Source organism: Rhododendron vialii, chromosome 1a, assembly GCF_030253575.1.
Source record: "Rhododendron vialii isolate Sample 1 chromosome 1a, ASM3025357v1".
NCBI classification, from domain to species: Eukaryota; Viridiplantae; Streptophyta; class Magnoliopsida; order Ericales; family Ericaceae; genus Rhododendron; species Rhododendron vialii.
Window position 1 is genome coordinate 4,583,262 of NC_080557.1, and position 66,048 is coordinate 4,649,309.

Below are 66,048 nucleotides of genomic sequence, written 5' to 3' on the forward strand. Positions count from 1 at the left end.
TTAATTAATTTTATTCGGTGTATATAAACAAAATATGTCTATATGTATATATTATACAGTTCGAATCGGTTAGAAACGAGAACCGTTATTGTAAATCCACAAATCAAACCATTTAACACGGTTTCTATTTTTTAAAACCGAAACCAAACCACATTACTAAAAAAACCAAACTAAACCATGCGGTTTGGATTAGTTTGGACTAGATTCACGGTTTGACGGTTATTTTGCTTACCCCTACAAACAATGATATTTTATTTTCTCTATTATTTTTTTGCAAAACATTCATCCTAATCAAACGGATGTGAGAAAAAAAATTATATTTTCTTTTTCTTTTCTTTCACTTCACTTTCTATTATTTTCACGTTCTATTATATTTTTCTTGTTAATCAAACGGACCCTAAAATGATTTTGTGTACAACTTTTGCCTTTATCAAAATTATTTCCTCTAAACTATGGGGACATGATGGTATAGTTTGGTAAAAACAAATTTGCCTTTATCATTTTTGTTATTTTGCGATCTCAAAACTTTTCTATACAATAATGATGTATTTGGCGAATCAAATACCTTTGTGCACGATTTTTCAATAAATTTCTCTATATTTATTATTCACATATTTTTATCTGTCTATCTATCTGTGCTACAGCGGACCCCGTATGAATCAACCACAACCCAACGATCATTGATGGCCACGATATTGTGAAAACTAACAAACCAAACATATGCGAAAAATCAAACGGAATTAATGGAGAAATCAAACTAGGAAAAAAAACAAATAAAACAGACCAAGGCATACGTAGTTCGGTTTATGGTTGTAAACCTACTCTATGGGCAAGCCACAAGGAGTAAAGCTACAGTTCCCGATGGCCAAAATTCCGATCGGAATCCCGACGCCCCGCTGGGCACATTCCGGCCACCGGACGGCCAATCCGAGCCGTCCAAAAATTTTCTATAAAAAAAAAATCGAGTGGACTCTCGCGAGAATAAACGGCATCCGACGTGTGTAGGTGGCCGATCCAAGCACTCCATTTTTGGCCGATCCAAACACAAAAATAGATTGTTTGGATCGACCATCTACACCCGTTGGATGCCGTTTATTTCCACGAAGGCCCACTCGGTTTTTTTTTTAGAATTTTTGGACGGCTCGGATCGGCCGTCCGGTAGCCGGAGTGTGCCCGGCGGGGCGTCGGGATTCCGATCGGGATTTTGGATCGGTAAGGGGAGACTTTCCGAGCCACAAGAAACGATTTCACTATATCCTAAAAGCTTCACTCAAAACCCTTACCAAACAACCCGGACTGCATCACAACACTGCTGTTTCTCCTGTGAAACTTTGGCTACGTAATTCAGGTTTCCTGTACCCCAAATTCTCTACCGTAACTAAAGCTTGACGTCCTTTCTTTCATCACCCTTGACTCGCCACTGGAGAAACGAAACCTAGTCAAGAAATTGCAAAACAAACCCAAAAATTGAAAACATAACCCTAAAAGCACTAGGACAGAGGAGCAGGACAGAGACGTCGGACGGAGGATCCGAAGCCGAAAGTTATTTCCTGCTACTTTCATACCGTTTAACTTTCCTTTTCTCTGCCTTCACAAATCGTTCACGCCGAGAAATCACTTCTAGTGCAGTTGGTTGTCTTCTAATTTCCTCCTTCCGTGGAGGCCTCAGTTCGAACCCTACTAACCCCCGCTAATGTATACAATATTGGCAAAAAAAAAAATCGTTCATGCCAAACATTACATTAGCACACACTCGAATAAACATGATAGGGATGCATATCAAAGCTCATGTTGCACTTTCTTAGGCACCATTCGGATTTTGTTCTAGGCAGTATTAATTATCGATCCTAACACTATTTTTTATGCTTGGTGTTGTGCAGCTTCATGGTTGTGGACTTAAAGTTTGAATTTCTTGCTCACGTGAGAGCATCGGTTGAAGTCCGGTGGACTGTCTTCGTTTTCTGTTTAGATGTCGTTTGATCGATCTTGTTTTTCCTCTTTGCTTGTTTCATTTCCTTCCACTGTGTGTGCAGATGAAACCCAGGAGATCATGTAAGGGACTCCCCCCACCAACGGTACGCTGCAAGTGTATTTGAGATTGTGAGTGAGTGTTTGTAATTTTGTATGTTTGATTCCATAAAAATGGTTTGGCTATTTATATATGTTGTCCAATAAATAAAATGATTTTGTCAATATATAAACCAGTTTTTTTTTTTTTTTATGTCGTCTTTTCAGAAGAACCCATTGGGAAATGTTCGGGGGCTGGCCGGAGAATGTGGTACATAGGCTGTTTCTCCTTTGCTGGTAGAAGCGTTAGCTTCTATGCAAGTTCAGCCCCGTTCAGTTGCACATATATGATGGGAAATGATGAAAAAATCAATTTTTCTGTAATTTTTTGCGTATTCAGTTAATCATCAGGAAAGTTGTAGGACTCATAGTTTCAACTTTCCCACTAGAAAACACTTTCTTACAAAACAAATCTTGCCAAAAGAAAAGAATTATTGTTTTCCTGCAAGATTTTTTTGTCAAGAGAACACATACAAAAAAATAAATTTTCTTTTCTTTTATTTCACCTCACTTCACTTTTCTTTGGAACCAATCTCCCACACAATATTTTCGACAACTAGAGACGGAACCAAGTTGGGACTTATTGGGGTCAAGGCTCCCGCGTTGTTTTGATTTTTTTTTTAAAAATTTTCTATTAATATTAGTTTTTTTTATTTGTTAAGAACACCTAGATATTGTATTTTGTATTAGATGTTATTTAGACATATAGATGTTTTAAGAAAGTGTTCGTTTTGGGTCACAAACCCAATTTCTCTCTGTGCACGATCTTTCATAAGTTTTTCCTTCAATTCAATCTCATTTATTTATCTATCTCTCTCCACTTATTATTCAAAAAAATTCCATCAAAACTTAAACCAAACAAATTATTAGATTCCCGAATTTTGAAATTTCAAAATCTTATTTATGTTGTACAAGCTCTTTATAGGAAGAAGCCGTCTGATCGGATCTTAGTTCTGAAAAAACTACTTCGTCAACATGAGACAAGCTCTTTTACTAACATATTAGGACAATTTCGACGTAAATGGAATTCGCACATAGGCTAAGGGTGGTTACGATATCCGCAAATCCGTGAAGTCAAACATACCGCAATATATTTTTATCATTTTATGAGGTGTTTGGGACTATTTACAGTAAGGCTCCATTTCGCAACCTTAAATAAATACTTATTTTTTAATAAGATAATTTCAAGCTCAAAAATAATGTGTTTATGCAAATAATTTTCCTACCAATATGGATCTTGTTTGATAGATCTCATCAAAATCTTTTATACGGTGCAAAAAAAAATTAAAAAATTATTTTTTATTTATATTATTTTTTAATTTAAAAATGTGAAATAAGCTACTTATTTTTTAAGAAGGTTTCTAATACGGAGCCTAATAATTATTCTACAATAACACTCAAACACATACTCATATATACAAATGTGTGGGCTCCACACACACACACTTAGTGTAAGTGTGTGTGTAGCCCGCACATTTGTGTGTATGAGTGTAGTTGTAGAATTATTGTTACAATAATTTATGAGGTCAAATGTGTAAGATACTTGTAATATATTGTTTTGGCATTTTGTGGGGTGGGGTGGTGTTCAATCCGGGTTGAATTCTTCTATCCTAGAGGTAATCTCCCAGGATAGAGAATAGATTAGGTGTAACGAATGACAGAAAAAAAAAAGAGATCTCTTAGAATTCGGATGGATTGAGCTAGCCCCCTTCCGCCATTCTCTACAAAAGGAGCAACTGGTTAGTGTCTAGCCGAGCAAAGGTGACTGGAAGGCACTCTGATGATTAAGTTAGTGCTAAGCTGGAGAGAAGGAAAGCACAGAGGTTAGTTCAGGAGAAGAAGGAATAACTCGTTAGGATTTGTGACTCACTGTTGTATTTATAAGAGTATTGTATTTATAAGAGTACCTTGACTTGGAGGCCAGAATAGCTTGTGCCAGGCTTCTGCCGCAATGACATCACCGACTACCATTTTCCGACAGCCACTTCATGGCTAGACGCCATCCACGATAATCACCAAGGCACTATGTTTGTCACGAAGAATGTGACCGACCGTGCCATTTTGCAAGACTAGATTGGTGCCGCATGGCCAAGCTGTACGATTGTGGAGTTCCATGCTGCAATACGATGCACGACTGTGCCACGTGGCAAGGCCAGAGTGGTGAGACATGACCGGCCCGTACTCTCATCTATGTTTTCGTATGCAACAAAGGCCGTGCCACTTGGCGAGACCAGATGGACAACCTGTCAGCCGGTCATCGATGGGCTTTGGTCATCTGGACGATTGGGCAGGCACCGAGTTGGGCTTTGATTACCCAAGCCAAATGATCAACCCGCTTTCCAGCCTACTAAGGTATTCTACATAAATTTTACAATTCCCACTTTCCACAACTAAGTGCATGAAATCATCCGAATGTTTTGGTCCTAACTTTTGTTTTGCAGGTTTATGGTGTGTTTGGTGTTGTCGGCGGTTGTGTGTTCTTTGTTCCGGCCTTTGTTGTGTAATCTTCTTGGGTCTGTGTGTTGTTGCTAGGTTGTGTGTTGGTTGTCTTCGGACTTTTTTTTTAATTTCTTGGGTTGTCTTGTATTGATGGTTGTGCTACTGTTTTTCTCATATTTTATGATAACCTATTATGTTTGTGTTTCTCAAAAAATAAAAATAAAAAAATAAAAAATCACCCGAATGTGACTCCAAGAAGCAAAATGGAACCGATTTTTGGTTTGAGTCGCTATCGTTATTGACTATAGAGACAGGAAGTCTTTATTGACTACAAAGGCAGGAAATGATTAACACGGCCACATGTTGCGACAATTTATTGTCGTTGACCAAATTGGCTTTAAATCAAAACCACAAAGAGTCCCCAATCTTTGAAACTTCTAAGGAATATTACAAACACTAACTCCGAACACAACTGTATCTGTAACAATTTGATGTATATGGGTTTAAATGCATCGAACGGCTCTGAACACAATTGTGTATTCGGAGTTGTGTATGGAGACGTAGGATTCCGTTCAAGCCGTGAGTCCACTGGGAAGTCACATAATCATCTAGTAAGAGCATCTCCTGCCAAAATTTTACTCAAATGTTCATTTGACTCATTCTAATGGACAAACTCAATTTAAGTGGAAAGTAAGTGAGAGAGAGAGAGAGAGAACAAATTTAGATAGAAGACGACAAGTGTCGTGTAGGATTTAAGTAAATAAAAAGGATCTCCCATGATTTAGGTATGATTTTGAGTAAAAGTTTATTTTCTGAGTTTCTGTATATGATTGGTGATGAGTTTAAATGATTTTAACTCAAACCATGAAGTTAACTCAATAATATAGAGTAAGGGTTGGTGATGAGTTTAAATGATCTTTTGCTCCTACTCTTAATTTTTGCCCTCTTAAATTTTTAATTAGTTTATGATATTTGTAAATGGCGTTTTCACTTCACATTGGCGCTTCCACAAATCCATTACTTGTCTTTGGTCCAGAATTGTAGAAATAGCTATTGACGAGTGACGAGTGATCACGTGCACGAAACATGTGGAAAAGAGTTCACGTTTAAATCGTGGAAAAAGAAAGATGACATGATGATTTTACTGAGGAAAAAAGTCTTTATCAAAACATTTTTCCTTCTCACTTTGGACAATTAGCAATAACTTTTCTCTGGACTTCCGGCAATCTGTTTCATGTAGTTTGGCAAGAAAATTTTGAATCATAGGTATAGGACACTTTACACGCAAGTCCTATTTGCTCATACAATTTAGGATAACCTTTTCGAGAGAGAGAGAGAGAGAGAGAGAGAGAGAGAACCGGAAATTTCAATAATATTACGGAAAAGTCTAAAACCACGTACATATTACGGAAAAGACAGATAATTTTTATTGGGTTTGTCGTTTGAGGGAGTACTGTAACAACAACAACAACAAAAAAGGGTAAATTTCACTTACCTCCCCTGAGGTTTCTAACAATGACAGATACCTCCCTTCATGTTTCTAAAATTGCACTTACCTCCCTTGTCAGTCTTGTCAGCTAACTTCTGTTAACAGAAAGTGTGAATTTCCATTTCTACCGCTTTATTTACCTCCCCCGACAAAAATAGTTTTTTTTTTTTTTTTTGTAATTGCTTTGACTTCTATTTTTTCCTTTCTAGTACAAGCCAAAGAAAGTTGATTGAACATTGAATTAACATGTCGTAACACCCCATATTTTCCGTAGAACTTATATTAGTTGAGCCGAAAAATTATTTTTATTTTGTGCAATAGATAACAATATTTTAGGATGACTCTAGGACACAAGAATTTAGTAGATTGTTGAGGGGGGCCATGATGTGGGTTGCTGGGTGGTATGATGCAATTATTAGGGTAGGTTGTGCAATGTGATTGAAAAATTCAAGGGAAAGGAAGTTTAAGTTTAAAAATGCATGCATTGGCTAGTGTCCATGTAATTAGTGGCCTTTTGGCCAAGGAAAATTATGCTTGGTGATGGTTTTTTGTGTGCATAATATTGTCGCCTTAATCAAACATTCTGATGACATTTGATCAACGTGGAATTAATCTTCCACGAATTAATCATGATGTGCGTAAAGTAACCCAAAACACCTTGAATTTTAAAAAATACGTTGAACTAATATACATAACCTAATTGATAAGTGTAATTTCAAAAACTTGATAGTTAAAGTCATTCATCTATAAAGCATAGTTTTTTTAGCCAATATGCAAAAGAAAAAAAAATAGCATAGATTTTTAGAGTTCATTTCGTAATAAAGTTTTTTTTTATCAATGTTAATGTAAAGTGTTTGAAGGTTCATTATTCAATGAATATGTGTCTTAGAAATTCCAAAAGTTCAAGAAAAAAAAATTGATAGGAGAAAAAGGAATTTTTGGCTAAAAATGTTAACATATTTTTTTTTGGGGTGTAAAAAAATGTGGTATAGGGTTGCAAAATAAAATTATTTTAATATGAAGCTATATATTTAAGATTTTTTTATTCCTTTCCCAAAAAAATGTGAAGTATCATAGAAAAGGAAAGGGACTCTAATTCCTTTGTGTTTATGCCTCGTATGTATGTGGCTTAATAAAAATTCTGAATTTTTTTTGAAACTTTAAAAAGAATAAAATATTTATACATGCATGTTTAAAATCAAATGTCGATATGTGTTTAATTTAACATACAAATGTATATATGGATATATCTCTTTTAAGAAGTTGTGATTAGGGACATTAAGGTCTTTTAAATTGAGTTGGAAAGGGCATTCATGTCATACTATCATTATAAGGGTAAAATGGGTAGGGAAATAGGTTTAGTTGGTGATGTCAGCAATTTTCGTTAATTGGTAACGATCTCCTAACGGAACGGGGGAATCTGCAACCAACAACTAAAGCAGAGGGGAGGTAAGTGCAATTTTAGAAATGTGAGGGGAGGTCTATGTCATTGTCAGAAACCTCAGGGGAGGTAAGTGAAATTTACCCCAAAAAAAAAAGTCTTTCCTCAAAATGCTACATATAGTTTAAAGGTTATAGACCACATGAGCTCAAGCCATCTTCAAATGTTGTTCAACATCTTTTCCCTTCTCCTCTTTCTTCCTCCATCAGCAAATTCTTTAGAGGCTCAAGCCTGGATCAAAGCATGTTACTGGTATTCCGGCAGCGAATTCCCGGTTCCTGACATAGATTCATCTATGTTCACTCACCTCACATGTGCTTTTGCACATATTAACTCTTCCACTTATGAGCTCTCAATCTTACCGTCTGATGAAACATACATCTCCCCCTTCACCGATATTGTTCGCCAAAAAAATCCAACAATTATAACACTTCTGTCCATCTGGATTCAAGATTCAAATTTCTCAACCTTCTATTCAATGGCTACCCAACCCTCTCACTATAACACTTCTGTCCATCGATCTGGATTCAAGATTCAAATTTCTCAACCTTCTTTTCAATGGCTACCCAACCCTCCCACAGAACTTCTTTCATTGAATCATCAATACAGACAGCTAGGCTTTATGTTCTCTTTATAAGTTCCTACCATTTACTCCTCCTTCTCTCTACTTTCTCTCTCTAAAAAACAAAAAAAACCCATTTCGTTTCCAGATCTGGGGGAGGGGGGCCGCCACCTCCTCCTCCCTCCTCCCCCCTCCCTCTCCCCTCCTCTCACTTCTCCCTCCTCCTCTTTCTCTCCTCCCCGCCACAGATTTCCTATCAGAGAAGGTGTTCTTTAGCTGAATTTGTTTGCAGCACATGTTTCAACAATTTGTGTGGTATGAGCTCTACCTAATGCCAAGGGTGACATTTTCATTTTACCTAATACAGTATGTCATACTTGGCTTGGTTGAAAAGCCTGCAATTATTTAGATATCTAAAGATTTATATATAGGACACCAAGTGTGGTTCCACCAAAAGAGCTTTCATTTTACCTACTAGGCCCGTACAATGATGGCGTTATTGTTAGAGAATCATAAATGATGGAGATGATCAAGAATCTACGTTTGGGGAGATGTGGGAATAAAGTATATCCTCTATAAGAACTTGAGCTATATATTTGGCATCTCTCTTCAATAGACAAGCCAATAGCCATGCATCTCAAGGATAGTTTTCCAAGCAACATATCAAGCATTGGCCTCATGTCCAGTATATAGGTCGCACCATTCTTCTATCTGCGCTACTCATATACCTCTAAGTAAAATCTCTAAATCCCTTGCATAACACATCTTACAGGGTTATGTATCGTTGTTTCTGACTATCCATTCCATCCATCTGAGGGCAAAAAGTTTTATTGTACAACAGAGGAGATATGCGGTGTACAACTTATAGACTCAATTTTCTTAAAGGTACCACCTAAGGAACTCTGCTTTTCGAAAATTAAGATAAATCCACGTTATATTAGGCCATTCAAAACAACAGAAAGAATTGGACCAGTGTCATAGACTTGCCTTAACACTAGAGTTGGTTGATTATGCATTTGCTTGCAGTGCTTTCTAATATGAGAGCATAAAGTAGAATATATAGATGAAAAAAGTTCAGGTTAGAGATACATGCAGTAATCATTTGCTCAAGGCATCACAAAATTTTCCTCCTATTCAATTGCTAACACTAACCAAGTGAGATTTTGCAGGGTAGATTGCAAGATGGACAGGAAGTTGCAGTGAAGAGACTTTCGGAATCTTCTAAACAAGGGCAAGAGGAGTTCATAAATGAGCTAACACTCACTGCAAAACTTCAACACGTCAATCTAGTAAGACTTTTGGGGTTTTGTACTGAAAGGGAAGAAAAGCTGTTGATCTCTGAGTACATGCCTAACAAAAGTTTGGATTTCTACCTGTATGGTACGCAATCTCTTACACTCCCCTTCTATACCAGTAATTATTTGGTCTAACAAAATCTTTCCTAGCCCATACCCTCTCTCGGCATCGCTGCAGTACTAAGATTTTTTATATGAAATGAAAGAACAAATACTCGAAACCACAATACCTGATTCCTAAACAAAGAACAGACATTAACAACTACAATCGCTACAGACCACACTCCATGGACTCTTGAGATTAAGTCCATCCAGATTATATCCCTCCTTTTTCCAACAGTCTAAACAATTCTATCCTTATCCAAACCCCAAACAAACATGGTACAACTAATATTTTGCCATAAGTTATTCCGCAATATTACTTATCCACAGCAATCCAGAAGGGTATGTATCTAAATTCGATGTGTTTGTGCCTAAAAGGCTAAAAGAGTTTCACTAAGAGGTTGCTATGTTGTGCCACATACCTTCAAGCTTGAATGAAATCATGATCAGTTGAAGTCTAACCTGCTCCTCCAGCTCCTACCTGACTTATTGAGAGGTGACTTCTGATACGCACCTAAGATTGCTTGATCGTGGTGCTTAAGTCCGTTAGTTAGAAGTGCTTTTAGCTTTTATTGTCGTTTTTAGTCGATATTGCTCGTAAGGTAGTTTGTTTAGTGTTTCAGGCAAAACACCCTTAAAAGGCGTATTTTGAGTGCAAAGTCAACCCCCAAGTTAATTCAAGACTCATCACTCGGTGGAACTTGTGCCAAAGTGACCAAAGAACGAAGGCGAGGAGCATCGGGCAAGCCAACGGTCGTCGGGTGTCAAGCTTTGGAGGCTGGCCTGAAGACCAGAGATAAGCTCCCCGTATCGATACGGATTTTGGACCGTATCGATACGCGTTTGTTACCTTTCCAAGCAGAGCTTCCCGTATCGATACGGCCATAATCTGTATCGATACGGGATTGTTACGGGAGATTGGCCTTTTCAGCTTAACGATGTGGTATCGATATTTTGCTTATTCTGTATCGATACGGAGAGCTTCCGGCCAGATATTTGTTGCTTTTTGGGCTTTCCATTTATGAAATACTTGCCTTTTATAGTATGTTTTTAGATATTTGAGGAGAGAGAAACCCATTGTGTATAAATAGGGGTCTCCTCTCTCCCCTTTGTTATTTAGTTAATTAATAGCTTTAATTTTTCTTCCATTAATGTTCTTGAAGCTTTTCATAGTGTAATCTCTTAGAACTCAAGTAAGTAATTCTCGTTTGTTAATTTCTCGTTTATTAAAGTTGTTCCTACGGACTAGATCTTTTATAATATCAAGTTTGTTTTCGTTTTTATCGGTTAAAAGTCATGTCTCGTTTTTATGCTTTCTTCCATGCTTTAGCTATGTGTGAGTAGTTGATAGGCCAAGTCTCGGGGTAATCTTTCCCGAGGACTTAGGTGGTTATTTGGTTCTCAAACCTTCGGGCTTAAAATCTTGGTTTTCGGAATTTCATTAACCTAGCCTTTTTGGTCTAAGCGAGGCGTGTTAACTCCTTGGTATGAAGTTTAGTCAAGCGGTCTTGGCAAGCGACATATGGAGGGCTCGTGGCCCCCTACGTGTTAGATACATTAGCAAATATAGGTTGATTTAATTCCGGTTAATCACATCTTTTGATAAACGTAGTCATTAAAGCTAAATCTTCCGGGCGTGAGCACGCGGTCGTGGCTCTCGCCTGAGTTAAATTGAGAACCGGTAACATCCTTTGTCAAGGGTTAGACGATCCCTAGACTTGCCTCCTTTTAGTTTATTAAGCGTTATCCTAGTCTTTTGCCTTGGCAATTTTCACCGTTTAAAGCAAAACCAAGTTGGCCGTCTTAAACGCCACAATCCACCTTATAAAACCTACAATCCGATTAAGCTACATTCGAATTCTCTGTGGGTACGATCCCGGACTTCCGGATATTATGCTACCAACGACCTAGCCCTACGCTTGGGGTATTCAACCTTATATTTGAAGGCGAGGTTTGAAGGCGAAGCATTTTTGGCGCCGTTGCCGGGGATTTCTTTTATAGCTTATTTGGAGGATCGACAAACCATTGTAAGTACTCCGTTTATTTTTTTTTCCTTTGTGTATTTTGAGCTCGGCTTAGCGGATACCTCTAACCGAGCCACCAATTCGACTTGAGGTTTAACGAAGCTAGTCGAGCATCAATTGCCTTTTACCTTATATTTATTGTTGCTTCTATAGCCGTGGTCGTGGCATAACCCCACGAGACTGTTTGTGAACGAGACGGCAGCATAGCCCCTCTAGTCTGCTTTATTGGACTGTGCAGGTTGTATGCTCAATATCTATCGTAGCCCTTTATCGAATCGGCTACATCGATCTGCATCTCGCGAGCTATCACCTCCATTAAGCCCAATGGCAGATCAACCAGCAGCTCGCACTTTGCGCGATTATTTAACGCCAGAAAGAGGTCCACATGTCTCCCCCATAACCATTCCTACTTGCACTGCCGCCAATGCATTTGCTTTCAAGCCAGAGTACCATCGGGTTATCCCAGAGTTTCGAGGGCGTGAATTGGAGGATCCTTATGCCCACATTCGGGAATTCGAAACTATCGTTAGCACCTTTGTGACCGGGCCGGGTCAGCTAGATCAAGCTCGCCTGAAGCTATTTCCCTTTTCGCTCAAGGACAAGGCTAAGCAGTGGTTCCATTCTTTGAAGCCCCGCTCCTTGCTCACATGGGGGGAAGTGCAAGATGTGTTTACCACCAAGTTCTTCCCTGTCAGCCGAACCAAGCTCCTCATGGATCAAATTCAGAATTTCAAGCAAAAAGATGGGGAGGTTTTCTACAAGTATTGGGAGCGTTACAAGGATTTGCTTGCAGCTGTCCCACACCACAATTTTCCTATGTATCTTGTGATCAACTATTTCTATTTGGGTTGTGATCGGGAGTCTAAGCAGCTTTTGGATACTATGGGGAGCGGTGACTTTATGGGAAAGGACCCCGACGCCGCTTGGGAATTCTTAGATGCTTTGGCCGAAAGAGCTCAAACTTGGCAATACATTGATCCGGGTGACCAAGCTATGAGAAATCAAGGACCGGAAGGCTCCGGTAAGTTTTCAGTGAATGAGCAGAACGGTCTTGAGACGCGGTTGGATGAGCTATCGTTAAAGTTGGACAGAATGAAGCTAGATTCGGTCCAAGCAAAAGAAGCGAAAGAAGCGACAGAAGTGAAAGAGGTGAAAGAGGTTCGCCAAGTGGAAGAAGTTTGTGTCATTTGCGAGACTATGGGTCATTCGACCGACAACTGTCATACCATCCCCACCCTTCGACAACACTATAATCAACTCCCAGAAGAAGTATGTGCACTGAATCAACGTTGGGATCCATATTCCAACACTTATAATCCGGGGTTGAGATCTAATCCGGCTTTCCGTTGGAGTAACCAGAATGAGGCCGGCTCGTCAACTTCTCAAGGTCCTCCTCCTTCTCAGAATCAAACATGGCGCCAATCTCAGTTTCAGGGTCAGCCACGTTTTCCTCCGGCACAATCTCAAGGCCCGCCAGGATTCATACCACCGAGCCAATTCCAAGGGCAAAATCAATTTCAGCAGCAACCAGCCCCACCTCCACGACGTTCTCTGGAGGATACTCTGAATGCATTCTGTCAAATGCAAACGACCACTAATGAGCAAACTACCCAAGCGATGAACGACATAAGGAATCAAGTGGGTAAATTAACAACGGCTATCGGTGTTTTGCAACAAGAGAAAGGAAAACTACCTACCCAACCTCAACCAAACCCTCAAGGCCAACACTTTGCACAAGGCTCTTCGGTGACTTTCCCCGAGCAAGCAAAGGCCATAATATCGTTGAGAAGTGGGAAGACGGTTGATAATGCTCAAGTGGAGCCGCCGGTTGCGCAAATCTTGTTACCTTTTCCGGCACTATTGAAGCCCACAGTGCCAAATGGGGAATCTCCCAAACCGGTTCTTACAGAAGAAGAAAAGGGAAAAGCCAAAGAAGTCGAGGTTCCGCCCGCTTTCACCGTTCCCGTTCCATATCCTAACCGACTAAAGTCGCTTGCCAAGCCGAATTTGAACAGTGATATCTATGAAGTTCTTAAGAAAGTGACGGTTAACCTTCCTTTGCTTGACGCTATTAAACAAATTCCATCATACGCCAAATTTTTGAAGGAGTTGTGCACTCACAAACGGCAACTCCAAGTGCAGAAGAAGGTGTTCTTAACTGAACAAGTGAGCTCACTCTTCCAGTCAACCCTTCCGCCCAAGTATAATGATCCGGGCTGTCCTACGATATCCATCACCATCGGGGGTAAGGTTTGTGAAAAGGCTCTTCTTGATTTGGGGGCAAGTGTAAACCTCCTCCCGTTCTCGGTCTATGAACAACTTGGTTTGGGAGAAATGAAGCCAACTCGGGTGACTTTACAACTAGCCGATCGGAGTATTCGAGTTCCCAAAGGGGTGGTCGAAGATGTTCTTGTTCAAGTTGACCAGTTCGTGTACCCAGTCGACTTCGTAGTTCTTGATACGTGCCCGGTACCGGCAGCTCAATCGTCCGTCCCAATCATTCTTGGCCGGCCGTTTTTGGCAACATCCGACGCCGTCATTCATTGCCGGGATGGCCGCCTTAACATGAGTTTTGGCAACATGAAGATGCAAGTCAACATGTTCCATATCGGTAGCCAATTGGGCGATGACGAGGATGTGTGCGGAGTAAGCATGGTCGATTCACTTGTTCAAGACCACGTCACTACGTTTATTTGCAAAGATCAGTTGGAACTCGCACTGACGTCTGCCGAGGCCGATTTTCTTGAAGCCCCTGAGGTTGCGTACTTGTGCTCTTTGTTAGATGAGGAAGAGATGTGTGGTATAACCCCATGGGTCCCCAAATTTGAGGAGCTGCCGTTTATTGAGAAGCGAGCCGTTCCGTCTAGCATGGAACCCCCAGTGCTTGAGTTGAAACCACTACCGGATACCCTCAAGTACGCCTATCTTGGCGACGGCCAAACATACCCGGTAGTAATCTCCTCCGCCCTCACCGAACTTCAGGAATCTCAACTCCTCTCTAAGTTGAGGACACATTCAAAGGCTATTGGATGGTCCATAGCCGATATCAAAGGAATAGATGGATCTCTATGCTCCCATCACATTTACATGGAGGAGGATGTTAAGCCCTCTCGCCAGCCTCAACGATGATTAAACCCGATTATGAAGGATGTGGTGCGCGCAGAAGTTCTTAAATTGTTGGATGTTGGCATTATTTACCCGATAGCAGATTCCAAGTGGGTGAGCCCGATACAAGTGGTGCCAAAGAAGTCTGGGGTGACTGTGGTGAAAAACGACAAGGATGAGCTTATTCCAATGCGTGTTCAGACTGGCTGGAGGGTGTGCATTGATTATCGGAAGCTGAACGCCAGTACCCGAAAGGACCATTTTCCCCTTCCCTTCATCGATCAAATTTTGGAGAGAGTGGCCGGGCACAAGTTCTACTGCTTTTTGGACGGGTACTCCGGTTATAATCAGATTGAGGTGGCCTTGGAAGATCAAGAGAAAACTACTTTCACGTGCCCATTCGGGACCTTTGCGTATCGTCGTATGCCGTTCGGGCTTTGCAACGCCCCCGGTACTTTCTCGCGGTGTATTATGGGTTTATTCAGTGACATGGTGGAGAAAATTATGGAAGTATTCATGGACGACTTCTCAGTTTTTGGTGACTCTTTTGAGGCGTGCCTTGCCAACTTGGGGTTAGTGTTAGCACGGTGCGAGGAAAAGAACCTGGTGCTGAATTGGGAGAAATGTCATTTCATGGTGACCGAAGGCATTAAACTCGGCCATATTGTTTCTTCGAAGGGCATTGAAGTGGATCGGGCAAAAATTGATTTGATTGGGAATCTTCCGACTCCAAAGTGTTTGAAGGATATCCGATCTTTCTTGGGGCATGCCGGTTTCTATCGGCGTTTTATCAAAGATTTTAGTGCAATTGCTCGGCCTTTATGTCATTTGCTCGCCAAAGATGTGCCGTTCGAGTGGACGCCGGGTTGCGAGGCCGCCTTTGCCAAGCTAAAGTCTAGTCTCACCTCTCCACCTATAGTGCGATCGCCGGATTGGGAATTGCCCTTCGAGCTCATGTGTGACGCCAGTGATTACGCCGTTGGAGCTGTTTTGGGCCAAAGAAAAGGGAAAGAGCCGTACGTTATCTACTATGCAAGCAAGACGCTCAATGAGGCTCAAATGAACTATTCCACTACGGAGAAGGAGTTGCTTGCCATAGTCTTTGCGTTGGACAAGTTCCGGTCTTATCTAGTGGGGGCTCCGATTACCGTGTACACCGATCATTCGGCTCTCAAGTACCTTTTCACGAAGCAGGATGCCAAGGCGCGTTTGCTTCGGTGGATTTTACTCCTACAAGAGTTTGACCTCACTATTAAGGACAAGAAGGGTGTCGAGAATGTGGTGGCCGATCATTTGTCTCGATTAGAATTTGACGATCATACATCGCACATTCCTATCGGTGACTCCTTTCCCGATGAGCAGCTATTCTCCATCACTACGGCTCCATGGTACGCGGATATAGTGAACTACTTAGTCACCGGTCTTATGCCTGGACATTGGAATTTGCAGGAGCAGCGTCGGTTTTTGGCCGAGGTGAAACGGTTCTCTTTTGACGACTCGTATTTGTTTAAGTATTGCGCTGACCAACTTGTTCGCCGTTGTGTGCCCGAGTCTGAGCAACATAGTGTTATCCAGTTTTGCCACACGGAAGCTTGTGGCGGCCATTTCTCGTTCAAAAAGACCGCCGCTAAGATTTTACAGTGCGGATTCTATTGGCCACAATTGTACAAGGATACGTTTGCTTTCTGCCGGTCATGTGCGCGCTGTCAACTTCTGGGGTGCGTGACGCGACGTAATGAGATGCCGCTTACCCCCATTTTGATTATTGAAGTGTTTGACTGTTGGGGTATCGACTTCATGGGGCCATTTCCTACATCTTTTGGGTACCTCTACATCTTGTTGGCCGTTGACTATGTCTCCAAATGGGTGGAAGCCATCCCCACTCGTACTAATGATGCCCAAGTGGTCGTTGAATTTCTTCGTGAGTACATTTTGGCGCGCTTTGGTATGCCCAGGGCTATCATTAGTGATCAAGGGTCCCACTTTTGCAACCGATCCATTGCGGCCCTCTTGCGGAAGTATTCCATCATTCACAAAGTCTCAACGGCTTATCACCCGCAAACCAATGGCCAAGCGGAGCTTGCAAATCGAGAGATTAAACATATCTTGGAGAAGACGGTTAATCCTACCCGTAAAGATTGGTCAACTCGCTTGGTCGATGCTTTGTGGGCTTACCGTACTGCGTACAAGACTATCTTGGGAATGTCACCTTATCGGTTAGTTTACGGGAAAGCATGCCACTTGCCAGTCGAGCTTGAGCATAAAGCGTATTGGACCATTAAGAAACTAAATTTCAATATGGTACAAGCTGGTGCCCGCCGCAAGCTCCAATTGACGGAACTCGAGGAGTTGAGGTACAATGCTTACGATCACTCTAGCACTTACAAATCTAAACTCAAAGCCAAGCATGATAATAAGATTGTGATTAAAAACTTTACGCCCGGTCAGCAAGTCTTGTTGTATAATTCTCGATTGCACTTGCATCCCGGGAAGTTGCGCTCACGTTGGGCCGGACCTTATGTTGTCAAAAATGTGTCCCCTCACGGGGCAATAGAAGTAGAGAGCATGCGTAACGGTTCCTCTTTTAAAGTTAACGGTCAGCGGCTTAAGCCTTTCCTTGGGGGCTTTGAAGCTCGCGAGCCCGATGAGGTCTTGGCCGATCCCGTTTACACGGATGGCCCCTCGTTTTAGCTTGTGTTACTCTAATTTGCACGGGGAGCGAAAGCGTAACCGCTGAACTTAATTGTTTGTCGGACCCGGCCCCCGGGTAGGGGGTACCCTCCATTGACTTGGGTATATGTAGCTCCGCACGCCGCTACTAAAAAAAGGATCGTGTGCCCAGCTCCAGTTAGTAAGGGCAATTTTTAATATCAGTGACATAAGGCTTTCGTTAGCTTTTCTGATAGGAGTAATTCACAGTGAACCACTCACGTCTTCCAGATTAGCCCCAACGGGGGCGGTATAGATCTTAGGTTAGGCTTTGATATTCCCGTGCTCCATTACCGCACTTAGCTCTATCTTGTGCCTGCCTGGTTACGATCTTAGGGGACGCTGGACTTCATTGTTTGGCGGAGTCCAGCTGTGACTTGGACGCTCCGAGTTCTGATATTAAATTCTGTATATTTGTACATTTGTAAATAATGCGTTTCTGCTTTCTGCTTATTTCTCATGTTGCGGGATTTTCTCACCAAAAGATTTCACCAACGCATCATTGTATCGGGCTTTAATTAGTCCTTCTTTGTCGTAGTTTGCCGTTAACGATCCATGCTCACCAGATATGTCCCTATCGGGGGCAATTTAGGTCTTTGGGTGCGGCTTGATATTCCCGGGCTTTGGCACTAGGCTCTGTCTTGCTTCACTTTGTTTTGATCATAGGGAACGCTGGGCTTAATTGCTTGGCGAGGTCAAGCGGTGAATTTTACTTCGGGCATGATGTAACAACTTTGATGGTCTAGTATAGCCACCCGCGTTTTGCCTACTTGGTGAGACACGGGACGAAAAGTATGACTCGTAAGATTGCGTGAAAATCGGGTGGTGTCCTTTGTTTTTCTTTGTATATATGTTTGTTGGCGCCCGGATAACACGAGCCGGGCGGTTCTAATGTCATTTGGCTCTTAGTAGGTAGTTCGAGCTTAAGTCTTTTGCAGGGTGTACGTGCTACCACACCAGCCTTGGTGGATTGGATCTAACGTCGGAGTGATTGAGGCATTCAGGAGCCCTAAGCATGGGTGCGATTACGTGTCGCGGTTGTTAGTCCAATAAAGTTTTGGCCATGATCCTGTGTGACTAGCTGTGGTTCCGTTGGAAGAGCCGAAGGAGTCGACCTTGGAAGCCGTTCGGATGACAAACGGAGCCGGTGACGCAAAAACCTCCAACTTGGTCGAGGTATCCGGGGGTTGACATTCCCCCGTAGGTACGATCTTTTGTTCCTTTTTCCCTACTGTTGTTCTCCATGCTATGAGGGCATAGCATATTTCAAGTTGGGGGGAGGGACATAAATCGGATATTTATGTTTTATGCGTTTTGTTTAAATTTTTCGTTTTTGGTAGATCAATCCTTCCGTTATTACAAGTTAGTGGAATGGATCAACTTAGCACTTGGTCAATAGTTCATTAATTGGCAAGAGTTCGTGTAAATATTTTTGTTAAACTTGTTCTGTCCAACTCGTATGCATGCTAAAGGGCGAGAAATTAAATGTTGAGTGTGTTGTGAGCAGGTTTGACCCATATCCCGTTGATTGTTCTCAGTATATTCTTAGTTAGGTTTTAATCTCATGTCATGCCTAAACGTATTCGTTATCTACTTTAAATCGCTTCGGAATCTATGGCATATGTAAGAAATGATACAAGGCCATCTTCGCTTGATTAAAACCACAAGAGAGTCTCATTGACCTGTAAAAATAAAGCCTAGTCCGCGTCTCACTCTTACCCATAGGAAACCGGATGTTTGGGTGGATGGTGGGAAGTTGGTTTTAAGCTTTGCTGGGGCTGGCTTCAGGTTTACAGGCTCCGGGTGTATCTTAAAAGTGGCTCTGGGCGTCGGCATTGGCTATCGGGTGGCAAAGTTGAACTTCTGAAGATAAGCTATCCGTATCGATACGGCCCGTAAGGCGTATCGATACGCGTTTGTTTCGTGGCTAATCAGAGAGCCCCGTATCGATACGGATTTTGTACCGTATCGATACGCGTGGGTTAAAAATCGAAATCTGCAGTTATTAAGGTCGGCCTCTTCATCTTTCCAAACTCCATTCTCTCTCACTAACCCTCCATAACCGCCCAAGCTCTTCGAAACCCAACCCCAAAAACACCAAAATCAACCCCAAAACTCCATAATCTTTCCCCAAAACTCCAAGCTTTCAAGGAATTCCAAAGGTTTTCAAGGATTTCAAGTCAAATCCTACTCGTATCAAGGTAAACTCTCTCTCTCTCTCTCTCTCTCTCTATGCGCATCATCTCCCATTGTTCTTCCTCTATATTAACTCCAAACCTTGATTACCCACTATATTGCCATGCATTGCTATTTTAAACCATCCTACCATGTTTTTAAACCCCAACTTCCGAAATCACCCATGAACCCCTGTTTCCTAGATTTTTGAAATTTTGATTGGTTTTGGGACTGGGATTGCATGGCGAAGTTACCATTTGTGTACTTAAGTTTGGAAGCAGACTCTGTGTAGTACAACTCAGAAGTGTTGTGGATTCTGTCTGGCCGCCTGTTTTTGTTGAAATTTGCACGTTCCTGGCTGCAATCTGGGTTGTTTTCGGTACTATTTTGTTTCAAGATTTGGGATATTGTTCTGTTTGGTAGGTTTTGCATGCAATGGTGAGAACAAAGACTGTGGTTTCTAAGGGCAAGGCTCCGGCTTCTTCTTCGCAACAAGCGGAGGAGATAGTGCAGGAAATGGAGGAGGAGGAGGAAATGATTGCAAACCCGCAAAAGCGAAGCCGGGCTAAGAGGAGGACGGCGGCTGAAATTCGCGCCGCAACTCAAAAGAAATGGGAAGAAGGGATTCGGAACCGGGGGTTCAAGAATGAACGACATGTTGACGTCGACAACCTTGGTATCGAGAATCCGTTTGTTCGTCGCATCCGCGACCAAGGTTTGTCTTACTACCTTGCCCCTAACCCTAGTTACAACAAAGAGCTTGTCGTAGAATTTTACAAAAACATGAAAATTCCGCCTGAGGAGGATGAGAAGAAGGATGATGCCAAGGTAACATCAAAAATTGGGAAGATTACTATCGAGGTGACTTCAGGGTTTATTGCACGGGTTTTGAATTACCGCCAACCACCCGCGGATGATGTGAATTATCCCGATGAGGAGTATGTGGCGGATGAGACCGTTGTTCAGGAATTGTACAAAAATCCTAGGGAGGCAAGTCTCCCTCATGTGCCGGGAAAGTTTAAGGAGGTATATCGGCTTGTCAATCAGCTAGTGCATCACAATTTCAATCCAAGGGGTACGGAGAACAAGCCGGATAGCTACGAAGGGGGGATGATTCACGCGTTCATGAATCCGAATGTGGTGTGTGACTGGGCAAAGGTTATATTTCAGGAGATGATTGATTTCAAAGCCAAGGCCCCAACCAACTCTAGGTTGCCTTTTCCATGTTTGGTGACCGTTATGTGTTTGGCTCAGAAGGTTCCCGCTTCCAAGTTTCCGGAGCGTGAAAAGCTCAATCCGGGGGATATTAACAGTTCCATACTCACCCGGAGTATCTCTCAGTCCCGACCTACTGCTGCTGCTGCCCCACGTGGGGAGTACTTGACTACTTTGCCACCAAAGGGTGCAAAGTCGGCTGCTTGGAACAAATTGCTGTTTTGCCAAGGGGTGGCCACTATGGGATGCCTGAAGAAACTGAAAAAGGAGACCCGAGCCAATGCAAGGAGGCAGCGGAAGATTGATCATAAGTTAGACTGGGTTCTGAGCCAAGGAGTGGGGCAAGCCAGTGAGCAATATGTGCCACCGCCCGAGGAGCCTGATGAGGACAGCGATGATTTTGCTGGGGATGAGCCGGTGTTTGTGGATGACGAGTAGAGTCGGTGGAGTAGTTGGAAATCCCTCAACTTGGTCGGGGTGCTTGGTGGTTGACAGTCCACCTCTTATCTTTTATTTCGTTGTTTTTAGTTTAGTTTGGTTTAGTTTAACTCTGACTTAATAGTTTAGTAAGTTTTTGTTGAGGCCGGCATGTGGCCTATGACTTGGTAGTTGGAGTTGGAGGCGGCCAAGGGTAGTTGAACCAAGCTAGTATATGGCCGCTATCCTATTTTGCTAACCGTTCTTTGATTTAAAACCAAGGTCAATATATGCTATGAAGCCCTTAGTAGATCTTTAATATGCCTTGATTCCATTTCGATTTATTGCCTGATAGCTAGTATATTTAGTTTGTGGCATGCTTTCTTTCGGCAATTCAGTTTTCAATCGTTTAGTCGTAAGTTCTGTTTAATGGTGCTCTCCACTTATAAGGCATGGTATTTTTGTTCCCCGTGCCTAATTCGAGCACTTTTCTCGTGGGATATGGTTACATTGGTTGGAATTGGTTAAGTTATAGCTTCTTATCCGTCTTTTATCTTTTGGCGCTCGTTTTGGATACTTGATTATAACTTGCTCAATATTTAGTTGATCGCTCAATTGTTGGCTGCGAGTTGTTTTGGAATAATTAAGTTATTTTAACTCTTGCCAATTAGTTGCAGTTTGAGTAGGTGCTAAGTAGCTCTGTCGGAAGGATGGTCAGGCGTTCTTTATTTTCCTTTAGTTCCTATTTTGTTGCTAGGGACTAGCAACGCTCAAGTTGGGGGGTGTGATACGCACCTAAGATTGCTTGATCGTGGTGCTTAAGTCCGTTAGTTAGAAGTGCTTTTAGCTTTTATTGTCGTTTTTAGTCGATATTGCTCGTAAGGTAGTTTGTTTAGTGTTTCAGGCAAAACGCCCTTAAAAGGCGTATTTTGAGTGCAAAGTCAACCCCCAAGTTAATTCAAGACTCATCACTCGGTGGAACTTGTGCCAAAGTGACCAAAGAACGAAGGCGAGGAGCATCGGGCAAGCCAACGGTCGTCGGGTGTCAAGCTTTGGAGGCTGGCCTGAAGACCAGAGATAAGCTCCCCGTATCGATACGGATTTTGGACCGTATCGATACGCGTTTGTTACCTTTCCAAGCAGAGCTTCCCGTATCGATACGGCCATAATCTGTATCGATACGGGATTGTTACGGGAGATTGGCCTTTTCAGCTTAACGATGTGGTATCGATATTTTGCTTATTCTGTATCGATACGGAGAGCTTCCGGCCAGATATTTGTTGCTTTTTGGGCTTTCCATTTATGGAATACTTGCCTTTTATAGTATGTTTTTAGATATTTGAGGAGAGAGAAACCCATTGTGTATAAATAGGGGTCTCCTCTCTCCCCTTTGTTATTTAGTTAATTAATAGCTTTAATTTTTCTTCCATTAATGTTCTTGAAGCTTTTCATAGTGTAATCTCTTAGAACTCAAGTAAGTAATTCTCGTTTGTTAATTTCTCGTTTATTAAAGTTGTTCCTACGGACTAGATCTTTTATAATATCAAGTTTGTTTTCGTTTTTATCGGTTAAAAGTCATGTCTCGTTTTTATGCTTTCTTCCATGCTTTAGCTATGTGTGAGTAGTTGATAGGCCAAGTCTCGGGGTAATCTTTCCCGAGGACTTAGGTGGTTATTTGGTTCTCAAACCTTCGGGCTTAAAATCTTGGTTTTCGGAATTTCATTAACCTAGCCTTTTTGGTCTAAGCGAGGCGTGTTAACTCCTTGGTATGAAGTTTAGTCAAGCGGTCTTGGCAAGCGACATATGGAGGGCTCGTGGCCCCCTACGTGTTAGATACATTAGCAAATATAGGTTGATTTAATTCTGGTTAATCACATCTTTTGATAAACGTAGTCATTAAAGCTAAATCTTCCGGGCGTGAGCACGCGGTCGTGGCTCTCGCCTGAGTTAAATTGAGAACCGGTAACATCCTTTGTCAAGGGTTAGACGATCCCTAGACTTGCCTCCTTTTAGTTTATTAAGCGTTATCCTAGTCTTTTGCCTTGGCAATTTTCACCGTTTAAAGCAAAACCAAGTTGGCCGTCTTAAACGCCACAATCCACCTTATAAAACCTACAATCCGATTAAGCTACATTCGAATTCTCTGTGGGTACGATCCCGGACTTCCGGATATTATGCTACCAACGACCTAGCCCTACGCTTGGGGTATTCAACCTTATATTTGAAGGCGAGGTTTGAAGGCGAAGCAACTTCATAATTTCTATTATGTAGATTCGGTTAGACGAGCACTGTTGGATTGGGAGAAACGGGCTCATATCATCGAAGGTGTGACTCAAGGGCTTCTATATCTTCAAGAATATTCAAGATTCACAAAAATCCACAGAGATTTGAAGGCTAGCAACATCTTACTCGACAATGACATGAGACCTAAAATTGCAGATTTCTGTATAGCTAGAATTTTTCAGAAAGATGAACATGAAGCAAACACCGGCCGGATTGTTGGAACATAGTAAGTGAATCTATTCTCAAATCTCTTAGACATGTATTATAGTAAACAAAAATGGCGATGTTGACCTGAATTGCAGCGGTTACGTTCCTCCAGAGTACGTAAAACGAGGCATATACTCCACCAAATATGATGTTTATAGCTTTGGGGTTCTACTCTTGTAAATCATAAGTGGAAAGAAGAAAACATTTATATATGGTCAAGACAACTTCACCTCCTAGAATACGTAAGTCATCACTTAAACAATGACTCCTATCACGGCTGTGGTTCAAACTTTCACATGTCAACACCAAAGGTTATATGATAAATATTTTTGGCAGGCGTATGAATTGTGGAAAGACGGCAAAAGCATGGAGTTCATGGATCCACTAATGGATGATACAAATTCGGGGTGTAAACTCCTGCGATGCATGCAAGTCGGGCTTTTGTGCATCCAAGAAAAATGGGAAGATAGACCAACCATGTTGGAAGTGTACTCGATGCTCAAAAATGAAATTGAATATGTGTCAGCACCTAAAAGGCCTGCCTTTTCTACTAAAACTGATATGGATGAAGAAAATCATCACAAGTCGGGAAGAAATTTGTTCAGCTAATTTTGCAACTATGTCCCAAGTCATGCCCAGATGACATCTATCTTTAGCTCTATCATTTTGCAGAATATTCTTCGTTCTTGTGATTACACATATGTTCTAGTGAGTACACATATGTTTTCTTTTTCTTGTTTCCATTTAGTGTTAGCCAGCTAAAGAGCAATTTTATGGTTCAAGAATTGGGGAAAAAAAAATACTAAATAATTGTTCATAAATTATACCTCCTAACAGATCCAAGTGAATATGGACCACACAATTTACTTAAGATTACGATTCTCTCTGGTCCCCAAAGGGACTCAACAGTCCTATTGGGCCCTTTGTGCACCCTTTCCAGGCCCGCTATGATCGATTTCGCTTGAAATGTTTTCAGAAGAATCAGAACACATTGAGAAAAAATGATAGCAGGACTGAATCGGAATCCATTTTTCTTAACATACGTTTGTTTCCAATACATATCAAATGGCATCCAATCGACAAGCTCTAAAATATGAACAATTTCGATCATAGGCGTAGTAGGCCTGGCAAGAACTCACAAAGAGCCCTACAGGCTACAGAACGTCTAGGATTTTGATCCATTTACTTCATGGATTGGTACCTAGACTTTCTAGTCAGCAAGTTGTTTGATATTTATCTGGTTGTTAACTTCATGACCTCAAAATTAGCCAAGGTGTGTGGCGCATGCTGACCCGAACATCCTGTTATTGGTTGAAAAAAATGCTTGATATTAGGTATGGCAGACATCACAGCCACAGTGCCACTGCCACAGAGTTACATAAAACACTAATACCGTCAATTCTCAAAGAAAGTAAAGTATAACTACCACAAATTCAGAACAAGACAAAGTTAATGGACTTGACAAAGCTAACATAAGGAGAAAAACAAATTCTTCATGGAACCCAGAATCACATTGTAGCAAATTAGGCAAGCATACAAAGCAAAATCAAGATAAGAGACTGTTGGTTGAAATGAAGGGTGTTGGTCCAGGGATAACTGAAGGGAGTGTCTCATAGACATTTATTCGAACATATTATGTGCAAGTGCGACCAAACAGTTAATACAACAAAATGGAGAGAGAATTTTCCGTATTAACCTTAGAAACTGAAGATGGGATTGGGAGCAAAATGTTGATCAGATTGACTTCGCCCATCGTCGTCGATTCAATATCTAGAATCTATTGGGTTATCTGCGTATCTGAATCCATTTTACATGCCCCTTGACCGCGCGTAATTACAATTAGCCGTTTTTAATTACCGTTAAACGCTTGAAATTGCATATGGCCGCGAAATATTGAAAGCGGGATTAGTGTAACCGATTCTTTCATGTTTTATCTGCCTCTTGGCCGCCCATAATTACACTTGACCGCTTGTAATTACTCTTGGACGCATGAAATTACATCTGGCCACAAAATATTGAAAGTGGGATCACTATAAACGATTCTTTAGTGTTTTATATGCCTCTTAGCCGCGCGAAATTACACTTGGCCGTTTTTAATTACTCCTGGCCGCGTGAAATTGCATATGGCCACGAAATATTTTGAGAATTTAGGATTTGAAATTATCTCTATGCAAATCGTCCCTAATAAATTTTGAAACAATTATTACCTCCCTCCCAAAATGTTTCTCGAAAACTAAAAAATAATTCATTTCTTTTAAAAAAAATTCAAGTTTATTTCATAAATTAAAAGAATTATTTATTAAATTGTTGAAAAAAAATTTGAATTTTTTCTACAAAAATTGTATTATTTTTACGTTCTCGTTTTACGAACCGAAAAATATTTTGGAACGGAGGAAGTATTACTTTCATTTCTCTATCTATGTTTCTCCGCTCATTATCAAAAATCCCAAAACGAAAAACGAACGTGGTCTTTTATAGTTGTTGCATGGATTGTGTATATTTTCTTATCACTATTTGTCAGATGAAGATGAAAATTATGCAAGTACCGAAAGGCTTCGACGAAAGTATTATACGTCGTGTTTCTTTTTGATAAATAAATAAATAAATAAAACGGCAGCAATATTTTACCAATTAAGCAATGTTATCAACACTATTTTAAAATACAACTGTAGACACAATTGCGTCCGTTGTCGTTCGATGCGTATTGATCTACAAGCATCTAACGACGTCAAATGCATTTGTGTCTAGAATTAAATTTTAAAGTTGTGATCGTAGACTTTTGGTTTTGCATAATTGCTTGCATAAAATGTGATGTCCAACATTCGGTGTGTTTACACTAGCGATTAACTTATGCAGCATAATTTTTTGGTTTTCTGTTTATTCAATTTTTTTTTCCATTTGTTAGTTTTATGCTTAACTTTTATGCGATATGGATTCGTCTCGTGAGTTTTTGGACTTTTTCTTGAACATTTCCCAAAATACTTGTATAAAAGTCATAATTTTTTACTTTTCTGGTTTCGCCCGTCAAGACAAACCCACATCACGTAAAAGTTTAGCGTTAAACTAATAAACGTGAAAAAAATTTGAATAAGAACAAAACCAAAAAATTGTGCTGCTTAAATTAAGAGTACTGCTATGAGTACTAACCGGTCGGGGAGGGAAATCGTACCGACGGCCGCGCCGGGCCATTTCCAGCCACCGGACGGTCCAAAATTTCTGGAAAAAAAAGACCAAGGGGCCTAACGCGTAAATCAACGGCATCCAAGGTGCATAGGGGGCTTGATCCGAGCACCCCTTTTACGTGTATATACACGAAAAATGAGTGTTTAGATCAAGCACCCTACACACCTCGGATGCCGTTGATTCTTGCACTAGTCCCCTCGGTTTTTTTTTTTAGAATTTTTGGACGGCTCAGATCGGCCGTCCGGTGGCCGGAGATGGCCCGGCATGATCGGTCGGTACGATTTCCCTCCGACCGTCGGTACCTATATCATTATTGTTAAATTAATTACTGTGCCACTAGGTGCCAATGCCATTCACAAGACATTTCCGTTTGATTACTCTCTCTTCCATAAGAGGGTGTTTGCGATAGTTATGAATACAGATTTTAAATTTTAGTTTCAGATTTTGTTACAGATTTTAGATTCAAAATTTTATTGCTTATCAATCCTAATCATACTCCTAAAATACCATAACAAGCATTTTGGGTGACTGGGTTATGGGATTTGGGCCAAACCAATCGGGCTCGAGCCCAGTCCATGGTCCAGTCTCTGCCAGACTAGATCGATTTCTATGATTTCCTACTGGACAACTCTGGCCCATTCTAGGGATCAAGCTAGGGTCAGGCCTCAGGACCAAGTCGTTCTTGGGTCGAGCTTATATTGGGCCTTTGTGTAAAACATTCCCTCAGATTAATGTTGAGCATTGTATATAGATGTCGTTTTTAAAAAGTCTTAACCTTACCTTTAGTACTCAAAGATGATACAAACTTATCCGTAGAACTCATCATTGAAAATCGGCTTACAAGAGGAGGGCGCCCAAGAGTTTATATCCACTAGGTCAAGCCGGCAATGTGGGACTTTAGGATCGTAACATACTACCATACTCCGCAACCAACGTCCAGGCGGCCCACTCTATCAACACTAACCCGATGGTAGACCTTTCTCTTTTTTTGACGGCTCCACTCATCTATCAGTATTCAATACTTTAAGTATTTTAATCTAGCCTATAGGCAGGTCACCGCATCTGCAAGTCAAAGAACTGATATCATGCGAATGTAACAAATATTGTTTAAACAAACATTTCAAAATGGGCGTGACTTTTTATATTTTTGCTTTAGACCCTCGAAAATCCAAAGTTACCACGTGGTGCTACAAGAACATTGAAGAATCACTTCAAAAGTCTTAGGGCGGTCATGAGCACTACGTACGAAGGTGCCCACAAAATATGTGATTATACTAACTTTGCCAGCACCACACTCAAACACACACACCCATACTCACATGAGAGGTGGGTCCTGCACCTCTCATGTGAGTTTGAGCGTGTAAATTGGTGTGTGTTTGGGTGTGACCCTAGCTAGCTTTTACAATAATTGGTGTATTATTGTTGTACTATCCAAGGAACCTTCTCCTTGAAGCTGAAAGTATCTTAGTATGTGGGACAATAAAGGTCGTTTTATGTCAACTTCGAGAGACCAGTTCAATAGGGAAAATGAAAACGATATTAGCAGTGAGAGGTGCTCAAATAAAAGAGGCCCATTCACAACGTTTTCATAGCCATTAGTGTGAACCGGGGATGGTGTTGTGCGGGTGGTGCACACTACACAGCACAGTACTATATATGCACCATCCGAGCCGTCCGTTCGATAATCCATATATTGGTTTAGATCTCATCTCGGCAATGAACGGCTTGGATGGTCGGATGGTGGAGACGAGATCTTGTCTCTCTCGACAGCATTTGTATACAGCAATAAATATTTTTCTATCATTTTTATCATTATAACTTTATAAGCAGTAGAATAATATAAGTATCGGAATTTCATTGAGTGGGACATAAATCACACTAACCCAATTAAAACCCATATCTCATCTTGGCAATGAATGGCTTGGATGGTCAGATGGTGGAGACGAGATCTTGTCTCTCTCGGCAGCGTTTGTATACAGCAATAAATATTTCTCTATCTTTTTTATCATTATAACTTTAAAAGCGGTAGAATAATATAAGTATCGGAATTTCATTGAGTGGGACATAAATCACACTAACCCAATTGAAACCCATTAAGGAAACAAATAAAGAAAAGAAAAGAAAAGAAATTAAAATAAAGTAGAAAAATAAAGGTAAAAAGATTAACCCACCTCCACCCCCAAAAGAAAAGAAATTAAAATAAAGGTAAAAAGATTTTTTCATTAATAAAGTAGTGTGAATTTTTTTAAAATTACCCGAGGATAAAACTTGATGTTGTTAAAACCCATAAATTTCGCACAAAATTGTAGAAAAATATTTACCGGAGGTACATCGATCGCAGAAGAGTTAAAAAAGAAAAGTGGAGTTACTAGTATTTCGTTAACAGTTGTACCATGCACTAGCTAGAACTCTAGTATTTTTTTGGATATATAAGCGGGTGTTCTATTAACAAAAATAATTACTTATTTTTTAAATTAAAAATGATGTATTTGTGAGAAAATAATCTGTCTTGTAAAATAAAAATAAATACTTAAAAAATAAGAATCTTGACAGAATGGGATCTAATCTATCATTTTAAAGCTAGAAGCCTAGATATCTAGGCTGGGGCTTGGGGTATGCAAATCAAGTAAAAACAAACAAAGGTGATCAACGAGAATTTACATAGGATAAATGAATTTTGCATTCTTCTTTTATTCGTTGCACTTTTTTTTTGGCTTTATCAACGAGAAATTAAAAAGTGGATGTAGAAGAAAGGACAACTTAGTAATTTCACATGCATAATGACAAAAAAGAAAGTGCATAAGAATAAAAGAGAGTGTAAAAATCATTTCCCAACTTAAGAATGGAAAACAAATTTTGCATTGATAGTCATCACTCTGATCAAATGGAAATAATAAAACGTGCAAACAAGGGCGGACCTACCATGGGTCCTGCTCGGGCACTGGTAGGGATGGGCATCGTGTCATATTCGTGTCATCTCGTATTCATGTCAGAATTCTCTCAACTCTAACCCAATATGTTTACCTTTTCGTGTTATCGTGTATGTCATATTCGTGTTTTGTGTCAAAAATAACTGACCATAACCCGCTAACTTCGTGTCGTGTTATCATGTCTTTTCATAAATTCTCCTATTCATGTCAGGATTCTTTCAAATCTAACCCGATCTGTTTATAAGCTTTTTCGTGTTATATTCGTGTTCCGTGTTAAAAATAGCCGACCCTAACCCGCTAATTTCGTGTCGTGTTCTCGTTTCGTGTCGAAAATTCCTACCCCTAGGCACTGGCCTCACCCTTATTTTTTCAAAATATTTATGATACACCTCTAAAAGAACTTATAACACATTCTACCGCAATTGAAATTTTCATTGTTTTAAGTAAGTTAATAATTATGAAATGTAGCACATATTCATTTGTTATAGAGGGGACACCTAATCATGGATGACATGATATTAAATCTCCTGAGGATCATTTTATTATTTTGAAAACCATTGAATAAAACATCAAAAAACAGAAACCATCTTTTTTAATCAATTGTTCAACAAAAAAAAGTCTATATATTGTAACTTGCCTTTTGAATTCAAATTCTTTTTTCTGATTAGCGAAAAAGAATTTTGTTAATCTTTAAAAACGAATTACAAAGATTAATTTGCCATTTGAATTCAAATTCTCGTGCCGCCCTTGCTTAGAAAACAGAAAAGATAGATCCTATTGCTCCGTAATTGGTGACTAAATCCATTCATTTTGACTTCACAAATCCATATCACTATCGGCTTTTAATAGTTTTAGCTACAAATCTCAAAATATCTACACCCCGATACCTTTAAAGAGTGGCGGAAGTATTAAGGGACCAAAAAAGTAAAATAAAGAAGTTTTCAAATTTTTTTTATACCACTATTTTATCACGTAATAGGAGAAAATGTACAGAACTTCAACCAAAATCAAAATACACAAACAATCTATTTTCAGTACCCTAATTTTTGTGGGGTGAAGTATGCGAATCTAATAATTTGCAATTATATTATGATACGGCGGTTCTTAATACATGGTATCACCAATCTCTTGAGATTTAATTCTCCAATATGCCATATCAAAAAAAATCTTGAGAGAAAAAAAAAATGGAAAAAAAATCTCTTTTTTGTTTTGCCCCTATCAAGGTTAACTCTTCTTTTCAATCGTCCTGCAGTTTCATTAACGTCATCAAGCCGGCCCCGTTCTTGTCGTTTTGGGCGTCGCATAGGTTCACGTCCTAACGAGGGCGTAGTTTCTTGGGACGGAGGTAGTAGTTGGTGATGTTGTATGGTAGGGTGTGACTGGTGTGGTGATCAAGGTTCTGTTTCGTGGTCTTTGCTGTGTCTCTACCGCCCTTGTGGCGCTGGCGGCGCCGGCAATGAGGGTCTTGATTGGCGTTTTGGCGGTTGGACTTAGAGGTGTCGATCTCTTGCTTGCTTACAGGTTTTGCTTTAGCTTTTGTTTGCTAGTTTTGTTGGTTTTCTTCCTTTGTGTGAGACTTTCTGATCTCACTCCTTGTGAGTGTTTTGTGGTGTATTTTCTATGTCGTCTTAATGGCTTTTCGTGGTCAGAGAAGAGTTTTGTTTGTGTGAGGTCCTAAATGTACATTTGTGAGTTTAGGCATCTTCTGTGGTTGTTTTCCTCCCTCCTTGGCAGTGGCTACCCGTTGTCAATGTATAGTTTTCGTATCAATGAAAGCACCTCTAAATTTTTGGGGAAACTAACTTTAAAAAAAAAGAGGTTAAATCGTGAACCTAACTTAATTTCCTAATTTCTAGGTGAAACTAACTTTGGAAAGTGACAAATTAAAACTCAAATTATCTACCAAGTTGTATTTTAATCAACTGAAGCTTCCATAAACCACTACTAGTCAACTTGTTTTTAACAATGATTACACTAACCAAAACGCTCTGACATAGTAAACAATTCATGCACGTATTTCACAAAATCACCACAAGATTCCTTTGTTTTTTTTTTTCCAAAAAGGATCACCAGTAGCATTGATAATCACCGGAAAAACAAAAAAGAGCACATCCATTTTTTATCAAAGGCGTGAACAGCCGCAACGGCGATCAACGGCAAACATGTGTAAACACCACAAGATTCGTTTACACATATTCTGTTTTGATAGTTGAGAAAAGATGTCATTTTTTATTTATTTTTAGGTAGGTGTCAATTTGAATTAGACCATTTCAACTATTTGTATTATACTGTACTTAAATTTCGAATAATTTGAAAACATCTACCCGGTACCATGTCACTTTGTCAGTAGGTCACATCCGGCCACATTGAATTCAATAAAAGTTTACTTAAATATTATGTCAAATTTTACTAAGTCAACTCCAAATTTTCCCAACCCCCAAAGCTTCAAATTATTTAGTGATATATCTGTCGGATTTGGCTTTTGACTTGGCTTCTTTCACTTCACCCCATATATGCCTCCTTGTTAAGTTGAGATCGATTTGTCATTTCCACAAACCAAGTTAATTGAATTTTTTTTCAAACTCTGTTAAACAAAAAACTTGTTGGGATCGGAGGCCACTCACGCACACAACACACAGTAACTTAGAGAAAAACTCCATTTATACATATCACACATACGCAAAGATGAAAAAACTCTCCGGGAGGAAAACCACCGGCTCCCCCTCTCAAGGCAATACGCGTGAAACGGTTGGGAGTAGTTGCCAACACCTTTGGGGAGTAATCCTATGAGGTTGATTTATCAACCCACTTGGGAGGACAACTGGAAAATCCAACACTACTAATCGCCTCGTTCGACTTATATGTTTACAAACTTCTAGCTATTTGATATGAGCTCGGGCTTGTTTTGGTTAGAGCTTATCTGAAATCAGCTCGCCCCTCGTAATTAAATAAGCCAAAGTTGAACTTAATTTTAAAATTCGTTACGTTGCAAAACCAAGCTTAAGTAATATTCGGCTCGTGCGATTCGTTTATCGTCAAGTAGTGGTCATCCTACATGGTGCCTTGTGGATCCATCACACCGGCCATGCCGATATCCATATTCCCACTTTTAAAATTTGTTGCATTTCAAAACCAAGCTTAAGTATTGTTCGGCTCCGTAGGATTCGTTTATTGTCCACCCAAATTATCAAGTCATTCGTTCGGTAATTCAACGGTTCAGATCTTATTTCAACCATGTAGCATCCGAGCTATTCATTGCCGAGATAAACTCTGAACCATTCTAGATTGCCAAACGAACGACTCAAATGATGCACAACACCTCTCTGTGGTCCATCACACCATTCGTTGCACCCCTACACAACACCCACCCCTGATAGCCATATCCTAAATGGTGCCTTGTGGTCCATCACACCATGCATGCCGATATCCATATTCCCTCTTTTGAATTTGACATCATGAACATGATCACCATGTTGAATGAGTCTCATCAATTGGGACGGCAATCTAGGAACATTAATTTTATGCCTACCCCATTCATTAATAATCTTGTTGAATTTTATAATTATATATAAGGCATGATCTCCCACATAGAGTATATATATTGGAAGAACATTTGAAATAGTGAATTGGTTATCCCCACAGAAAAATCCAAATGGCACACCTAAAAGGTTACTACTACCTCTATGTTGTTTTCATCTTGGCTATCGCCATGAATCACACGGCCATGGCTAGAGAACCATCTTCTCGGGCAGTCAAAGGGGCTTATTGGCCTTCGTATGCCGGTTTCCCGGCCTCAGCTATCGACACGAGGTTGTTCACCCACCTCTACTACGCCTTTCTTGTACCTAACAATGTCAGTTTGTGGTTTGATATCTCGAATTCAACGGCTTTAACGCTCTGGAATTTTACGTCCACGGTTTCCAGTAAGAGTCCGCCAGCCAAGACGCTTGTTTCGATCGGTGGAGCAAGTGCAGACCCGAACACCTTTTCGCAGATGGCGTCGCAGAAATCATGGCGCGCGAGTTTCATCGACTCATCCATCGAAGTGGCGAGGAAATACGGATTTGATGGGATTGACCTTGACTGGGAGTTTCCTCAAAACTCAACAGACATGGAAAACTTGGGCTACCTACTCCACGAGTGGCGGGCCGCTGTTCGAAAGGAGGCTAATGCAACGTGCCGCAGCCCACTCTTGCTAACTGCGACCGTGTACTTCTCTGTGGAATTCTTCCTCAGCGCAGTCGTCCGGACGTATCCTGTCGACTCGATTAACCGGAACTTGGACTGGGTCAACGCGATGACCTACGACTACCACGGGTCATGGGGCACCACTGCAACGGGGACCCTAGCCGGGTTGTTCGACCCGTTAAGCAACGTAAGTACAAGTTATGGGCTTCGGTCATGGATCGATGCGGGGCTCCATCCAAGAAAGTTGATCATGGGCCTGCCATTGTACGGGCGGACTTGGCAGCTCAAAGACCCGAGTGTAAACGGTATCGGAGCGCCCGCCGTGGGGTTGGGTCCCGGGGCTGAAGGGGTTCTGACTTTTTCCCAGGTGGAAGCGTTCAACAAGGCGAATAATGCCACAGTGGTGTATGACGTGGATACAGTATCCACATATTCGTACTCAGGGACTTCGTGGATAACGTACGATGATGTCAGGTCGACGACGGTGAAGATAGCATACGTCGAGGCCCTTGGACTTCGCGGGTACTTCTTCTGGGCCGTCAACGACGATCTTGATTGGAAAATACCAAGACTAGGTGAGAAAATTTATATGCATTTTATAAAAAACATAGATAATTAGAATTTTTTTTTTGGTAATTATTGCAAAGTCTAACAAAAATTATTTTTTCCTTGATGTTGTACAGCTTCAAGGACGTGGATTCTATGAGGGAGCTGTTCTGGAAAGTTTTTTAACCTCCTCGTATGTTCTTGAAAATTTTAAATTTTGCTAATGTACGGATTGGCCTCCCAATTAACTTTATTTGTTTTTGTGTGGATGCCACTTAATCTAGTTTTTCCTCTTTGCTTCATTCATCTTTCACTTGTGTGTAAAGAAGAAACCGTGGATTAATGGATTACAAGGATTCATTTATAATGTCGATCGATTGAATCAAATGATATGCGATCTGATCTAACTTTGTTTGTTTCCGCATTTTATGGGGTGCTGTTAAAGGAACCAGTAACAGAGTTAGGATTTTTGGTTAGTGGGTTCAAGAATATGATAGAAATCAAAGAATGAGAAGTATAAATTCGTTTTGCTCGACGGAAGCAATGGCTTATGAGCACCTATATACTTTTAATTTCAAAAAATCAACCTCAAATTTCCTAAAACAAACTTCCAGTTTTCACTTGGCAACGGAGTGATGCTCAAGATAAAAAAAAAAATTATCGCTTTCTTTTTGCAATACACAAGGGGCTTACCATTTTTCATTTTGGAAATAAGTAAATAGTAAAAAACACATCCCATAAAACATGACAACCGCAATACACTGACCTTTAGGGGCTCTTAAACAATTCTATATTTTGTGGGTCAAGTTCGGTTAAAATTTCGAATTTTTGAATTCAAGTTCGGACTATTAATTTATAGACAAAATTCAAATCGATATCGATTCGATTCGTACCGGATTTTTTGAGCAGCCCAACTTGATGGGCTTAATTATGCCCAGGCTAGGCCGTGATTCTAGGTAAAACTTTGAAAAGCACTAAATTTCCGTTATTGTTATGTACACTCCTACATACCACTTTCCGATCACACATCTCTCACATATGTGTCGGCTCTCCACAATTAATTGTAAGATGAGCCCCACATACATGTGAGAGAGCTGTGGTCGGAGAATGATCGGTAAAAGTGTTCATAGAATGAGCAACTGTTCAAAAAAAAAAAATTGAGCAACCAAAGGACGCAGCTCAATCATTGCGCACGCGTGGCTTGATTGGCAGAAACGTTTCGGCAATAGACCATCACAGGATTTCCACGGCACCCTCACGCCCAAATCAATCATCGACTATGAGTTGTTTTTTTTTAAGATAACTCATGTGTTTGGATTATGATACACGCAACTTGATTAATTTCAATCTCATTATTCACTCGCGAGCGGCCTAATAACAATAAGAGCAAAACTTTATATGAATTGATCCCAAAAGAGCTAATAACGCCTCAGATGTTTCAAACCTGAGATATTAAAATTGAACAAACTCCTAAATTCCAACCCTTAACCAATAGGCCAATCCCTAAGTTTCTCAGATGATTTTTTTAGCTTGCCAATACTCAAAAGTATTGTTACTAAAGTCTCTATAAGCAACGATGGAGCCAAAGGGAGTTATTTTTAAAAAACCTACTATTACATTGAAAATAAAAAATTATAGCACGCCCTCCTTCCATTTTTTTTGTTTGAAAAAATAATGCTTCTTCCATTCGGATTTAATAGTCTTTCGTTCAATTCTAATCGGATAAAAAATGAGTTATATATTTAAATTGATAATAAATTTTATATTAAATATGGATCTCGTTTAATAAATCTCAATTAATTCTATAAGATAATGTTTTCAAAATTACATAAAACATAAATTATAAGATATAATTGATTGAAAAATGAAACAAACTCCCAAAAAAAACTATTAAATCCAGACGGATCGAGCTATGAAACAACTTTGTACTAAAATTGGTCCTAATGAGGTTTAGTTACAATCCTTTTAAACAAAATAACGATACCAACAACAATTACTTCAAGCTATGGGCCAAAATTAAATAAAAGATTAAGTTTTGGATTAGTATTGTCATTTAATCAAATACTAACATTGTTGTCTCTCTTGCCAATTAAAAAAAAATTTGTTGTCTCTTTATTTTTCAATTGTGTATATTCACCCCTCCAACACAAAATATAAGCAAAAATAACTCATGCTACAATATCTATTCATTTTTTATAAGATACTACACTATCAATTAAAGGTGAGTATCGTATCATATCCTGTCGAATTTCTGAATAAGCAATTCTTTGAATGATCTAAAATAGATTAAACAACCTAGGTAAGTTAGTGTGTGGAATTACTTTTCTACTCTTCCTTAAAAAAAAAAAAGATTAAACCCATGCAATGACCTCCTAAATGCTGTCAAATAGGAGTAATAGAGTCCTGCTACCGGTACAGATTTTTGTGCACAGATTGTGCACAGATTTCGTTGTGGGGCCCACCACAGGTCCCACACAAATCATTCAAGCCGTTCATTAAATGTAAAACATTTTTTCAAGGATCCCTGTAAAAAATAAACTCAATCCAATACCTATAGGTGCTTCATCCAACCATCTAACTTTTCATTCAGATTTTCGGATAATGAAAAGTTATACGATTGGATCGAGCATCTATAAGTATCGAATTGAGATTATTTTTTACGGGGGTCCTTAAAAAAATATTTTACATTTAATGAACGGCTCGGATGATTTGTGTGGAACCCGTGATGGGCTCCACAACAAAATCTGTGCACAATCTGTGCACAGATTGTGATTGTATGTGTGTAGCATTTCTGGGAGTAATAAAAGGCGGAAACTAGTGCAAAAACTAGAATCAGTGCAAACAAGCACACAAGATAATAATCGAACCTTTTAGAATAGAAAGTAATTCAACTTTTCCTAATCACCGAGACACCGGATTTTTCCATTTACAAAACAAAGAACAGCTTCCTTCCTAGAAACTATACCCCATTCCAGGAACTGGTTCTCAAAACCGAAAGAAAGCCTTGGATCAGAGTTTCCAGATCATGAACTACCGGCATCCTAAAAGGCCCCGCCTCACAAATCAAAAATCCCATTACATACATACATACATATTGCCGATGATATTATCAACTGTTAAGAGTGGAGAGCACGCCACCACTTGCGGCTGGAATCACAACCTCCCAGCCAGGCCCTTTCAGCGGAAGCGAACTTGCAGCAAACTCGGGCTTCCCGTCTTCATTTGATGCACCAGCAATGAGATCATTGCGGTCTAAGATCCTCTCCAAATCTTCATCGCTCACATCTGTCTGTATCATCTTGTCTTCATCATCCTCTTCATCACGGAGCAACGCAAGCAGCTCCTCTTCCTGATGTAACACAGCAATAGATAAGGGCCTTACCACTTATGGTAACACTTATGGTGTGAAGTAAATAGTTAAACATCTCCAATAAAAACAAAGGATCAGTCTGGAAAACAGAAGAGGTGAATTCATGCCGTATTAGAGGCACATTCACAAGGCAATCACAAGGAGCAAGAAAAAATTGAATCTTCAACTTGGATGAAATGAAATTAAAAATCAGTAATGAGATTGAGAAGTTAAACATTGAACTTCGCATGAAAACCTGAAACAACTAAAACAAGTCGCAAAAACACCAACATGTACTCTTGTATGCCATATACTACGTTATACAGACTCGGCAGTATGAGTGCCAGCTCCAGTTAGGCAGTTACATTTGTCCCGTCACTCCCGCTTTATGCCAAAGGATAGTAGGACAACCAAATTTCTCTCTCAAATAATCGTTTATTTTTTCACAGAACTAAAGTAGAGGTTTTTCTTATAGAATGAAAAGTTCATGCATAGTTAAAAGTTTTTTTTTTTTGGGTCTAATGTTAAAGAAATTGAGACAATATCCAAACCCCAACCCATCATTAAACCATAAGGTCATCAACATCCCTCATTGCCCCTAAGTGCAGCTGCACAACCGCTAGGCCACCGGCCTCGGTTAGTTAGCTTGACGACTAATGTTCTTTGGGTCCACGGCCAACTAGGCATCAAGCATGTATCTCATACCCTTTGCCCAATTCGACTACCATGAGGATGTAACGCTGTACTCATCATGGAATTTCAATACTATGAAAATATGAGGGCTCTTGGAATCGTCCACAATCAAAAGTCACTAGTACATAAGAAAGCATCACTGGGACTTGGACTGGCTATCTAAATCAGGAAGATACCCCAAATATAGTGGATGTAGCTGGTATACCATGTAGCACCAACAGGGGCACGCGACAGAAAAATGGACATGACACCAACACTCCCTCACCTAAATTTTAAAAAATTGGAGGACATGACCCAATATCTTTGGAATTGCCCATTAGACCTGTGTCGGTCTCCAACAAGCGTGTGACACCAAACATGTCCCCCTACGAAGTACCCCTGCTACGTAGCTGGTATAAAAAAAAATCTATTACATCAAGTATCACAAACCTCCATGCCATCTATACCGCCAGCCTTGGTTCCTTCTTGCTGAAATTGCCCTTTCCCAATCACCACATGCTCAAGCTTCAATTTACTGAAAGCTCTTTTCAAAATCCTACCCTGGTAGCATAAAATTCATCAGTTTCATCACAATAATATACACCTGAAGCAAAATATATAGAAACAATGACCGTAGGCATCTATAAAATACCTCAACTGACAGAGCTGTTGCCAGCCTGTAAACGTGAACAGGCTTTGTCTGACCTATTCTATGACATCTATCCATAGCTTGTAGATCCATTTGAGGATTCTGGGATGCAAAAAACAATCAAAAATGTCAAATACCTCCAAAGAGGAACAAACAAAAGCAAAGTAAGGTGCGGCACAAAACTACAGAATAAAAAACAAGAAATAGAATTTAATAAAAAGAATTTACCCAGTCACTGTCATAAAGAATGCAGGTATCAGCTGCAGTAAGATTGATACCCAGCCCACCAGCCCTAGTGCTAAGAAGAAATATTTTGTAACTACTGTTCACATCATTGAACTCCTCAATCTGTATGTTCAATTCAACATTAGCAGCAGACCAAAAATTATTAACAGTGAAAAGTAGCAGGTTTTGCAGTTGAGCAGAACAAAGAATTGACAGCAACTGAGATAGGAAGAAAATACACACCATCCGCCATTTAACTTTATCAACTAGAAACCATAATTGCAACTACGAAACACATACACTTGCAAAGGCATCATGTGTCACACATGGAAACATGTGACTGATACTTTGCAAAGGAGAGAGAAAAGCCATAACAGGCTTATTGCATAAAACGTGAATACGTATATGTTACAAACAATACAAGTTAAACTAGATTAAATAGAAAAAGGCTAGGAAACCTAATTAAACCCTAATTAATATCATGACTAAACTACCCTTATGAATAATATAAAATAACAGCCGCTACACATATATTCACAGTGACAGGCTCCATAGACATGTTGGAGACAAGAAACTAAGAAGCACGGACACATCTACCGGCCTCACTTATGCGTGTCCGACACATGTTGGTCACGACACTCTCTGTACACGTATTGAACATGCCTAAATACTTGTCTAATGTTTTGATTATATTTCTTTTACTTAGACACATTGTGGATACTCTTGGACATGTTGGCAACACTCTTGAAACATGCTAAGGGCTCATTAATATGTCGTTCATATGAAATCATAACATACCTCTACAATACAATTCACATTCGATGGTCGCCGATGTGTCCGTGTCCCAATTTTTGGAGAAATGACCTGACCGTGTGTCGGTGTCGTGCCAGCATCCCTTATCTTGTACGTGCTTCTTAGACGAGAAATCATGTGTCCCTTTTTTTGGTCATAACTTTTGAGTTGGAGTACTCGGGAGTGGTGAGACGTAATCACAAGGGAAGGGGATATTAAAATGCCAAAATGATATTTTAGGAAGTTCAAAATGCAATTTTTAGTAATTGGTGGAGGGCTAAAATTACCATAGACGCTTAGTTCTTGAATACATTACCGGTTGTCCTATGGAATTTTTAAACATGCCAAGTATCTACTTTATACTTATACATATTAAGATTTATCTCCTATTCTCCTAATCTCCTTCAACATATCCCCAACGAATCCCTGTTGTACCGTGTCACACCTACTATTCATGCAATCTTAGATTGCATGGTTAACTATAACTGGACATGGCATCTAAGAACAAATAATGGACACCAAATCAGATAGAAAGACGACAAGCCATCCTCCATCAAAATATGGACAGCAAAAGTGCAATAGTTTTTCTCTGGATGAGTCTAGCACTGAGCATACTACTATCATTCATGTGTCTGTTATTTCAGATGTTCACACTGTACATTTTTGAAAGTACCTTCAGCTTCAATATCCAAAACTAAAATTGCACCAAGATAGGTGGGTTGTAGAACCACGTAGTGCCTACAATGTAACACCGGTATAGAGCAACACCAATTTGATTTAGCCAGACACCATCTAAACTCATGAGCAAGAACATCTTCTCTTTCCAAATAGTAATAGGAAAACTGGAGATGAAGGGATCTAAGTCTGAACTCTGAACAAATAAGAGGATATAAGAAAGAGGACATTTGCGCGAGATAAAATTCAGGGACAAATTGGGAAAGAAAAAACAAGACTTCTGCTTAGATAAACTACAAAAGATGGGGGAACATCAGAAGAAAATATTACCAAGTCCAAGCCTATCAACTTGAAAGGGTAATGTAAAAAATGACATGAATTTACATCATGCAAAACCAAAAACAATGTAAGTTAAAGATAAATACACACTTAAAATTTGCTAATATGTCATGATTCCAAGTCTAGAGAACAGGTATCATTAGAACTTAGAAGTCACAGATGATTTGCAGCTTCCCCACACGATTAGCTTAGTGCTACAATCAACAATTATCAACCTCAAGTGTATAGACCAGTCTACACATGCCAGTCAAAAACATATAACTATCTTGAAAGAGCCACAATTTTGCCCAGACAAACTCAATACCATGTCTGCAACTGCACAAAGCTGACTACAAGAAGTCATTCAATTTTACAGTGAAGCACTTACCTGTCTTCCCCTTTCATCCTGTTTCACATTGCCATCAATCCTACAAACTTCAAATCCCTTTTCACTAAAATAGTAGTCCATTATATCTAAAATCTTGGTCCACTGAGAAAAGATCAGCACCTGTTTGCCAAACAAACATATGAGAAACATCCAACCTATGAGAAAAGGACTGACTACTTTACTTGACAACATACTTTGTGCTTGCGAGCTAATAGCTTTGCTAGTAATCTGTCCAGCAACTGAAATTTTCCACACTGATTAACTATCTGCTCTACAGGTGGATATAAGTCTGTCATGAAAGCCACGCACAAAAATTTCTCAAAATTGTGAAACTCCAGCTTTGCTTAAGACGTAAAAGAAGTTACAAGAGACATACATGAGCCATCAAATGCTGACTCCAAAAGATCAGGATGGTAGCAGTTCTTCCTAAGCTGAAGCATCACGTTGGTAAGCTTCCCTTTCATACGATGTCCTGCCATTTGAAACTCAAACTTAGCAGGGGAATTTGTAAGACATACTTCAGGAATGAGATCAGAGTCATCAGACAATGATTAGATAGAACCATCTAGTTACCAATGCAGAAAATATCCTGAATGAATGAGTATTTGAACCGAATCTATAACCTAAGTGTACGACGAGTACTCACCGAATACCAAATCAAGGCTGGAACCACGAAGATTATTTATAATGTGAACTGTGAAATTTGAATTGATGGCAACATGATACCATCTCAAACTAAGTCACCGAGTTAAACTTCTCTCAGCTAAATCTGGTAACAAACTTAAAACACGAATTTCGCTCCAGCACTAGAAGCATTCAAAGTGAAATCTGAAGCAAATCATACGCCATGTATATGATGGACAAAGCCTGTTAGATTTACAACATGTAGTATTATACTAGGATCTGTGAAGCTGTGAAGCACGGGTACTTCTAAAACCCCGCCGTACTCATACCTGTAACGTACCAGTGCCAGGTACTGTGGCCTGGTAAATTTAAATACATTCCGGGCACACAGAACACATACCGATATTTTTTCCTATGATTTTTGCCATACCTCAGAAGTACCCCCAATATATATCAAGCCGTACCAAATACAGAAATGGAGCAAAGTTTATAAGACTTAATGTTTCTATTCTTGCAATTATTGTAGAACAAAGATTTCTGTCCATAGGATAGGTTCTCTAGTACAATGGCATCAAATTTTGATTTGCAACTTAAGGTTGGCGTTAAACAGTTATTTGTTGTTGGATTCTTAATCGCCAAAGTCTTTTATCTATTTCATTTATTTTAAGTGTAATATTATAAAGGCGCATTTGTTATAGCAGTACCCATACCCTACATTTGGTAATTGTTCTGTTGTTCTACTGTACCCGAACACGTGCTTCTTAGTTAAGGATGAACAATCACAAAATCACATAACTCTGAGTTAAAAAAGAATAATAAAACTACCAAATTGACAGCCACCATTTCGTCCAGACTAAATTTGATATAATCTCGGAACCCCTCCTTAGTATCTTAGCCCAAGCAGCCCGTACGTGAAGCAAATCTCTTACCAGTATCCACCTTCTCCCACAAATAAGTTCCGAGTGTCTTATTTATTAGATGGTCCTTGAAGTTCTTTTGATGCTCAGTCATGGTAGCATATAAGATAATCTCTTTTTTCCGAGGAAGCGACTGTTCAACATCTGATTTCATTCTTCGAAGGAGAAAGGGACGCAAGATCGAATGGAGTTTTGCTACAACCTGCCAGTATAAAAAACATCAAGAATATCCACAGAACCCTTAAAATGTTGGAAGCAAGGTAAAACATCCAAAACCAGAAATGAGTACAAACTTGAGCCTTTCTGTTCTCTTCAATCTCCTCCTTCGTGGCTTCATTGCTGCACTTCCCCGAAAGATCAAACCTAAATATATAACCGAAATGTCAATGTATAGCAAGGGCAAGGGAAGTAAACCAAATGGTCACTGGACCTCAGTTTTCCTCATACATAACTCCATAAAAATTATCATGGATAAAAACTCCTAAACAAGGCCAACTGTGGTGCAAAAACATGATTTGCGCGGGAAAAGCAAAAGAAGACTGACATCAGTGCAAAGAAGTATTTCCCATAACAAATATGCAGGTCAATCTATTAAAAATCAACCAACTTCAACTACATTCCATGTGGGAAAACATTGCTGCACCATAGGTCAAAACATTCAGGAATGGATGTCACTGAGGAATGGATCAGCCTTGGCTGCCTCGCACACCACATACTCAGAATAAACAATGTCTACCTGTGCTATTTCAGTTTCCATAACAAAGTTGTTCATACTATCATTTCTTCCAAGTAAGAGGATATAAAAGTTCCCAATAAGCGCTTAATGAAATCTTCTAGTGCTTCACAAACACAGCTCTCAATCCTGATAACATAAGAGTCCACCTAAGCCAATATGGATAACTAACTAGAGCAGAGGACCTACAGAAGTGGGGTAACTAACTATTTTGACATGTCCTCTATTGTTTACAATATGCAGACAATAGCTAATCCTTTAATTGGCAGTCTTGGTTATCTGCAATTACTTGCAGAACTTGACTCCGGTCTAGGAAGACTGCCTCAGATGACCTGTTTTGAAATAACATGAATAACCATTCCTCAAGATTTAAATGTTTATTAGTGCATAAAAACATGTAGCAATCTCTGCAGAGTGTGGAGGCTATAAGTATTGGTCAGAGCATTTTCTTATGAAGAAACATACAAATTCAGTTAATTAACTGAGAGAGCTCAAAGGGTATCATAAATCACATACTTCAACTACGAAGAACGAGGAAAGCAAAAATAGCCAATACCATACTAACCATGATTCAAATTCTTCAAGGGATGAGAATATATCGGGCAAAATGAAGTTCAACAATGACCAAAGTTCTGCCAAATTGTTGTGCAGAGGAGTTCCAGTCAATAGAAGCTTATTTTCAACGGGTAAAAGCTTCAATTCCTTGAATAATTTGCATTTTGAGTTTTTCAGCCTGTGCCCCTTTAGGATGAAAGAGATAGATGATTCAGATATCAGAGTAGAAGTGTCTATTAAAACATGCAAGCCTGACCATATGCTTACAACAGAGAGAGAGTCTTTCACTGGTTACCTCATCTACCACAATATATTTCCAGTTATAGTGCCTCAAGTGTTTCCGGGCATCAGAGAGTGCAATCTCATATGAAGTAACTACGATGGGGAATTTGGGAGTTGTTGTTCTCGGCATGAACTTCCGCCTTATTTCATCCCTTTCTTTCTTACTGCCATGATAGATAATTGAATTCACTGACGGCGTAAACCTTTCAACAAAAAGGAAAAAGAGGAGTCCAACAGAGTTTCAGTATTTCATAAACCTCCAAGAACAAAATAAATCCATGATTTAAGATAATTGACCAAAGAAAAAGATTCAGAAAGGTAAACCATATATCCAATCGCTAGGGCCCCATCACTATGATAAGGAATCCCAAGGAAAGTTACCTTGATATCTCGTTAACCCAATTTGAGAGCGTAGATAGTGGAGCAATGACCAGATACGGCCCATCCAATCCCTTTCCTTTCAAGTGTGCAAGGAAGCCAATAGTTTGAATTGTCTTCCCAAGCCCCATTTGATCAGCAAGGATCCCATTCAGTCCATTTTGCCAAAGGGAGATCAGCCACTTCACACCTTTAAGCTGATAGGACTTTAACTTACCACCTGTCAATAAGGGTACAAGTTCGCCTTGCTCCTTCTCAGTTTTCTCCTCCTCAGTAAGGTTACTATCTTCAGGATCAGTGCCTTCTTTAGATCTTGTAAGCATGGCTGCAACAGCTCTCTTGGCCTTTCTCTGAGATGGATAAAAACTTCCCATTTTTCATGTAGTTTGCAGGCCAAAAATAAATTGACAAGGAACAAAGAACAATTACACCTAAGAGACCAAAAAGTTATGATACCAAACGTAAAACTAAAACAGGACCCAGAACAAACCAAATGATCATCATACTATTATTAGATCACATACTACGGACAAATGGGTATTAGTCCAGAGGATTCATCACTAAAACTCCCATATCAAAATCAAATGAAATTAGACGACACAAAGAAAGGCATACATTGTTGTAGTTTGTTGCCGTTTTTCTTTTTGAACCACGACCTCCCTTTTTTCCTTTAACAGTGTCATCATCTTCCTCCACGCCATTCTAAGAATATCATTCATGAGAATTTATCAGTTACAAGAGAAAACAATGACAACATAAAATTTTCACCTAGAAAAGGCATGAGTGGATACAACTGTAATGACATCCATTTTCTCTAGCAGAAATTTCGAGTAAAGCTGGGTTTGTGTTAGAAGTTCATCCAGTTTTGTGAACTGCGTATCATTCAAGCGTGGTGCCTCTGTGGGATGATTTTCTCCTTCTTCCTTCACCCGGGATTCCAGCAACTTCTCCTCCTCCTCGGCCATAGCTCTTGATACAAGAGAAGAATCTCCATTTTTGGCGTCAAGAAGTATTTCCTCCTCCAATTTGAATCCAATTTCCTCCTTGGATACATCCTTCAGGGTAAGTGTAGAGCAATATATATGAGATATTACACAATGAGAGAATTGAACACTGATAAAGCACAAAAAGCAGAAATTAGGAACTAACAGTATCCTAATTATTTGATGAATAAGACAAAGCATGTTGTTCAAATGCAGGACAAAATTACTTCTTCGACGGTTCGACAGCAGCAAATGCAGCAAAAAATGGAGAACTACAAACTACGAATAAAAAGTAACAGTTACTACTTTACAATGCTAATAGCTCAGCAACTGATCCATTAGTGCACGATAAAAGCAACAACAGAAGCAGCTGAATAACCAGCATCCACATTGGATAAGTAACCCTTTTACTAGTTTCCCAAGAAAAGTACAGTAAAAAAATAAACTCTACTTTCTTTTGGGAAATGCTAGGTACAAAGAAAATTTACCCCGAAAGTACTCTGAAAACAGCAATCAATGGTTGAAAATCACTTTGATAATTGTGTCACACACATCAAAGTGAATCTCAACCACTAGTTGATCTTTTCGGGATAGTTTCGGGGTAATTTTTCTTTGTTTCTAGCATTTCTGCTTTCTTTTTGTTCAAGCACAACACATAGCATTTCCAAAGTTTTCTTATTTTCTTCACCGTAACAGAACAATACACACAGAGTATCTATATGAGCATATCAGAAAGTAGAAACTCTCATGGACCCAAATAAACCCCAAAAAAAATCAAACGAGTGAAGAACAGAACAGGACAGAGTGGGGCCGGCTGTACAGATCCGGTTACGTAACACGTACAGACGATAGAATATGACCAATAGGAAGCGTAAACAACGAGGAAAAAAGAGAAACAGCAAATAAAACCTCGTCCTCAAGCACAGAGGTTGGAGACTCCACAGCCACAGGGGCTCCGTTCTTCATCTCGTTCTCAAGCGCCATGTCTCCAGGCTCCATATCTTCAAACGACAACAACAAAGAGATACATTATCAAAGTCAAATACCACGAGAAATCGATCCAGACTAGGGTTTTTCAGTCACTGAAAAATGGGGAGATTTTTCGATTGTTTTGAAGTAAGGGTTAGAGATTGACAGTATTTGCATGCATTAAAGATTAGGAGTATTTGATGACGAGAATGATGGAAGCAGGACGGACCTAATTTGAAATCTTTTTGACGAGAGAGAGAACGCGCCTGGGGGTGGAAGCAGGACGTACCTAATTTGAAATCTTTTGGAGAGAGAGAAAGCGCGCCGTGGGGGTTCTGACTTTTTCATGCCTTAGAGCATATCCAATCCATCTCCATTTTCTCCAAAATAGAAGATGGATGTAACACAGGGAGATTTTGTAATTTATTTTATTTTTTCTTTACTTTTTGTACTTTTTGGGAGAATCTTTGAAGGACACATCGTCCTTTTTAGAGTTTGGAGGAATTTTGTACTCCAAATTTACTTTTGGTCCTCTATTTTTAGAGGACCAAATTTACTTTTGGAGGACCAAACTCTAAAAAGGATGGTGGGTACCTCAAAAATTCTCTTAAAAAGTGAAGAAAAAAGAGAATAAATTATAAAATCTCCCCTCAATGTGTTACATCCATCCTCTATTTTGGAGAAATAGAGGTGGATTGGAGATGCTCTTATTTGGATGAGTTTTCAAAACAAAATTGGGTTTTATTTTTATTTTTAGAGTAACGAGTGGAGACTAGGGGTGTTAAAAAAAAACTGCCCGAACCGTAAAATCGATTCGATCCGGACCGAACCGTCCAATTTGATCCGGTTCTGTGATTCTATGGTCAGGTTATGGTTCCAAAAAAATAAGAACCGTTAATTTTGGTTCGGTTACTGATTCTCAATTAATGAACCGTGGTTAGACCCGAACCGGACCGTTTAAAACTAAAATAAATATAGATATACTTATGTGTGTGTAATTAAATATGTTCTCGAATTTGATAGGTTAATCTTTTCCTTGCTAAATTTAATTTATTTAGAGATAAAATTTCATTTATTAGGAAAGCTTTTATTTTCTTCTTTCCTTTCCTATTTCACGAAATTATCTTTCTATTTCTTTAATTTTATGAGTTCATATTTTGTAAATAAGTGTTTGATGCTTATTGGATAGAACCGGAACCGAACCAAAACCGAACCGGTCTTGCGGTTTGGTTCTGATTAGGTTCCATGCATATATTGGTTAGGTTCTGGTTTTCAATTTTCTAGAATCGTTTGAAATGGTCCGGTTACTGATTTTCTAGAGAACCTGATCAATCCGGACCGTATACACAGAAAGTATGATAATAATTAGAGATATGAATCATTGAGGAGAGATAGATAGAAAAATTAGGACATAAAAAGAAAGAAATGAAGATAATAATTGGAGATAAAAATAATGAATGTAGTGACAAATGAAAGTAATAATTGAAAATAAAGATAATGAGTGTTTTTTTTTTAGTTATAAGCCTTGTTTGGATAGTGATTTGAAAGAAAATTCTCAACTCAAAAAATATTCATTACTCTTACTTCCACTCATTACTCACACATATCTCCAATCATTATTCTCATTTCTCTTTTATTTCTCTCCAATTATTTCTTCTACTTCCAATCATTACTCTTTTTTCTTTCTTTTCTCATAACCCAACAAAAAATTTCAAAAAATTTTCAAGAACTCATCCAAACACAGCATAGCCATCTAAACAATTCCCCAGGTGGAAGCATTCAATAGGCAAAATAAATGCCACAGTGATTTATGACGTGGATACGGTATCCACGTATTCGTATTGGAGATTTCGTGGATAGCGAACGATTATAGTACTCCCTCCGTCTCAATTTGTTTGTTCAATTTCGACATATGTGCCTTTTAAAAAATTGTGTATATCTCACAATGTATAATGTTTTACAGAATTTCGAGAACATAATATTTTAGACCTAATTGAGATCTATTAAATAAGATCCATATTACAGGAGTACAAAAAAACATTATAATTGAAACATATAAACAATTTTGTAGGAGGTCCTAAATAGTGAAAAGGGACAAACAAATCGGGACGGAAGAAGTATATGGTAGGTCAACGACGGTGAAGATAGCGTACGTTAAGGCCCTTGGACTTCGCGGATACTTCTTTTGGGCCGTCTAACGTCGATCTTGATTGGAAAATACCAAGACTTGGTGAGAAATTTATATGCATTTTATAAAAAATATTGATAATTAGTAGAAAAAAAAAGGGGTAATTATTGCAAAGTCTAACAAAAAAAAAATTGCTTGAAGTTGTACAGCTTCAAGGACGTGGACTCTATGAGGGAGCTGTTGTTCTGGAAAGTTTTCACCTCCTCATATATATATTCTTGAAATTTTAAGAGATTTTTACCTCTAAGTACCGAAAAATGACACTTAATTTCCATTAAGGAAAAATTAAATACTTAATTACCACTAGGTCTACTTTTATAAAAATACATTTACCATTAATGAAAGTGTCAACCTAGGGTTTTACGATATGCTAGGGTTTTATGGTACCCACCTAATACCCTTGGGTACCCTAAAATCTTAGGGTACCCTTGGATTTTAGGGTTTTAAGATACTTTAAAATTTTAGGTTTTAGGATACCCTAGGATTTAGGGTACCCTAGAGTTTAGATTTAGACACTTTCATAGAGCCCTAGAGTTTAGGTTTAAGCACTTTCATAGGGGTTTTAGGGTACACCTTCCTATTATAGAGTTTTAGCGGTTTAGACACTTTCATAGAGTACCCTAGGGATTTAGACATTTTTATAGGGTATCCTAGAGTTTAGGTACTTTCATAGGATGCCCTAGGGGTTATGCATTTTCATAGGGTTTTAGTGTTTTGTTAATTATAAGAGACCCGGTGAGAATTACTTTCTATTTTCTGGACTTAGAGGTAAAATGCCCAAAATTTAAATAGTATTCATTTTGTTGCTTGTGCAAGGATTGGCCTCCCAATTAACTTTATTTGTTTTTGTGTGGATGCCACTTGATCTAATTTTTCCTCTTTGCTTCATTTTTTTCTAAAACCATGAGATAATGGATTACAAGGATTCATTTATACCGTCGAATGAATCAAATGATATGTGATGTGATTTAATCTTGTTTGTTTTCACAATTTTATACGGTGTCGTTAAAGAAATCAGTAGCAGAGTTAGGATTTTGGGTTAGCGGGCTCAAAAATCAAGAATAGGATAATGGTTTGCATTTGCTATTCAATAACAGAAAGAAATCAAAGTTTGAGAAATATAAATTCATTTTGCTCTACGGAAGCGATGGCTTATGAACAACTATCTACTATTAATTTAAAAAAACAAGCTCTCAAATAAAAAAATTACCAATTGAGCTGATTTTGGTTGATTTTTGAGTAGTCTCGCAAACAACCTCTATTGTTTTTTTATTTTAGCCAAAATTTGGTTAATTTTTCACGATATTACTCAAAGAGTTATTTTAAAGAGTTTAAATTCTTTCCACCTTAGATGAAAACTATGGGGTTTCCACCACCAACTGCGGATCCCATCGTGTGATTTTTTTAGTAATCTGAACCGTTAATCTTGTAGGGTCCGTAGAGAAGTATGTTGACTCAAAAAATCATGTTTATCAGATATTGATAGGTACATCAAAAATTAAATTTTAGTTTACAAAATAGACGGTCATGGATTGTTTAACTTTAAACTTATCTACCGTTGATTTTGTAAACCAAAATTCAAATTTTTATATACCTATCCATGTCTGATAAAATTGATTTTTTGCGAAAATATACTACTCTGCAAGCTCTACAAGATGAACGATTCAAATTACTGAAAAAAATACACGACGGGACCCACAATTGGTGGTGGTGGAAAACTCATGATTTCCACCTGAGGTGGATAGAATTTATACTCTATTTTAAAATTTATCAACAGATACGAGCAACTTTGTGGGGCCCACTCCCTGGCCCCACATATCATTTGTACCCATGTCGTCGGTACCTTTAGTATTTCTGGTCCAGAACTTGAGAGCGTTACCCTCCGTGATGGCTATTGTCCGTATTTGGGAACAGATGGCTGTTTGTTTTAACTCTTAGGTCATCCACAGTTGTATAATTAAAAAAAGATAACCAAAAGCTGACACATCAGCTTTTGATTATTCACTTAAGAGGTTGCTAAGTTTAACAATGTTGAGCATTACAATGGTTGCTTCTAATCCATAACTGTGGGCACGCACCCCGGAAATTTTTGTTACTTTGTAAAATTGGGGTGCGGCCCTCTTTGAAATGCGCGGCGAAACGCTTCGATTCAGAGTCGCCACTCGGGTTTTAGCGGTGAAAACACCCAAGGAACCGAACTCGAAAACGCTTGCCACGTTTGTTTGATTTTGAAAAAGGCTTGTAGACTGGTCCGTCGTCACCTTCGATATCTGAGGTTCGGGAGCCAGGTTACGAGAGGGGAAGGGTTTTATGGCACCCCTCTCGCCCAATCCGGAAATCGGTCTCTACTCGGGCATTTCTTTGTAAAATACTTGCATTTTTCTCTCATTTGATCATTTTCTAGCCAGTTAGGGCGGGGGGAACAGTTAATGGGGGTTGAAACTGTAACAAGTTGCGATTACGTGATAAAATGTTTATGGATGATTGCTTGCAATGATAAATATAGATTGAGAACAAGCACCGAGCAACCCGATTGAGTCGAAGTACGCTGTCCCGAAGGAAATGTGAGCAGGGTCCACACCAGCATGCACTGGCCGAACCACTGTATGCTGGTATAACCTGCGCACGCCACAGTGAGACTGGCGTACTCCACTTATCAGGTTTCACAGTCTTTGTTTGCAACCCTCTGGGCTCTGGAAAGGGACCAGCGCACACCCAAGGCAAACCACATAATTAATAGAGCAGAATATATATAGTTACAGACAGATGAAATGGCTTGAAGCCATGAAAAAAAAGACAGGAAACCCCCTAAACAGAGTGGGGACATAAAAGAGGCCAAGATTAAACCAAGATGCAAGGGCCAGCCACTGGACCCTGGACAATACTGTCGTACGCCAGTCATTATAGACCGTACGCCAGTTTGTCTTTGGATCCAGCGTTTGGCTTTGCATTATCTGGGCTCTGGAACATGACCAGAAGGATCCCAGAGGCCCTTTTGAACAGATAGAGAGTAAGAAAAAACAACAGCATTTAAGCAACTCTAAATGTACAGAAAGCAGTAAGCTGGTTATTTAGCATGCTAAAGTGATTGACAGAAATGTAAGATAACGGAAATGATGATCCATGATCCCCACGCCAGTTGTGCTCGCACTGTCATGACTGGCGTACGGCATGGAGGAACTGGCGTGCGCCAAGTATCATCGCATACGGTTGTTGTATTTTACCAGGTTAAGGCTAGGACTAGTATCACTTACTAGCCTGGACCTTACTGGTCCCCCTCAGACGTTGAAAACAAAAAGGAATGCAAAGGTGGTATACCTTTTTGTTTGAGGATTGAAGGTGGTATTTGAGCTTAAAGCTTAGAGATGGAAGCTTAGATGGTGACTAGGTATCAGTAGGGTGTAGGAAAGTGGGTTGCTTCCCTTTCTCTTTCAATGGAAGGACAAGAGATGAAGAGCAAGAAGGAGGGAAGAAGAAAGATTTTTCTTCTTAATGAGGCTAACCCCTTGCAAATGAATGCAAGAGGGGTATTTATAGAGGGGGAATGACTGAGATCAGTTGGGACCAAGGCCTTGTTTGGCTGGTTGAAAAAAGAAGGGAGCCTCCCATGCATTAAATGCATGAGACTTGCCTTGATGGGGGGTGTAGGAGAGAGAGGGAACGGGCCTGGCCAATATAACCATCAGGGGCTACTGTGGCTGACGTCAGGGTGGCACAAAAGTCTCGTCCATGTGGCTGAATAAAGTTGATTTGACTAGACTTGACTGGTGTGCGCCATATGTTGACTGGCGTGCGCCAGTAAAAACTGAATTAATGGCCGATGGCCAACACGTGTCAGCTAATTGGCGTACATCACCAAGGTACTGGCGCAAGCCAGTTGGGTTTTGCTGGGGCCGTTTGGCTCTGGTTTGAAGGGTTTGAAAGAGGCTCGGGATGTTTAAAGCTCAAACACACCATCGTCCTCAGACTGTTCTCGACCATTAATCATCATCGGGGCAATAACAGATCGACAAATAACGTTATCTGGACAGTCCAGAATGGGGTGTCTACAATAACCAAAATAAGGATCCACAGCAATTTCATTCTCTCTCCCCCTTTGTTTTCTGCCGTTCACTTCCCTCCATTTATGGGTTTTTTTGGCAAAAATATATCGATTCCCTCTTTTAATTTTAAAAAAAATTGGGTGACTTTCTTCCATCCGATTTTATATATATATATATATATATATGAGGAATTTTCAAGTGAGGGATCCCTCATTTTGTTAAAATGAGGGACTTCCATGTCCCGTTCAAATTTTGAAAATCCGAACCGTTCAATGTGTGCAGAACGTAATTTTAAGGGTTCTCGCGAGAAATAAGCAAAAAAAATGACCGGGAAGGGCGTCATCCGAGCAGTTTTTTTTGAACCGTTCAATGAAAATGCTCGGATGAAGCCCTTCCCGATCATTTTTTTTGCTGATTTCTCACGGGGACCCTTAAAATCACGTTCTGATCACTTTGAGCGGCTCGGATCATCGAAATTCAATCGGGAAAAGGGAGTCCCGTATTTTAATAAAATAAAGAATTTCTCACCGGAACCTAACTCATATGCATATATATATATATATATATTTTTTTGGGGGGGGGGAGAGAGTGAAATACTTTAATCCGATGATGATAGGTTGAATTGTAGATGATCAAGAGATATGAGTTTTACTTTTTGACAGAAAGAAAAAGAAATAGTTTGTGGGTAAAGTGAAAAAGATATAGAGTAGGCGAAGAAGAGAAGAAAAAAATACCAATTGAAATACGCGTGTATACAAATTTTGGAACTAGTTAACTTATATGGTGTGGAGTCCACAAATTTTGATTATTTAAAAAAGTTGCTAGTTTTGGTTATCCAAAACTCAAAATTTGATTATTTCCAAGGATGTTGCTAAGTTTGATTATACCATTGTGAGCCATCTTTTACACCAACATTGTTAACTTTAAAAATAATTAATTTTTTATTATACCACTGTGGATGGCCTTTTGTCTACTTCTCCTATCAATTACTACTAGTTTTCATCTATTATTGTGAAAAAAAAAACAAAAAACCCAAGAATGTTGCTCTTTGACAACCTAGGGGCCGGCACAATCTTGGGTCCGAAATTGAGAGCCCTAGGTATAGGGACGGAACCAAAATTTTATTCTAGCAGTGACGAAATGTATACTAAAAAAATAAAAAGATGCATTACAATATTAATAGTTATTGGCTCTAGAAAAAATTAAAATAACATAACAAAAATTATAGTAAATGATATTTTTTATTTGCACAGAGAGTATGAAAAAAGACTAACTTTAATTTTGGGCATCGATAATGCCACTGCCCAAATTTATAATGTCACTCCCCAAATCCTTATATGAATTTCCTAAATTGATAACCGCACTCCCTTTTGGGAGTGACATTATGAATTTGAGGAGTGGCATTGTAATTAAATTCCTTTAATTTTTTAGGTTAAGTTATTTTAGGGGCGCTGCTATTCGCAGCTCTCTATTTACTCCCATAGCCCGTTAAAAATTTTCAATTATACTCGACAGTTAGTTACCGAAATTGAGATATTTTTTCAGCATCTAATTACCGAAATATAATATATTTTTTCAACAGATGTTTACCGAAAATGCATGTTCGGCAGTTGTTTACCGAAAGTTGAACATATTTTCGACATGTAGTTACCGAAATATAATCTTGTTTTCAACAGCAATTTACCAAAATGTTATTTATGATTTTCAACAACCATTTACCGAAATGTAGTGGGCTACGGGAGAAAATAAAGGGATGCGAATAGCGGCGCCCTATTTTAGAGTTAGAATGTGGAGTTTTTTTTCTTTTTAATTACACATTATCATTTATATTATTTTACTTTGGCCCATTGAATTTAGTTTTAAAATACTTTTTTGGGTCTCATTTTTAAAAAAAGAAGAAGAAGAAGGTTTATGACTAGTATATAATAAAAATAAGAAAAAAAAACTAGCAGTGACGAGACTATATAAATTGAAAATAATTTTTTTTTCAATTAAAATAATTATATTTTATAAAAATCTTGTCGTAGCGACCGCCACCACTAGACTTCTTGGTCCCTTAAGTTGATGTTATGATTGGATTGTTATATATTTAGACTTTCTGGCTTAATTATGCCCAGCCTCGGCCGCGATTCAACTTTGTAAAGAACCCATACGCCCATACCATCAATAAAATTGAAATTTTTTTTTTTGACAAGAATAAAATTGAATTTTTACCAACTGAAGCTTCCATAAATATATCAGCACTAGAATGATTGCCTACAAACCCAAAAAGCAAGAAAAAAAAAAACTATACTAGTAAACAAGTCATAAAGTACAACACAATGCGCAGAGTAATGAGAAGATTAATGGTAGTGTTCGGTCACCATTTTAGTTTAATTTTTCAATCATTATATTTTTTTTAATTACTATCTTATTTTTCTAATTATTACTTTACCATCTCTCTATCCAATCATTACCCCTCTCTTCAATCATTACTTTTTCTCTCTCTCCATCCACTATCAAAATTAAACTAAAATGTCAACCAAACAAAGCTTTTTCCATTTTGGCTACTTGAGAGTTGTGTTGATTTGTACAAGCTGCTTATTTTTTTAAAAAGCAATTTCAAGCTTAAAAATTATATATTTGATCAAATAATTTTCCCAGCAATATGAATCTTATTTTTCATTTAGATTATTTTTGAGTTTGAAAATGTAAAATAAATTACTTATTTTTTAAGAAGGTTTCTGGAACAAGGATTCGAAAACTGTGTTGTAGGCACAGCCTGTGCAGCACAGCACATCAAATTGTTTTGTTGTTGTGCTGGTCCTAAGATTTCAGCCAACAAGGGCTCCGTTTAGCTACCTAAATTTCTGCAATTTCATATTATACTCACAAAACAGAACATCTTCCAAACATCTCTCCCTAGTCCGTCGTCGACTTCCACCAAAACCACCGACTCCTGCCAAAACCATCGACTCCTCTGCTCTCGCCAATGACTACATTCCAAGGACTTTTAGAGAGAATATTCACTTTCCATCTATACGATAACATGGGGTCTTTCACTTTTTTGACTTTGTTGGAATCCAACATCTGAAACAGAGAGATCCCAAAGCAGGAGAATTTGGAGACTTGCATGTCATTTAATTTTAATTGATATTTTTAAAAGGTTCATAGTCTAATTGAAATTTAGAATAAACGTCGGGAGGTATTTTAAAATTTTTCCCTTCTAGAAATATACAGGAACATTAAACTACACTACCTAACCCATAACCCTAGTCAAGTCAGAATTTTCTTCCTACCATTGTCTCCTCCAATTATGAAGAAATTTTTTAGTATCGGATGGGTATTATGTGGTGCTTGTTCGGTACATTCGGGCCGTTCATTTTGGTTTTGGACGGCTTGATTATGGAGCGAGAAAGAGAAAAGAGAGGGTTTCAATCTAGACCGTTCAACACACTTTTAGACGGTCCAGATGAGCTATTGGGGCTGGTACCCACCCGATACAGAAAAATTTCTCTTAATTATGGGATCGGATCCTCTCCGCTCCAAATTTTAAATTAGTTTAGACTGTCCAAATCTAGACCGTACATTCAATTGTCTGAATTTGCTCAAAAACTCTTACAGATAAAAGTATTTGAGTAAATTCGAACCATTGATTGCAGCAATAGATGATCTAAATTTGAACGGTATTCTCCGGTCCAAATTTTGGGGGACCCAATTCCTCCAATTATAGAATCTGAATCCGACCACAGATAAAAATGCAGCCTCCAAAAGTCAAGATAAAAAAGCAAGCATTCCCATCTTTCCCTGTCGAATTACTGTAATAAGGTTTGATATCTCATACACTCGCTTACAAATATCCCAGGACCATTTGGGGGAGTGAAATATTGGCTATCCACACAGAGAAAGCAATGGCAGGTCTAAAAGATTACTACCACCTCTATGTTCTTTTCTTCTTGTCCATCACCACAAACTGCGGTATGGCATGCAGGCCATCTTCTTCTCAGGCGGTCAAAGGGGCTTACTGGCCTTCACCGGCCGCCTCCACTTTCCCGCCCTCAGCCATCGACACTAGGCTGTTCACCCACCTCTACTACGCTTTTCTTGTGCCCAGTAATGTCACTTTTAAGTTTGAGGTCTCCAGTACTAAGGCTCCGACGCTGTTGAATTTTACGTCCACGATTCGCAACAAGAATCCGCCGGCCAAGACGCTTTTCTCGGTCGGCGGGGGAGCCGTAGCCCCGGCTATCTTTTCGCGGATGGCATCGAGTGCTTCCTCGCGCAAGAGTTTCATCGACTCGTCCATCGAAGTGGCGAGGAAGTACGGATTTGACGGTGTCGATCTTGATTGGGAGTTCCCTCAAGACGCGAAAGACATGGAGAATTTGGGCTACTTGCTCGAGGAATGGCGGGCTGCGGTCCAAAAGGATGCCAAGGTGACGGGCCGGAGCCCACTCTTGCTAACCGCGGCAATGTACTTCTCTGCGGAATTCTTCTTCCTCGGGCTGGTCTTCCCGGTGGCCTCGATTAGCAAAAACTTGGACCTTGTCAATGCGATGTGCTACGACTACCATGGGTTGTGGGACACTACTGTGACGGGCGCCCATGCCGCGTTGTTCGACCCAAATAGCAACTTATCGACGAGCTATGGGCTCCAGTCATGGATCAATGCCGGGCTCCCTCGAAGCAAGCTGGTCATGGGCCTGCCGTTATACGGGCGGACTTGGAAGCTCAAGGACCCCAAAGTGAACGGCATAGGAGCGCCCAGTGTCGGCTTGGGCCCGGGAAACAACGGGGCTATGACTTATTCGCAGGTGGAGACGTTCAATCGGGAGAATAACGCCAGGGTTGTGTTTGACATGGAGACGGTGTCCACGTATTCCTATGCGGGAACTTCGTGGATTGGGTACGATGATGTCAGGTCGACGACGGTAAAGATAGGGTATGCCAAGGGCCTTAAGCTTCGGGGGTATTTCTTTTGGGCCGTCAATGGTGATCAGGAGTGGAAAATCACAAGACAAGGTAAAATTAATTTACAGCTCAACACAATGAACTGAATTAATGAGATGACATAAAAAGGTGAAATTATATTATATATACAATAGTTTGGGACTACTACCACGTGATACTTAAGGTCACTTTACAACCACACATTCCTATGAGATTTACTACTAAGTACATGAACCTCACATGAATTTGTGATTGTAAAGTTGTCCGGAATACCTCGTGGCGGTACTCCCGGAGTATTGAATAATTACTCCAAGATTTTACTCTTGAATTATTGAGTAGTTACCCCAAAATTTTACATATCATAATTATGAGAGTAATTATATTATTCTCATATAGTCTCATCAAACCAACGAATTTTATATAGATCAAAATCAAACAATCATTGGGGAATCGCTCGTGGGCGTGCCCAATTGGAGGGCCCTTGCCTAGCTTTGGGTAGGGTTCGAACTACCTTGCGGGTCGGAGCGGTGGTTTGCTTTGCGTAGTTTGGAAATTTACGCTCTATTAATTTTGGGTTCAATTAGTGATGGGGTGGTTCCTTCATCATAAAAAATAAAATAAAAAAATTCATTGGGAAGTATATTGCAACAAGGATCCCGACTTTAAATGAGCCCCCACTAATGTAAGATGAGCTTGGTCCCCAACAAGTTAGTTGACCGCTTATGAGCTGATTCAGAAACCATGAATTATCACAAAACAAATATAACACTATGGAATATGAGTGCATATTGAAGCTCATCTTCACTTCTTTAGGGCACCGTTAAGTAATTATGCAGTATATATTCAAGGGTCTAACACATTCTTCATTATGGTTGATGTTTTGCAGCTTCAAGGTCGTGGATTCTATAAGGCCTTAGGCCCAGCTGCTGTTCTCGAAAGTTCACATCTTCGGATCATGTTCTGTTCAATTTATAGCTTTTTTGTTAATCACTTTCAGTTTGTAGTCAAAGATTAATCTTCTAGAGATCTTGTTCAAGTGATAAATAATTAAGGATCATTGACCTCCTAAATCTATTGTTTTGTATTTGGATGCCATTTGATCTATTTTTTCTACTTTGCTTTATTGCCTTTCAATTATGTTTAAAGCTGAAAAACATGGGACAACAGGACAAGGAGGCTTCACACAAATTATCAAATAAACGAAATTATCATAGTCCCTTGTTACAGCTTATAGCTTGGTTTTATAGCCTTTTTCTCTTTTGCACTTCGTCCCAAATTTTTATTGCAGTTTGGCTTGTACTAGTATGTGTACGGGTACTTATTCAATAGTTCGGGCATAGTGCTCCGGATCACATCAGAACCATGTGTATGGTTCTATACAAGAATGTGTGTTGTTTGAGTGATCCGGACTATCACGTGACGGTGCTACCGGACTGTTGAGTAATTAGACCTATTTCTATGTTCAATTTCTCTCTCTGAGATGAATGGATGATGAAGTTAATTTGACCTATAATTGGGGAAAAAAAAGTAGAGAAAAGGGCCAAAATGCCGAAGTTGGGCAAAATGTCAAATTTTACAAATTGCAGAACCTGCAGAGCATAACTAATTTCATATTTCTTTTCTTCCGATATGGAAGCAATTTATTTGGGTTGAAACTGAGGTGTTTGCTAGTAATTCAAGGCTCGGCTCGGCTTGTTAAGTGCTTGACTTGGCTCGATTCCTGATAAACAAGGCGAGCTTAAAAAGTATTTTTGGTGGGTAACTTCATCTTCTACCTTGTTTTTCCTTTTCATGAACCATAGTTCTCTTACCGATTTCTGACTAGATCATCGGATAATTGGAGGGTTCCAGACACGAGAGTGATTATTCAATACTCTCAGAGTATATGAACATTATACTCCATCCTCTCACATAACATGTGGGTCCCACATGTGTCCCCTGTGTGGGTCCCATATGTTATGTAAGGAGGGAATATACTATTTATATACTCTGCGAGTATTGAATAATTTTCGAAACCCTAGAGTCTCTTCGTTTCAAAACTCCAATAAACTACTTATTTTTTAAGAAGGCAATTTCAATTTCAAGCTCAAAAATCATATATTTAAGCGAATAATTTTTCTACTAATATGGATTATGTTTGATAGAGATCTTTTAAACGGTGTAAAGTAAATTGAAAATTTATTTTTCATTTATATTATTTTCGAGTTTGAAAACGTGAAATAAACTGCTTATTTTTTAAGAAGGTTTCTAGATCGGGCTATGGCCTTCTAATAACCCTTTTCTCGTGAACCTTGAGTATGAGCAACTGAACGAGATTTGGACGTCATCACTCTTTGTTAGCAACGGTCCGATTCAAATTGAGATGAAATCTCGTATGGATTGGATCCAAAAAAAAATTATTGCATCTAATTAAACAATTTCAAATCTAAAATCTAAAATGGAGCAAACCCTTAGTCTTCAGTTCTGGCGACCAAGCCAAAACTTGGGGTTTATTTACTCCTTCCGTTTCAAAATTTCTACACATAATAAAAGCGAGAAAGTAATACTACCATCGTTGTTTTCGAACATCGAAAGAAATTAAATTTGAATAATTGTAAGGTTAATTTTTATTGAGAAGCTTTAGGCCCCATTCCGCAACGGGAAAAAAGTCTTTATTTTTTAAGAAGGCAATTTCAAGCTCAAAAATTATGGACTTATTGAAATCTAAAAATATGTAATATGGATCTCATTTGAAAGATCTCATCGAGATCTTTTATACGATGCAAAAAAAATTGAAATTTTATTTTTCATTTACATTATTTTTGAGTTTGAAAATGTGAAATAAGCTGTTTATTTTTTAAAAAAATTTCTGGAACGGAGCCTAAATACCACTGACGAAGCGGATCTCGTCGGGCTCTCGGTAGTAAATTAGCAATATGTATCCATTGTCAGCTACGGACTTCAAAACAAGTTTGATTTTGGCCTCATCCATGTAAAGTAATACGAGTAGTAAAAAGGCATAATACCATTGACGAAGTGAATTCCGTGGGACCAATGTAACGCACAGGAGGCCGAAGCACACTATTTCTCCACAAAAAGTGCAAAAATCAAATGGCTTGGAATCGCGGGCTTGCCAGGACTGGATTGCAGTCCAAACTGTATTTCAAGGCCTTCGTGCCTCAAAAATCTGATTTCTTTCAAACGATGGTGCTAGGCCCAAAGGGTAAGGCCTCGTGATGGTTCGTTGTTCGCCTTTGCTGGATAAGGACTTAAATATTTCCTAACCGTTGTTAGAAAATGGTTAAAAGAAAAGGAAAGAACTGAAAGGTAATGAAGGAACGAAAACAAACTTTATTAATTGGTTAACAAAGTGTGGGTACAAGGAAATAAAATGACATAAAATCTAGTCCGTGCTAGATTGAATGGCAAAATAAAGACAATTGAAAGATAAATTGGGTAAGCCGCTGGCTTGATTGGTCGTGGACCTTGGCCAAGGCCTTCAGAACTGTGATTTATAGGAGCTACAGGCCTTGAGCTGCTTCAAAATGCTCCAATGCAAGGCTGCCACATGGCCTTCTATCAAAGGCTTGAGCTTGAGCAGCTTCGAAATGCTCCAATGAGGGGCTGCTCTCTGAACAAAACGTGCCTTTTACTTTAAGAAAAGGGCAAAGGCCTGAAAAATCCTTCTTTTCTGCATAAAACTTTGAAAAAGGGCAAAGAAAATTTCAGTTTCTGTAGTATCCAGGCCATTCCGGGCCTACCACAGCTGCAGACCAATACTTCACCAGGCCTTTCTTATCATTTTATTGGACCTTGCATACTTGTGGGCCCTCTAAATCCTCTGAGGTTCATCTTTCACGGAAGAAGGATCCAGAAACAAAGGATTAACCAGACCTGGATGAGCTGCTTGTGAGCAGCTTGCTTAGGTCTGTATGAATCATTCACCAACAGCTCCAAGAGCTGCATGTGCGCCACCTGTTTTGTGGGTATAATATGAAATTGCAAAAATTTGGACAGCCAAACGGAGCCTTTGTTGGCTGAAACATTAAGACCAGCACAATAGCAAAACGACGGGCAGCCAAAAGGAGCTCTTATTGGCTGAAACATTAGGACCAACACAATAACAAAACGACGTCGTTTTGCTGTGCAGCACGAGCTGCACAGCACAGTCTCCCGGGCATGTAATCTTGTTATAGTGATCTTGGAAGTCACTTTATAATTATTCAATGTCACGGATGATGAGAGATTGAAATTTAGGGCCCGTTTCCACTAACAAAAAATACTAAAAATTTAACGCATTTTACTATCTCATTTTCACTAATAAAAGAGTTTCAGCATTTTACCATCTTGTTTTCACTAAAAAAAAAGTTGTCAACAAAATCGTTTTTGCTACAGTAACTCTACTCACAAACCTATCAACAACTTATTCACTACTGGAAACAACTTGACATTTCTCAACAACTTATTCACCACCATAAATACTTAGCAACTTTTTAACCACAGATAAAAATCTACAAATTTTTCACTATCGAAAACACCCCCTTAAGATAACGCATATGATTATTCAAGAATATTTTAGTGCTTCACTGTTAGCCATATGCCAAAAATGAAAAATTATCTAGGGGGTTTCGGGGGTTACCATGCCAGCTTCTATGTTTCGTGGACTCATGATAGGAGTCCAAAGTTCCGCAATCTCACTTCTCCTTAATAGCTAAACCCGAATTTTCAGAGCTGACAGATTTTACAATTATTCGCGTCTGGTGTTTGGCCCCATACTTGGAAATAGATTTGTTAATACCAGCTCCAACACTACTCTCTACTTATCCTAATCATAGCTCAAAACTATGCAATTCTTGTTTTGTGTTTTTATTTTTCCATCCAGCTAGTCCAGTCGTACTTGTCATCCACCCATACATGATATGAGGCCGAGTTAGTCTTTCGTAGAGCCGAGAACAGGTAATCTGCAACCTTCGCGCAATTTTTTCTCACCTCCCTAGGCTGGATAAATGTAGCTATCGATGTTGTGTTGAAACAAAATGCATGCCTAGCCGTATGTGATTTTTTTTGGCAAAAATGACTTTTTTGACTAATGGGTTCGAGATGCTGTGAGTTGTGGCCATTCTCACTAGTGCCTTGTGATCTACCCCTGTTTCTACCCAGCTAATCTTTATGTCCCCTTCAGTGTCATATTTTAGAATTAACCCTTCTTTTCAGGAGAGTCCAAATGTGTCAAAATTTTCAACATCTCTGCATTCCATTATTCACATGCGGATGTGCCATTTCCCAAGTTGAAATTGACAAGATCACCAGGTTGAATAAGTCCCATTGGACGGCTTTCTAGAAAGGGAAAATTTCAAAATAACCCCCCACAATCTTTACTAGATTTTCAACATTTTAAAAAAAATCAGTTTTACTCCCAACGTTATCTTCCGGTTAATCAAAATACCCCCTTCCGTCCGAATGACTAACGGATTTCATTAAAGGCTCCGTTAAATAGCGTCCCGATCGAATTGCGATGATCTGAGCCGCTTAATGTGTTCAAAACGTGACTTTTAAAGGTACTTGGGTGAAATCAGTAAAAAAAAAAAGAAAGATCTAGAAGGGCTTCATTCAAACAATTTTTTATTGAACAATTCAATAAAAAACTATTCAAATCAAGCCTATCCCAGTCTTTTTTTTTTTTTTTTGTTGATTTCTTGAAAGTACCTTTAAAATCACGTTCTGAACATATTGAGCGGCTCAGATCATCAAAATTCGATCAGGAAAGGGGAGGTACGGACTGATCCAGATTTTGTTCAAGTCAAGACATCTGGATTTTGCTTCAGTCCGCACCTCCCCTTTTTCGATCAAATTTTGATGATCCGAGCTGCTCAGTGTGTTTAGAACGTGATTTTGATGGTAACTGCTAGAAATTAGTAAAAAAAAATGATCGAAAAGGGCTTCATCTTAACAGTTTTTTATTGATCAAATCAAGTCCTTCTCGATAATTTTTTTGCTGTTTTCTCATGAGTACCATTAAAATCACGTTCTAATCACATTGAGCGGCTCGGATCATCGAAATTCAATTAGAAAAGTGGAGGTGCAGACCGATCTGGATTTTGTTCAAGTCTGGACGTTCGGATTTTGCTTCGGTCCGCACCTCCCCTTTTCCGATCGAATATCAATGATCCAAGCTGCTCAATGTTATTAGAACGTGATTTTAAGGGCAACTCTGAGAAATCAAAAAACAGAAAGACCGGGAATGACTTGATTTGAGCAGTTTTTTATTGAACTGTTCAATAAAAACAGTTCAGATGAAGTACTTCCCGGTCATTTTATTTTGCTAATTTTCTTGCAAGTACCCTAAAAATCACGTTCTGATAACATTGAGCAATTCGGATCATCGAAATTCGATCGGAACGCTATTTAACGGAGCTTTTAATGAAATCCGTTAATCATTCAGACAGAAGGGTGCGTTTTGATTAAAGGAAGATAACGTTGGAAGTAAAATTGATTTTTTAACAAGGTTGAAAGTTGAATTGAAATTTAGAGTAATGGTGGGTATTTTGAAATTATCCCTTCTAGAAATATACGGGAACATTAAACTACACTACCTAACCCATCACCCTAGTCAAGTCAGAATTTTCTTCCTCCCATTGTCTCCTCCAATTATGGAGAAATTTTTGAGTGGTGAGTAGGTACCACGTGATGCCCGTTTGGTATATCCGGGCCATTCATTTCAATTTTAGACGGCTCGAATATGGAAAGAGAAAGAGAAGAGAGAGGATTTCAATCTAGACCGTCCAACACACTTTTGGACGGCTCAGATGGGCTATTTAGGCACCATGTGGTACCCATCCAATACCGAAAAATTTCTCCCAATTATGGGATTGGATCTCTCCACTCCAAATTTTAAACTAGACTAGATTGTCCAAATCCAGACCGTACATTCAATTGTCTAAATTTGCTCAGAGATCACTCGTACCAATAAAAATATTTGAGCAAATCCAAATCATTGATTGCAGCAATGGATGGTCTAAATTTGAAAGGTATACTCCGGTCCAAAATTTGGTAGACCCAATTCCTCCAATTATAGAATCTGAACCCCGTGGATCACAGATAAAAATGCAGCCTCCAAATGTCAAGATAAAAAAGCAAGCATTCCAATCTTTCATTGTTTTTTTTTTTTTTTTGGGGGGGAGTGAAATATCAAAAATGCTACAGGTACCGAAATTGGGGGACCGAAATCGGACCGACGGCCGCCGGCGGGCCGTCTCCGGCCACCGGACGGCCGATCCGAGCCGTCCAAAAATTCTAAAAAAAAAAACCGAGGGACACATATACACACGAAAAGGGGTGCTCCGATTAAGCACCCTACACACCTCGGATGACGTTGATTCCCGCGTATATACACACGAAAAGGGGTGCTCCGATCAAGCACCCTACACACCTCGGATGACGTTGATTCCCGCGCGGGCCCCCTCGGTTTTTTTTTTTAGAATTTTTGGACGGCTCGGATCGGCCGTCCGGTGGCCGGAGACGGCCCGCCGGCGGCCGTCGGTCCGATTTCGGTCCCCCAATTTCGGTACCTGTAGCAACACTCGTGAAATATTGGCTATCCACACAGAAAAAGCAATGACAGGTCTAAAAGATTACTACCACCTCTATGTTATTTTCCTCTTGTCCAGCACCACAAACTGTGGTATGGGATGGAGACCATCTTCTTCTCAGGCGGTCAAAGGGGCTTATTGGCGTTCATGGGCCGCCTCAGTTTTCCCGCCCTCAGCCATTGACACGAGGTTGTTCACCCACCTCTACTACGCTTTTCTTGTTCCCAGTAACGTCACTTTTAGGTTTGAGGTCTCGAGTACTAAGGCTCCGACGCTGTTGAATTTTACGTCCACGATTCGCAAGAAGAATCCGCCGGCCAAGACGCTTTTCTCGGTCGGCGGGGGAGGCGTAGGCCCGGCTATCTTTTCGCGGATGGCGTCGAGTGCCTCCTCGCGCAAGAGTTTCATCGACTCGTCCATCGAAGTGGCGAGGA

General features: G+C 39.5%; 6 protein-coding genes across 9 annotated transcripts in view; 5 read left to right on the forward strand and 1 right to left on the reverse strand.

The window, feature by feature from the left end:
* The window catches only part of LOC131298589 (class V chitinase CHIT5a-like), a 4,707-nt gene extending 2,506 nt beyond the window's left edge, over nucleotides 1-2,201 (forward strand). The window contains exons 2-3 of one of the 2 annotated variants that reach the window (XM_058324079.1): nucleotides 1,881-1,935; nucleotides 1,969-2,201. In XM_058324079.1, the coding sequence (XP_058180062.1) occupies nucleotides 1,881-1,900 (20 nt within the window). In that variant the 3' untranslated portion in view covers nucleotides 1,901-1,935; nucleotides 1,969-2,201. Of the gene's footprint in view, nucleotides 1-1,880 lie in introns of both variants that reach the window. The other variant, XM_058324073.1, reaches the window with a different exon arrangement.
* Nucleotides 2,202-8,762: 6,561 nt separating this feature from the next.
* On the forward strand, nucleotides 8,763-24,269 carry LOC131298790 (cysteine-rich receptor-like protein kinase 21). The gene is made up of 5 exons (XM_058324262.1): nucleotides 8,763-8,883; nucleotides 9,168-9,378; nucleotides 23,312-23,549; nucleotides 23,626-23,772; nucleotides 23,867-24,269. The coding sequence occupies exons 2-4, from the start codon at nucleotides 9,345-9,347 to the stop codon at nucleotides 23,708-23,710; spliced, it is 357 nt and encodes a 118-aa protein (XP_058180245.1). The 5' UTR covers nucleotides 8,763-8,883; nucleotides 9,168-9,344; the 3' UTR covers nucleotides 23,711-23,772; nucleotides 23,867-24,269.
* An 8,970-nt stretch (nucleotides 24,270-33,239) lies between these two features.
* On the forward strand, nucleotides 33,240-34,741 carry LOC131298633 (class V chitinase CHIT5b-like). Its single transcript, XM_058324113.1, has 2 exons — nucleotides 33,240-34,406; nucleotides 34,515-34,741. Exons 1-2 carry the CDS (start codon nucleotides 33,296-33,298, stop codon nucleotides 34,535-34,537), a joined length of 1,134 nt encoding a protein of 377 aa, XP_058180096.1. The 5' UTR covers nucleotides 33,240-33,295; the 3' UTR covers nucleotides 34,538-34,741.
* A 2,488-nt stretch (nucleotides 34,742-37,229) lies between these two features.
* Nucleotides 37,230-47,211, reverse strand: LOC131298561 (ATP-dependent DNA helicase DDM1-like). 3 transcript variants are annotated; one of them, XM_058324048.1, is made up of 16 exons: nucleotides 47,176-47,211; nucleotides 46,827-46,918; nucleotides 45,726-45,989; nucleotides 45,550-45,636; nucleotides 44,938-45,284; nucleotides 44,570-44,759; nucleotides 44,285-44,460; nucleotides 43,280-43,349; nucleotides 42,999-43,188; nucleotides 41,822-41,917; nucleotides 41,640-41,734; nucleotides 41,446-41,565; nucleotides 39,276-39,395; nucleotides 39,051-39,149; nucleotides 38,849-38,959; nucleotides 37,230-37,726 (listed from the first exon to the last, which is right to left on the reverse strand). In XM_058324048.1, the coding sequence occupies exons 2-16, from the start codon at nucleotides 46,914-46,916 to the stop codon at nucleotides 37,487-37,489; spliced, it is 2,295 nt and encodes a 764-aa protein (XP_058180031.1). In that variant the 5' UTR covers nucleotides 46,917-46,918; nucleotides 47,176-47,211; the 3' UTR covers nucleotides 37,230-37,486. The 3 variants fall into 3 exon arrangements, with proteins under 3 accessions (XP_058180031.1, XP_058180026.1, XP_058180037.1); XM_058324043.1 differs by having other exon boundaries at nucleotides 47,116-47,186; XM_058324054.1 differs by lacking the exon at nucleotides 47,176-47,211 and having other exon boundaries at nucleotides 45,729-45,989; nucleotides 46,827-47,094.
* A 9,711-nt stretch (nucleotides 47,212-56,922) lies between these two features.
* On the forward strand, nucleotides 56,923-59,159 carry LOC131298625 (class V chitinase CHIT5b-like). The gene is made up of 2 exons (XM_058324105.1): nucleotides 56,923-58,118; nucleotides 58,933-59,159. Exons 1-2 carry the CDS (start codon nucleotides 57,008-57,010, stop codon nucleotides 58,953-58,955), a joined length of 1,134 nt encoding a protein of 377 aa, XP_058180088.1. The 5' UTR covers nucleotides 56,923-57,007; the 3' UTR covers nucleotides 58,956-59,159.
* Nucleotides 59,160-65,613: 6,454 nt separating this feature from the next.
* Nucleotides 65,614-66,048, forward strand: part of LOC131298612 (class V chitinase CHIT5b-like) — a 2,310-nt gene continuing 1,875 nt past the window's right edge. Inside the window, exon 1 of the mRNA XM_058324095.1 lies at nucleotides 65,614-66,048. This exon is cut by the window's right edge and continues 720 nt beyond it. Within this exon, the coding sequence (XP_058180078.1) occupies nucleotides 65,640-66,048 (409 nt within the window). The 5' untranslated portion in view covers nucleotides 65,614-65,639.

Coding starts and splice junctions, on each gene's coding strand:
- LOC131298790 (XM_058324262.1), top strand. CDS start 9,345: ATGCCTAACAAAAGTTTGGATTTCTACCTGTATG. Junction 9,379..23,311: donor TTTGGATTTCTACCTGTATG/GTACGCAATCTC, acceptor TCTATTATGTAG/ATTCGGTTAGACGAGCACTG. Junction 23,550..23,625: donor GGCCGGATTGTTGGAACATA/GTAAGTGAATCT, acceptor CCTGAATTGCAG/CGGTTACGTTCCTCCAGAGT.
- LOC131298633 (XM_058324113.1), top strand. CDS start 33,296: ATGGCACACCTAAAAGGTTACTACTACCTCTATGTTGTTTTCATCTTG. Junction 34,407..34,514: donor TTGGAAAATACCAAGACTAG/GTGAGAAAATTT, acceptor GATGTTGTACAG/CTTCAAGGACGTGGATTCTA.
- LOC131298561 (XM_058324048.1), bottom strand. CDS start 46,916: ATGGAGCCTGGAGACATGGCGCTTGAGAACGAGATGAAGAACGGAGCC. Junction 45,990..46,826: donor CCTCTGTGCTTGAGGACGAG/GTTTTATTTGCT, acceptor CTTACCCTGAAG/GATGTATCCAAGGAGGAAAT. Junction 44,461..44,569: donor AATATATTGTGGTAGATGAG/GTAACCAGTGAA, acceptor TTCATCCTAAAG/GGGCACAGGCTGAAAAACTC.
- LOC131298625 (XM_058324105.1), top strand. CDS start 57,008: ATGGCAGGTCTAAAAGATTACTACCACCTCTATGTTCTTTTCTTCTTG. Junction 58,119..58,932: donor GTGGAAAATCACAAGACAAG/GTAAAATTAATT, acceptor GATGTTTTGCAG/CTTCAAGGTCGTGGATTCTA.